Below are 71766 nucleotides of genomic sequence, written 5' to 3' on the forward strand. Positions count from 1 at the left end.
AACAAAAGGATGAAATGGTTTATAGATTATTTTATTGTGATTCAGAAAATATTTTCAAAGTGTTCATTATGATGTAAGAGGATGATGATACTCACAAACTTTTTCCAATTAGCAGATGGTATACATATGTATGTCTAGTTGCCACAAGAACATAATACTCAGCTCAATGAATCTACTATGCTCAAATAAAACCTCTCCCAAACTAAATCAAATTATCTTATAATACTCAGATCATTAGAAGATGATCATAAACTCAAACATCAATATCCACTCTCACTGCTTTATGAAAATATCATATCTCATTTTATACGTTTGGATTACACCTAAATCTCACTTTAATATCAGTGAACTTAATCTTATACTCATATCCCTTCTCGAAACCCACAACGTGGCATTGCATAAGAAGCTATTAGTATGATTTTTCCCAAAATTTAACTCATCATATGTAACCTTGACCATGTAAAAGCACTTAGAAGAGGACTAGAATTTCTAGCCAAAAGCAGTAAATCTAAAGAGCTAAGTTCACACTGTAAAGGGCAACCAAAAGAAATGAGAGAAACATATCTGGGATTAGAATAGTTTTTTTTACTGCATGAGTTTTTTTCCACCCACCTTCCAACCAAGCCAAAGAATGAAAACTCTCTAAAACTGATATGAAAGTTTCTTCTCTTTTCCCTTATTTTCAAATCAGTTTTCGGGTGCCAGGGCGGGCGCCGCAGTTTTCTGCGTTAGCAGAGGCTGAAGAGCCTTCACAATAATGCCCATGTTCGGCCTGAAGTCAGACTCATACTGCACACAGAGAGCCGCAACCGCAGCCAGCTGCATGAACATAATTATTCATTAAAAGGTAAGTTTCCACCAATAATTACATCAAAAGAACTACAATTATACTAATAGTTTAACAACCTTGGCGACTCCTTTCGGTGGGTACTCTCCTTTCAGCCTTGGATCTACGCATTGCTTCACTTTGTCCTCACTGAGCCTCGGGGTTGCCTGTAGAGAGAGAAAGTAAGTACCAATGAAGCTTCAGAGAGATGAGAGAGCGAAAGGAAGAATTTGAGAGACGAAGAAAGAGAGAAACAGAGAGAGAGAGAGAGAGACAGGCAGAGAGAAAAAGATAGACACCAAGACAGAGAGATAGAGAGAGAAATAAATATAGAGAGAGAGTTAGGGAGAGAGGGAGAGAGATAGGGAGAGAGAGCAAGATAGGGAGAGAGATAGGGAGAGAGAGAAAGAGAGAAATAGGGTGAGAGAGAAATAGGGGGAGAGAGAGAGAGAGAGAGTCCAGAGGGGGACAAACCCAAGTGACCAGACTCTGCTGCCCTCTGGGCATTGTGTGGTCTACAGGCTTCCGGCCAGTTAGCAGCTCTAACAGCACAACCCCAAAGCTGTAGACGTCGCTCTTCATCGTCAGCTGTCCAGTCATGGCGTACCTGGGAGACGAATTCACATCACAAAGATATATTAGTTCCATTAGACTATGTTGGAAGGGGAGCCAAATTGGCTTACTCCGGAGCATGGTAGCCGAAGGTTCCAAGAACGCGAGTTGAATGCAGGCGAGCCGCCATGTCAGGGGCCTGATTTGAGAGATTGAAGTCAGCGATCTTCGCCTTCAAGTCCTCGAACAGGAGAATGTTGCTGGATCTAATGTCTCTGTGGATCACAGGGGGCTGCGCCTTCTCGTGGAGATATTCGAGCCCTCTTGCCGCATCGATGGCGATCCTCACCCGCTGCATCCAGTCAAGAACTGGGCCGGGCTGCGATCCCTGGACTCCTTTCCTCCCTGCCAGGACGAGGCCAGACAATAGCACCCAAGATCTTCATAGTAATGTTCACGGACAGTGACGTAAATCATCATCATCATTCCAAAAACCCGTCAACATATTTGTCACTGACACGTTTGTAGGCTTGAAAGATGATGATGTAGCATCATCAACCTCTAGCAGATGCATGATTGCTGAGAATTTTGTGACTGTTGTCAAAAGACGATGATGATTTTGCCAGGGACAAATATGAATCATCATCGTCATCGGTGATGGCAAACACTATTTCATAGAATTTGATGAAATAATGGTCAAATAAATCTATTGTTACCATGTAGAATGTCATGCAGTGAGCCCATCGTGGCGTATTCATAAGCCAAGACTCGGAGATTCCCCTCAACACAATAGCCCAGTAATTGCACAAAGTTGTCATGCTTCAACTTCGAAACCATGGCAACCTGAGATCATGATAAAAAGTGTGGACTAAGAATTGTCATTTCCTGGTTTTGGAGGGTTAATTGGCCATGGAGAACCTGGGAGAGGAATTCATTGTTGGTCTCTGCATCAGAGGCGTCGAGCTTTTTGATTGCCGCATCCTTGTCATCGAATTTGGCAAAATAGACACGGCCATAAGAACCTTCTCCAATCAAAGACTTTGAGCCAAAATTTTCGGTCTTTTCTTTCAGCTCTTCAAGGGTTAATGCAGGTACATCAATTGTTGGAGGGGGGTAGTGGACCCCAGAATGAGGGGCATCAGAGGGCTTTGCTGGCTTCCTGTTTCCTGCTGAACCAGAAAGGAACGGTGAGTCTGGAGATACATGTAGGGGTACAGGAATAATAATCTTTAGGAAAGGAGGTATAATTATGTTAGAGTCCTGATGAGATAACCGATTTTAGAAATCGTAGGGTTATAAATACCTCCTTGTAAGGTCATTACAGGGACTTTTGATGAATGATCACCCTGTGGTTTCTTGGCACGAGTAGCTGTATCCGGCTTTCGTGAGGGCAAGAACTCCTGATTCGGAGGTTCTTGAGAGTTTGTTCACCTATTGCTCTCTCTTCTTCTCTCTTACCTCTTCCATCTCTCCTATTCTCCTCTCTATCCCACGTCTCATTTCTTGATTTTGTTAGATTTCCATGGAGATTGTAACAAATTATAACGTAGAAAACTATTTAAAGAATTGATTCCATAAATCTGTGTAAAGAGGACAAAACAAAACATTGTTAAGTTCGAAGAATAATATTTAACTCTATTCTTTTAAGTCAGATAAATCAAATAGGGCGACTTCTGGCACAAATTAAAATATTCCAAAAAAATGAGTACACGTTTAAGTAAAATATTTCACGTTTAATACATCTATTATATTATTCTTCAACTACTTATGGTCACTTGAATAAGAAGAAAACAGTCTTTTAAAACGAGATGAACAGACATGATAAAATCTGGACAAAACATGAAAAAAATACTAATCAGATTTCGAGGTAACAGAGAGGGCCTTCACACATATCTTTTAGCTTAAACTTAAAATATGAAATATGTGTTAATTTGAGCTATCTCTTCTATCATTTATTTTTACTTTCTTTCTCTTCATCTCGTTCTTTCTTTTATGGTAAGTGGGTACTTGTTATAAGTGGCCTACGTCTTTCATTCTTTCTTAGTATTAAAAGTGAGCCACGTTTCCATAAGTGGCCCACTTCGCAGAACCTCTCAGTGTCACTTATTCCTCACGTGAGGAATAAGTGACCTAAGTTGTATGGGCCCAGTGCATATTACGTCAGCCAGTATTAATTAGGCTTAGAAGAAGCGAAGTACATGTTGTTTTGTGATTAGCGTTTATTGCCTAACCCCAACAGAACAGGTGGAGGAGGCGACTGGAAGAAGAGTCTCAGAAATCAACATTACGTAACCCAACATATAAAAAAATTATGAGCAAGATGTTCACCCCACACACTTGTAATTCCAAAAATTACTAAAAAAGGGTCTAAATGTAACCTTAAACTTAAAGCCTTATTAAGGCTCGACAGATCAGAAATCATGTTGGAGTTCAGAGCACGAAGCTACCTTCAAAATTATCCTTTGGGATTTTCTGGCGATCTTTATCATTTGAAGCGTAAGTATCATCAAGACGGCGAGCGCAACATAACCAACGCCACATTCTGACTTTGTTTCTACTCTGTTCTTGACTTGAATGTCTCAGCCTTCCATGAAAACTATCCCTCGGTGTGTATTCCTGCTAAGACGTAAAAAAATTACATTGAACGAATGAGACACTTATAACACGGATGAATTATAACCAGAAGAAGAAACTGCCCCAACAAACGAATTCTCACATTAAAGTTAACTAATATAACTAAAGAGAGATGTAGTAGAAATAGAATAATTCTACGACCAATTCAAGCCCGTGTGTCACATAATGTGCAAATGGAAACCCAGAAAACTATCTTGTAATAATAAGACATATTCTTCACACGGACATCCCAAATCTCACCAGCAAACCATGAAAAATAAGATCTTCCTCCATTCGAACAGAAATCCCCCCGGCAAACTTGCAATGCGCCACAGAACGCAGACTAAAACCACAGAATTAACAAGAATATAACTAATATCCAAGAAAAACAACAACAACAAAGAAGAGCGGGAGGGAGAAAAACAGGAAATTCAAGACGACGATTGGATCGCAACGCGGAGGAAAAATAAGAAGAATCCTACGGCCAAATCGGGCGAAAATTACACCGATCGAGAGCTGTATGAAACCGCTACCTGGAACGATGAATCCCGCTGGATGTCGCGTACAATCTTCCCGAAATAGGCTAAGATCAGAGCTGGCCCTCTCCGCCGCGATAGCCTTCGCCACCACCAACCCACTGGCTTTTACAGCGAAGCTTTGTTCATGGAATACTTATAGTGTACCACCTTACATGTAATTAATTATCCTTCTGTCCCTACTTTTCAAAAACCGACTCGTCATCGTCAACGTTCTGATGACGGTGGCGAGTTGCTCATCCCCGTCATCCGTTGCCCACTAGTCGTCAACGGATGACGATGACGAGTTTGTGTTGTTTTCTTTTGTCACTTTATCCAGTGTTATGGACAGCACGGATGAATCTATAATTTCTATAAAAAACTGACTCGTCATCGTCCCCGTCCAGATGACGATGGTGGGTTACTCATCGCTGTCGTCCTTTGTCTACGTGTCATTGACGGATGACGATGACGGGTTTTTCTGTTGTTCTCCTGTTAGTTTCTCTCCTGTGATTAAAGGCAAGGAGAAGTATATTATTCCTTAAAAAACAGACTCGGTATCGTCCCGAACCAGATGAAGATGATGAATTACTCATCGACGGCGTCCGTCGTTCGCGTGTCATTGACGGATGACGATGACAACTTTTTGTCACTGTCATGTCACTTTGCCGACTGTTATGAAAGGTAAGGGTATATGTATTACTCCTTGAAAAACAGTCTCGTCATCACCCCCATCCACATGATGATGATGATGATGATGATGAGTTCTCATTGCTGTTGTCCTTCATCCGAGTGTCGTTGACGGATGACAATGATGCCTTTTGTTGTTCTCTTGTCACTTTCTCCATTGTTATGGCAAGCAAGGATAAGTGCTGTAATATTATTCATTTTAGACAATGGTAAATCTTAGGGATGGGAAATTCCTTGTTCATTCTGGAACAATACACAGTTTGAAAAACGGTCAAAAAACTTGTAGTATCAGAGTGATAGAGAGAGAGAGACAGAGAGTGAGGGGGATGAGAGGGGAGGGGGCATATGAGAGGGGGGAAGGGGGAGAGAGGGAGAGAGAGAGAGAGAGAGAGAGAGAGAGAGAAAGAGAGAGGAGAGAGAGAGAGGAGAGAGAGAGGGAGGCAGAAGGGGGGGACAGAGGGGAGGGGGGCACGGAAAGAGGGGACGCAGTGGGGACCAGGGGGAATAGAGAAAGAAATAGTATTATTATATTATTATTATAAAATTTCCTCAGGAATGCGAACTGTTCGGGAATGGTTCGGATGGGATTTTTCATATTCATGATCGTGTTCGTTCACCTGTTCGAGAACAAATGGAACCTTTTTCCCATCCCTAGTAAATCTACTAGTCTCATTCCTTGAATAGATATGGCTGTATTAGTGGTCTTCCTAGAATCCAAATAGAAATTTAAAGAAGTTTTTTTAACAATAAAATTAGACCAACGAATTCTAGATGAGGAGCAAGCATTTTTATTGATCAATATCAATGTTTTATTTTTTTTTTCAAATTTACTGAAACTCATTGAAAATGATTGAAAATGAATTGTAATTATGACGAAAAAATGTGCAACCAGATTAAAAGTTTCAATAATGATTCCTACTTGGAAATTTTATTTTCCATTTGTATTTTTAATTAAAATATAAGTAGATGGTCTAAGATTCCTAAATTTTTTATCCAATTTTCATTTGGTTCATAGAGTTCATCATTTTATATTGCATGTTATTGAGGATTTTAACTTAATGGAGCCAAAGATATGCATCCAACCAAGCTCAATAATCCACCGAGAATATAGGAAGGAGAGTAAACAAAACCCACACACTGGTTTGGAGAAACGACCTTATTGAATGGGAGGATAAGTGTTCACAATGGAGGTCCAAAACAGCAAGTACAAAAGGACTAAAGATAACAAGTTAACCAAAAGGGACTAATCAACATGAAGATACACACTTGGTGTCACCTTCTCACAAAAGCCTCTTTACAAGATGCTATGTTGTCCCAAACTCTTATTCAATTCTTCAATCAGCTCAGCTTGAACCCTCCAAGGTTGCTCATAGGATGCTCTCAAGAATTCCTTCCAGAAACTCCTCCAGAATTCTCTCCCAAGATGAGGCAGACACCTCCTTTTATAGAGCTCCTTTTAAGCTTCTCGAGACCTCCCTCTCTAGAAGATTTCCACAACATTCTAGAAGCTTCTGAAATAGTAAACATAACATTCTAGAAGCATATAGAATTTCAGAATCTTGAAGGTTCTAGAGGCATCTAGAAAGTATTAGAAGAGTCTAGAAAATCCTAGATCATTCCAGAAGCTTCTAGAACATGGGTTGCCATTTGGGAAAATATCGTTGGATTTATTGGGAAAGAAAATGAACAGAACAATAATCATTAACGGCTTTATTTCAATTTTATCTTATGTGATAGTGATGATTAATTTCAACTTATAAAAATTTAATTCTGGAAAACTTTGATGCAAATCCGTGGGATCTATTCTTCTATTCATAATTTTATTTTTATATGAGTTGATGTTTCTGTTAATAAAAAATCAAAACTTATCAAATTTGAATTATACTTAAAATTATGTGCAGCCATTTTAAGATAAAATTATAATATTTCAGAAGATTAATTATTATTTTTTATTTTATTCTTATTTAAAATATTACATCAATGTGTAAAACTAAAATATTTTTTCATCTTGATAAAGGGCTTAAATACAGCGATAATATTACTCTCTTTATTTTCTTATAAATAATTTTTTATGTAAATATGAGTCACTAAACATGAAGCCTGAACTTTTTTGTCTTATTACAATTCCTCTATGCATACATATTTTTTCACGAGTCTAGGGAAATGCAAGGAAATTTAAGGCATTTAATGTAACGAGCTAAGCATAATTCAAGCACTAAGTAAATATTTCATAAGTATGTCTGCATTGTATAAGTTATATGGATGATATGTGCATGTACACAATATTTTGATTTTTATTTCAGGTATTATCTAATATTTTCCAAAGCACAAGGTACTATATTTCCACTCAATTTCTTTATATGCCTGTAAAACAATATTTCCATGCACAAGCATAAATCATTAATTAGGATGATAAAATAAAATCTAGAACTATTAAATATTATTTGATAAGAAATATGCTTTAGCTCAAAATTTAATAGGAAATTTCTAAGTTCAACACAGGGATAAAATAAATTTATTTCAAAATATTTTATAGAACATAATATAATTTAATAGATTTTGGTAAAATAAGAAGAAAATCAAAGGATTAATGATTCAAAAGTGTCCTTATGCTAACACATGATGATGTCAGTTCCAAATAGAGAACAACCAGCATGTTGAGCTTCATATACTAATGTTCAAAGATAATTTTTAATTGAATAAAATTTGATTTCAGGAAGAACATTTAAATGGTTCTGTTTAATCGAAAATACATAAAATGATACAAATATGGAATTGGAAAAAATGATGAAATTTGTTGTTATAGCATAGATGAGACAAAATTTGTATCTTGTTCTTTTATATTGTCTTTTGTGTGTCATCACTACACCAGAAAAAGGTTTTTCTTTGGAAATTTCCCACCTGTGATGAAGACAGAGGTAAACTCCGATTTCCATAAAAGCTTATTGTGGAAATGCGAGATCAGATATACTCTTTCTATAGAAAATCAATGGAGTTAATGTGAATTGTTCATCTAAGATTATGGGATCGTGGCCCATGATTATAATAGAGAAGAAAAGAGTTAAGGGTGTGAGGAGTAATAGGAGGGGATCTTTGTTTAATTATTTAAATTAAGTAAGAGAAGGTAGACTAAATATAACAGAATGAGATGTAGATACATTTATATATTTGAGGATTTATTCATGGTATTTTTATACTATAAAACTAAAGGTAAAATAAACAATAAACAACAAGTTGAAGATAAATCAAAGGTGTTAAAAATGCCTTAATTAGCTGTTCTAAGAAATTCAATTCAAAAGTTGATTACAACTTCAATTCAATCAAATCGAAAGACTAAGTTACAGCCACAAGAAGTTAAGCAGAAGACCATATCACCCTGATGTTGGTGAGCAAGAGAAAGGGGTGCGATCGCTGCCCCTAGGTTTTATGGGATTCCACAGATCCTCTCCTCCATGCCAGCATGCCCCTCGTCTTCCTGGAGCTTCACTATCACCTCTGTGAACTCATTGAGCCTTCACACCACTGACACGACTTTGATAAAGCTGTCCAATCCACAAGGTGGGTCTATCCCTGAGCTTGGTGTTCTTGTCAAAACATACATGAAATGATGCCAAAATGAAATCTTGTGGCCGAGTTCTGAGCTCATTGTGTCATTGAATTCATAGAACACTACTAGAAATATTTTGGAGAGCCCCATTATTGGATATGGGCTTTCTCTTTGTCGGAAGCCACCATCTGCCCAAATGAATGCTGACTAGGCTGGAGATTAGCTACTCTACTCCTGGTCGTCCAATTTCCTGAGGGAGGGATTGAATATCTGTGATTAAATTGATGCAAAAGACACATTGTAAGTCTGATGAAACCCTCATCCACATACACATCATCAGAAAATTAGCGCCATCCACCGTGGAACTAATCATCCTCGTCAGCTATCGCTGATGAAAATAAAAAGATACCAGTAGGTGTTTTAATATCTCTATCTGATCTTTCTGAAGATGATAGGACGCTCAAGGTAATATTCTTATATTTAAAGAATGACTACTTATGAAATGAGCTTTGGGCCGGGTTATATCTATTTATGAATGAAAGGGAAGAATGACTATTGTTATGCTTATATCTGTTTTCATTCAGATTGCAGCTCAACAGGTGGTGATCACATCTTGTTCTCTTCCTTGGTCTGGAAGGTGCTGAAATTTCAAACAATAACAAGTTAATCCCATATTTTTTTAAGAATTCAGAACACATATATAAATCCAAAACTAGATTTTTTTTAAAATGAAAATCTTCTTTCATGTGTGGACCACCATGGCCTATTGAGCCTAATGGGGCTGTTAGGGGCCTATGCCATGCCTACATAAGTATTGCCGGCAGGTTGCGGCTGTTAGTTCTCTTTTTGGTCTTCATGCAAGTAGGGAATGGCACATCTGTGACATGATGGCTCGGACATGACGACACAGATGATGAATGGTGACAGACGGGGATGTGACGAGTAGTTTTTCACGTCCCCGTCCCATCACATGTCCCAGCATTTTGAAAATTTTTGTCACATTCCTGTCATGCATCACCGCACTCATTGTCCCCTCACCGTCCTGTCACCGGACGGCGTCACCGTCACAGGTGATGAAAATACAATGCCCGTCCTCTCTCTCTCTCTCTCGTTCTCTCTCACTCCCTCTTGCTTGTTCTCTCTCTCCCATTCTCTCTCGTCCATTCTAGCTTGTTCTCATTATCTTGTCCCTATCACTCCCAATCACACGACGAGAGCGTCTCCAAGGAATCTCCCCCTTTCTATTTGTAGAACTCTCTCTCTCTCTCTTCTTCTAGAGGGGGAAAGCATGTTACCTGCGAACGAGTTGGAAGTTGCAACTCTTTGACATTATTGATACTCTTATCTACAATGGCAGTGGGTGGCACAAACACAAATAATACATGAAAAAACCTCTTTTCTTCATTCGACTAAGAATTCTGACATTTCCTCCCTCTATAAATGTGTGACAGGTGTTTGGATTAGTCGGCGCACCCCGGCCAAAGGCATTTAAATGTGCTGATGATGGTTATGCCATCGGCACCAGCAAGGGTCTCCTCTTTCCATGTGGGCCAAATGGTAGTAATGAAGATGGCAAGAGGGAACCACCTACCCCTTAACCAAGTCCTCACTCTCCGCTGAGCTCTGAGAGTTCAAACCTGCACACATTTCAAGGGGGACAAACATTCTTCAAAATCCATCCATTGATTCTCTAATCTATACAGCCTGAGACTGCCATCAAAAGTCCGGCTCTCACTATGAGACCCTCCTGCCGTGGAGAAACAGAGTCTCATCATTGCATGCGAACTTGATCTTCCTCACCTCCACCTCGGAGATGTGGTAAGAGTTGGCCAGCATGTCGATCGGGATACCCCGCAGAACAGACATCTTCATGGCGAGCGGGCTGATCATGTCATATGTTAATGCACTGACAGGAAGTCATTCAGATGCCTATTGGCGCCTCATCGTACAGGAGCCATCACCGCCTCTTCTCGAGAGCTGTTCCGCTATCTGTTCCAAAAAATATTTCACTCCAAAAAATGACGATTATTTCATCAGGAAAATTATATGATGTATATGATAATAAAATGGTGACATATCAATAGCCATGATACCAATTCATGATTTTTTTTGGATGTGGAAGCCCAATAGAGTACATCAATTTAGATTGATAGGGAGTGAATATTCTGATCCTTCAAAATTTGTCTCATGTGTGTCATGAACTTGGGGGTTGTCTATTTTATTAAAAAAATCTTTATAAAGATCCCACAAGGGGTTTCTTAAATTACAAACTCACCCATCACATTGTTTATGAAGTGACCCAGTTTTTATAGATATTTGGGCACATTCCCATTAGAATAATACATTATACCAAAATGTACGGAATCAAATTAATTGGGATATAAAAATTATAGTAACCTATGATGTGTAATTGTATGTGTGACCCAGCATAAGAGATATAGAAATAGTTGACGTGCATTAGAAGAATGAACCATAGTACTGTTGAATTTACACAAATATTTAAGTAAAATATAAACCCGAAGGTGACATATTAATACACCTTATTTTAAATAATGATGCTAAATATTTTCTCTGGGAGTTTTTTTCATTGTGTTGCATTATGATGAACCCTTTGCCTAAGGGCCCATGATGTGAAGATGTTGCCAAGGACTGGAAATGAAGATATTTTCAAGGAACGTAATGTGAGGCAACAATGGGCCAAGATTGTGACATAAAACATAGGAAAATAAAATTAATAGATTAAATTTGTTTTTGGTAAATTCAATAAACAAATACCACAATTAAATTATGAAACATACTTTAGTTTTGGTTGATGTCAATGAAATAGTTGTAACATGTCATGATTTAATATAAGTAAAAACTTTGAATGACCGTTCATTAAACAAATTTGACATTAGAAATTGAGGGATTTGAAATGTTTTCTTGGAATAAAAGTTCTGTATCTTTCATCTGGTATTTTACAATCCCAACATCGGGTATCAAGTTGACCATTTTAAGAGACATTTTGATTGGACAGCCAATCAATTGTAACACTAATTAACCCAATCACAAATTCAACTTGGAGGAGTTGAAAGGATTTACCAGGGATTATATCAATGATTAAGTGAAAATTTTGTTTATTTATCTCATACATCTGATATGATATGATGTTAATAATTTAAGTTATTTAATGTATGCACCATATATCATTCATATGAAACTTGAATATAGACTCATAAGGTACTTAAAGGGATAATAGGATATGATTATTTTTAAAACATATAAATCGAGGAGGATTTCGAAGCTATTTCGTCCCTCCCGGGGTTACTACAGGTATTTGGCCCTAGCTGGGTCAAACAGCTAGCCAATCACAGGAAACATAGTTAAAAGGAAAATATGAATAAGATTATACCATCAGTATAGTAAGATGACAACATGTCACTATCTCAAAATGAAGAAACCCGCAACAGTATAACATTCAATGAATTCTTCTTTAAAAATATGATTGTAGCAGACATTGTAAAAAATGGATATTTATGTCCAGTACATTCTGAAGATTTAAACATAAACTCCCATATCTAGTGGAGCATAAAATTAAAAACCACCCTCCACCAAAGTCCAGATAAATGAAAATGGAAACAGTAAAAAACCAAAAAATATCTACTATGTAAGATATATGTTTAATACGTAAGATTGGTGATTACCATCTACCACTCTAAATCATATGTAGCTTAGTTCTTTTGAAAAATCATGTCTAAAGACATTTGGGGCACAATTATAAAAATTTTATTCATCATCAGATAAATATTGTTTTACAGAACTTTAAACAAATTTACCCAACATAAAAAAATGATCCTTGACTACTGATGTGTATGTCAATCTATTCAAATGACAGGTAACAAGTTAGTGGTATCAGGTCACATTGGTGATGAATCAATATTGTTGTGGAGTTGCGCATCAGTACAATCCTTTTATTATCAAAATCAATGCAAACTTAAGTAATAAATATATTGAAGATGTGATCTCTCACTAAATATCATTCTCAAAATAAGATACTACAATGGGAATTTTCCCCCGTCTCAGAACTACATGCAGCTCTCTGACGAACATCACAAGTTGTTGGAGGAAGAGTACATAATAATTATCATTCAAATAGATACATAAATGAATCTTGCTACCAACTCTGCCTTCACTATGGATGTTGAGTCATTTAATGGTGGGAGAGGAACACGTAGATATATATCTGTTCTTATATTAAGTCTTGACCATACCACTGAAATCTCTTGGTATTTAGATAGTGTGGCTACTCATCATGTGATGCCCGTATTAAGGAGTTCAACTCAGCAGCCACATCAGACAGATAATGACCAATATGATTTAACTATAAGAGTAGCTAGTAATTATTGAAAGAAGTTCCCCATGAGGTAACAGATTATTTTGTTTTAGAGATTAATTAAGAATCAGGTTGTCAATCAACCTATGTAACAACATAGGATATACCTATCTAGCAGATAATCCAATTTTCATGCCAGGATAAAACACATGGTTTCATTTGTGAACAGGCTCCATCCAATAAGCTGTAAATTAAATCTGTAAACAGTGAAGATCATCTCAAAGTTCAACAAAAAAAACATCTTCTCAATTTCTTAGAAACAAGCTTAAAGTCATCATTGTTGCTATCTCAGACACTTCCCTTAGAGGTAGGGGTTGTAAAGTTGTTAAACTTAGTGTCCATGTCAGAAATATGATTTAACTTTAAGAACAGCTAGTAATAATTTAGCATGTACACTTACATACTCGTTGGAGATTATTAGCTACGATAAAATATAGGATATTCAAGATAGATGACTAGGATTAAAAATAGTTAAGATTAAACAAAGCCGTATGATCAAATATAGAGGATAGCCTGTATGGTTAGGATTAGAAGTTTGTTCTAAGGGATGTACATATTCTATTAGAAAAAAAAACTACGTGGAATGATCTAAATAGTGGAATACAATGATAGAACTACCTCACTTGTGTCTTCATCATTTTCCTCTGCCTTGATTCTCTTCTTCTCTTCTCTTTATAAAATATCAAAGATCTTTCAGCTAGATAAATTCATCATCAATCGACTCACCAATAAGGGCGTGATCAGGTTTAAGTCAAGGACAAGATATCAGGGGAAGTTCTTGTGAAGCAAAAAATGACGCATGACCTCTACCACCTGGAGATGACATATACCAATGGATGACCTTTGCTGGTGAAAGGATTTCTCCTGCTATATGGTGTGATTTCCTTACCCCCCTCAATTTGACACTCAACTTCTCATAATAAGGAAATTAACTTACCTACTACTCACAAACCAAGACAGTTATTTTAATATGTTTGGGATGGGAGTAGAGAGATTGAAACTCTCCACAATAGTCTGATTCTAAAGCAGCAGTTTTAGAAGGAAAACTGTATGTCTCTACTTTAGGATGAAGGAATGTACATAGCTGTGTATTGGTTGCCTTCCCATGACTTTCCAAAAAAATATATCTCCCTATGAAATTATGTTCAATAAATCTCATGACTATAACTTCCTGGAAACATTTGGTTATCTCTGTTATCCTTACTTCAGACCTTTTGCTCCTTACTAACTCACATTTGTATATGATCAATCCATATCTAATATATATAAATTCTTCATAAGCCAATTCGTAGGAACTTCCATACAAAATTCAAGAGAAGAAGGTGCACACAGTGACAATGATCTTCAGGTTTTTGTTTAATATGTAAGAAATACTGGGATTTTATTTATCCAAATCATGTTTCATACTTAAGTCAAATAAATTCCAAATTATTTTTATCCTTGCGCATTTAATTTTTTTTTAAATCCATGAAATTTCTCATATTTGAAAAACAATGAATAATTGGTTAAATAGTTATATATTGTTTCAGAGTCAAACAACGTAGTGGAAACTTGTCGCATAACTAAATTCTATTCTTTGATCCATTGAGGAGAGGATAACTATTGTAGAGCATCCACTAGAAATAATTTTAAAATATTAGCTGTAATATTTTAAAATTTAGAAAACTTGTATTCGACAAAAATATTCAACTTTTAACCTTAGTTTTCCTTGTTCAGGGAAATGTAAAGAATATAACAATCATTCAGATTCATAGATATTTAATAATATTCATAGATAGTTAAAAGAAACCATGAAAATTACCAATAAATTTTTGGACGGTGCAAGATTAAACCTATCATTGAAAATATTTTGCATTTACTGAGGATATTGGTGTAAAACGACGACCAATCCGATGCGGTTTGTGTTTCACTAAAGAAGATCAAACAAGAATCTGATGTAAAAAAGCGATGTAATGATGCAAATATTTAAGAAATTTCAACGAGAAATATGTCGGCTGTCAACGGACCCAAGACGCGGTACAGTTATAAGAGACGTGACGGGTGTAGTCACGAACAAGTTCCCAACAACTCGTGTGCGCAGATCGAAAGACGACGAGAAGGGGGACGTCCTCGTCCAAGAGCGCCCACACCGCCCACGTAGTCGATCAGTTCCGATACCGTCAATAAAATCCCTAACACAGATATGGTGGCTAATTCCTAGAATTCACGTGTAGATTCATTCAAGGCAGTGAGCAATTTAAGATAGGGACTGGAAAAGATAATTAGGCTATATGGAAAGGGAAAGTGGATAGAACCTGAGAACAAGTGAAATTAACGATGGGGCCGGCTTCGTTTCACAATTGATTCTGGCGCTCTTCAACTTATGGCTTGTCCAGCGTCGAAAATGGTAGAAATCGATGGGGCCACACTATCAATCATAGAACTGTTCACACTCTGGCTCTGAGAAATTTCAATTTCCACAGCGAGAGTTGACGACCAACAGTGGATCAGATCCGTCAGACTTTCCCGTGGGTGGAAGATGGAAAACAATGTAGTTCTGTGCCGTGCTAATCTTCCGCCGTTGATTCTTTTTTCCTCCTATTACGAATAAGCGCCGATGAGTGTTCTAGAATGTCTGGGCTCATACGTCATAGCATGGAGTCACGTATGCCTCCTCGTTAGCCCAGTCGACCCACAGAATCGGCCACGCGTAATTGACATGATCACAGCAAGTCCTCAATGAATTTGATGCTTTTGGAAGGTGAACTCCGCAGGGATGAGAGTTAGTTTTGCCCACAACGTGCGAGCGTCGCCGATCTCAAAATGCCGTTCTCTGGATGGAGCATGTAACGGAGAGGGAGAGAGGGCATCGGCTACTCACGTCGAATACTTGATAATCCACTAGGAATTGAAAAGCTATACAACCATCGTGTGAGTCGAACTTTTTCTACGCAAGTTTTCGTCGGACGGATCTATCGGCGGGTGAAGTTGCCCAGTCCATGTTGTCCAACAGAGAGGGACACACGGATAGGTGTAAAACAACAGCAGGGTCGTCGACTAACCGACAGATGAAGCTACACAAATTGAAATTATTCCTTTTGACGAATTCTCCTTCAAACATTAATGGTGGAATTGATGGACTATTCTTCTTCTACCAAATTCTTCTTCTTCTTCTTCTTGATGTAGCAGTCTTCTTCTTTCAGAAAGGAAAGAAACCAAGCACCTTCAACACAATACACAACTCCTTGGGCGACGGGATAGCACGCATTCTTCTTCTTCAACAAAACAATCATGTAGAAAGGAAAATAACTGTAAAAAGAAACACAGATCTGCAATTCTTCATCAATGACCTCTTCCATAACTCCCACTTCTCCCTCTTCTTTATAGGGGGAAGTGGCAGTTATAGAGGCCCAATTGGGCCCCTTTTAAGGGGAGGCCTATTGGGCCTCCTCTTAAATGGGAACTTGAGGGGGAGAAGAAGCCCATCATGGATTTCCTCCCCCTAAAGTTGACAATTCAAACACGACTAAAAAAACACGAACGAAGGGGGGAGGCCGGTACTCACGCAGGAAGGGCCTCCGACAATCCAAAGAAAAACAATACAAGAAAATGACACAAAAACGCCTCAGCATGCTCCACGATGACGCAGCTGTTGCTTCAAACTTGGTAGTGGAACTGTGGAGTCTTCATGTTGGCTCAGGTTCCGCGACGGGGCTGACGACGGATCGGGGCACAGTCGACTGGATGGTCCTCCATCAGCTATACTCTGAACATCGACTGGGTGCTGTTTAAAATATTCCTGGAATTGAAAATTATTATAATGGTAAGGGATTCTTGTGGGTCATATGAATGATTACTCCCCCTCTGAATCTCCCTTCAAAATTTCCTTTTTTTGTCTGATCAAGATACTGCTGCGATCTTGTGCTGCTTCTCTTTGATTCTTTACAACGATCAAAGATTGAGGTAAATTCATTTCTTAGATTGACTGCATCTGAACTGGTTTTCATTGATCAGAATTTTCTCATTTAATTTTCAAAATATTTGGAGAATGTTTTTCTTATTTGACTGGCAGAACATGACGTAGTAATATTAAAATACCATTGAAGATCTTTCTCATTTATTGTGACTATAATGAGACATTGATTTTACATTTTTCAAGAATAAAAAATATTTTTTTTCAAAAATAAGGAAAATTTACTCATGACGATGATGTTCAACTGTAATATAAACCCTCAATGTTGTACTGTGAAAAACAATTGTGGAGAGTAATGGCATTCGAAGAGCTGTCCAGGATTGCTGCAGTTCTTTTTGACTATGTAATCCCGTTTTTTTTCCAATCTCAAGTTACAGTTTCAAGGAAAATAATTTGTACTCACTGTTTTCCTCCATTATTTGAAATTCTTGAATGTGTAGATACAATTGTATTGGAAGATGTGAAATAAACTGGAATGATACAATTGTATCATAAGGCGCATGAGTGCCAATTTTCGCCGTTCTCGTAAAAGGGGAGCCTGTGAAGGAGAAAACAATTGATGAGAGAATTGGCAATCATGCTGGATCATAATGATTTATTTTTATTAGACCTTGTGGAAATAGTTTCAAGAATTATGACAGAAGATGGGTGTTATTTCCATTTTGTTTTGCATTGAATGACATGAATGTTTCCTATGTGTCCCTCTTTGTTCTTGAGTTAAATTTTCTAGTATCACCAGAGCAAAAGCAGTCAATTATTCAAGGAAAGCACAAAAAAGTCGAATCTTGAAAATAAAACATTACTTCTGTTATTTTTCCAAAACGAAGGAGATTTAATAAAAACCTACTTATTTTTTTGTATGAAATTTATGAGAAGTGAAAGAATGCAAAAGCTTTTCACTTTAAGAAGCATTTCAAGAGAAAACTATGGTCACTTGCTAGAATAAATACCGAGTCATACAGCCCATGTCACTGGCATAATGTAAAGACATCATTTCCTGTCATATCATTTCATAATGTTTTTGTAGAAATAATATTTTCCACAGGCATTTCGATTTATTCATCATATTTTATGCGAAATATTCAAAAAAAATATTTCCATTATTTAAAAATATAAAGTAATTCAATACTTCCTGATGAGGGACACAAATTTGGTGGAGGATCCTATTTTGTAGTGTTATGTAATGCATTACAGTATTTTATTTATAAAACTTAGAGTGATTTAACCATGCATCAGTGCAAATCGTTCTAGGACTAAACTTTCATTAGATAACTTAAAACATCAGTGGGAATCATTATGGGACTTATAAGTTAAAATTAAAATGGATAGGGTATCAGCTTACCCTAACTTGAGAGAGGTGTCAAAGTTGTCATCGTATTCCCCAAAGTTTAAAGTACTACTGGTAGACCAACATGACTGCCATTCATCCTGAGAAACGACAATGGGGTCTGGCAATGCCACATTTTCCTTTCCTTTTGTTATTTCCATGACCTGAAAAGAAAATAATGCTTAGTAGTATATAGTCATCTTCAAATGTAGACAATGATGAACAAGTATTTGAGTTTCTACTTGCTGCCGGAGCAATGCATTTTCTGCTGTCAGTTTTTCCCCCTAAAAAAATGAAAACAAGCAAATTAGGGAATATTTTCATAATTATAGGTGAATTAATTACATACCGGTTCACATTTATTTTCATCAGATCTGTACAGCTATGAATTGGCTGCTCATGAACAATATAGAGTATTCCTCTAAAGGATCTTTGATAAAATTTTTAGTGATACAGTAAAAACTCTTGCATAAGATAGATTGTGAGCAAGATTCCAGCAGTTTCCTTCACCAGAAACAATTTTAGAAAAAAAACTTGTTTGGAAACCTTATCAAGCAGTTATAATTTTTTGAGTTCATATATGTGAGCATGCAATACTTGAACTTCTTACCTTCAGTTGAAGGTCCCTAATCTCTTCCATGAACTTCTCTCCCTGTTCCCACAGATTAAATCATAAGTTTTGAAAACAAGGTTATGGCTATAAAGTATATGTGTGTGCCAAAACGACCTTCTTTTCGAGCACGCGGCATAATCCGTTCTCAAGCGTGTTTTCTATCAGCTCTAGATCCTCCAGTGTTAACTCACCAATATTTTTTCGCTTGAGGTACCTATAAATATTAGAAACATGTGAACTCATGAAAATTTGTTTCACCAATTTAAAGTCTGATAAACTGCAAACCTCAGGAGACGAGTTGCTTCTGTTATATCATTATCTTGGATGATACTTTTTGACTTCTCCACCTCGAAATAGCAAATATAGTAATCATAAGAACAAACTAATTTAAATGAATTCAATTATGTTAAAAAACATTTTTTATTTGATTTTGACGATTCATTAATAATTTAATAGCTAACTCCACTAAGTTTTATTTATTCCACTCTTGTAGAGTCTTTTTATCTAAGCAAGTAAAATTCCTTGTAATTTTTAAATCAAGGTAAGTACTATAAGAGAGACTCCAGAGATTAAAAATCACTTCATTCATGTTCATGAAATTTATTTAAAATAAGACAAGATATTGGCTGATAGGAACTGATTTATGAAAAATCGAGGAACTCTTTAAATTAATTCATTTAAGAATTATTTTTCAGGCTAAACACAATAATAAGATTAACTCATTGCCAGAAAAATCTCACCATTGATTTCTTAAGTGTCTGATCAGGCTGGACGCTAGGGTTTGAGTACATCTGGTATTTTTCAATGATCGTACTCATGCTTCACAAAAAATAGGAAATCAGCTCTAGAATAATAAGAAATCATGGCAAATAACTGAATCAAAATTTAAGTAATGTAATTTTAGAAAGTAGTGAACATTTTCATAGGAAACAAAAACTTATTTGGTGACGTTAGAGTAGTTACTAGTGTCTTTTCATCACAAAGGATAAAAACATTTGGTCTAAAGATATGCAAACTTTGTAAATATTGCAAGCATCATCATATTTTAAATACTTAGATAAAATTAAAACTCATGTAAATAGAAATAAAATTTCAAGAACATATACTTCAGTGAAATTTGAAAAAACCTTTTATGAATCATTGAAATTTCTTCGCTTCTATCATAATCTGTCAGGCAGAACCATGTATTGTTGGAGTTTCAAGAACATATACTTCAGTGTTCTCAAAATGTGGACCAAAAATGAACTTCTTTCATCAATCAACCTTCAAAAAATATTCTTATAGACAAATTAAAGATTATTATAACAAACTAAATAGTGATAATATCTTCTTTATGATGAAAGAAGAAAAAATAACTAATTCAATCTCTGTTCACACTAAACCAATTAAATATAAGCAAAGGACCATAAAAAAACAGGCTAACATGTCACGTTATTCACAGGTCCAAAATATTGACGCATCATTAAACCGTTGCATATTTTTCCCACACTATAAAGAAGGAAAATTTAGAATTATTTCTGTTAACCATTGGGTCAATTAAATTAGATATTATTTGAGTTCATAGCGTTTATAATACTGAATATACATGAAAAATAAGATCCAATTAAATTAGATACAATTTGCGCTAAATAAAGTAGATATTATTTGAGTCAATTAAATTACATATCATTTGAGTCCATAGCGTTTATAATACTGAATATACAACCAAAATAAGATCCATCGGAATCAAAAAAAAATTGACGAGCAACCTTTACATTTTCAAATTGATAAAACAAAGGCAACATTGAAATCTAAAAAGAAAAATAATGTAGATGACATTCTTGAATTATGTTACTGCAATCGACTATCATCGATTAGACACCCCAAGATAATTCCTTATTCTGGTTGAGATAGATAGATATATAGATTAGATAGATAGATATATAGATTAGATAGATAGATAGATATATAGATTAAATAGATAGATAGATATATAGATTAGATAGATAGATAGAGAGAGAGAGAGAGAAAAGACAGGACGAGAAAGAGAGGGAAGATATATAGATTAGATAGATAGATAGATATATAGATTAAATAGATAGATAGATATATAGATTAGATAGATAGATAGATATATAGATTAGATAGATAGATAGATATATAGATTAAATAGATAGATAGATATATAGATTAAATAGATAGATAGATATATAGATTAGATAGATATATAGATATATAGATTAGATAGATAGATAGATATATAGATTAGATAGATAGATAGATATATAGATTAAATAGATAGATAGATATATAGATTAGATAGATAGAGAGAGAGAGAGAGAGAGAGAGAGAGAAAAGACAGGACGAGAAAGAGAGGGAAGGAGAGAGGGAGAGAGAAAAAAAAGAGGATAGGGAGAGAGGGGGGGAGGCAGAGACAAGGAGAGAGGGAGGGAGAGAGCGGGATAGAGAGAGAGAGGGAGAGAGAAAAAAAAGAGGAGTGGGAGAGGGGGAGAGGGGGAGAGGCAGAGACAAGGAGAGAGGGAGGGAGAGAGGCGGAAAGAGAGAGAGAGAGAGAGAGAGAGAGAGAGAGAGGGAGAGAGAGAAAAGAGAGAGGGCGAGAAGAGAGAGAGAATGAGAGGGCGAGAGAGGAAAAATGAGGAGAGAGAGAGAGGACGAGAGAGAAAAAAGGAGAGAGGAGGAGAGAGTGAAAAAAGAGAGGGAAGGACAGAGGGAGAAAAAAAAAGAGAGGAAAGGAGAGAGGGAGAGGAGAGAGAGCCAGAGAGGGAGGGATAGAGGGAGAGAGAGAAAAGAGATACAGAGAGAGAGACGGAAATAGAGGGAGATAGTGAAAGGGAGAGAAGAGAGGCGGAAAGAAAGAGGCAGAGAGAGAAAGAGAGACGGAAAGAGATGGCGACAGAGAGAGAGAGAGAGGAAAAAATAGAGGGCGAGGAGAGAGAGAGAGAGGAAAAAAATAGAGGGCGAGGAGAGAGAGAGAGAAAAAGATAGAGAATTAGAGAGGGAGGGAGAGAGAGAAAAAGATACAGAGAGAGAGGAGAGGGAGAGAAAAAGATAGAGAGGGAGAGGAGAGAGAGAACAAGATACAGAGGGAGAGGAGAGGGAGAGAAAAAGATAGAGAGGGAGAGGAGAGAGAGAACAAGATACAGAGGGAGAGGAGAGGGAGAGAAAAAGATAGAGAGGGAGAGGAGAGAGAGAACAAGATACAGAGGGAGAGGAGAGGGAGAGAAAAAGATAGAGAGGGAGAGGAGAGGGAGAGGAGAGAGAACAAGATACAGAGGGAGAGGAGAGGGAGAGAAAAAGATAGAGCGAGAGGAGAGAGAGAAAAGATAGAGAGGGATGGAGGGAGGGAGAGGGAGAGATAGAGAGAGGGAGACAGATAGGGAGAGAAGAAAGACAAGGACCCCTCGTGAAAATAATCCGAACCAAAACAAACTTCTAAAAACTTCCAAATTTATCTATCTTTCGATACTTGACGAGAACAAATGGAACGACTGATCGATCCGCGCGAAATCGAGAGTAAAAGAGATGAAAAATAAAGGAAACACCGACGACCCATGTAAAATGTAGCACACACGAAGCAGTGAAAAACCTTAGTCAAACTGTTCTTAAAGATTGACACTTCAATCTAACTCCTGTCGACAACCAAAAAAAAAAACATAGTTCCGATCAAATAAGACCAAGCACTCTCTCTCTCTCTGATCAGAGGTACAATCGATAGTGTTTATCCTTCGTTACCCATAATAAGTGGAAAGTATCGACGTAATTTCATAAGATTGAAGAAGAAATGCTCGAACCTTTGGCTGGAGAATTCGTACAGCTTTCCAGTAGAAGAAAAGACGATGACTCCAACGTCAACATCACAGAGAATTGCAAGTTCTTGAGCTTTCTTAAACAGCCCCTGCCGTCTCTTGGAGAAGGTAACCTGTCTGGCAGCTGCGTTCTCTATTTTCCTGAGCTTTATTTTCTCCCTCGCCATCAGCAAATCTCAAAAACCCAGAAACCAAAATTCCCAAAATGAGAAAAAAAAAACAGAGCTTTGGGTTGTGAGATCTAACTTGAGGGGAGGTCCGCTTGTTCAAGATCAGGGTGCCAATTTCCTCCTGATAAAGTCCATCCAATGAGGAAAGAGAGAGAATATAATATCTGGGTGGGCTGCCCAAATAGGAAACTTGCTAATTATGGCAGAAAAAAGAGAATCTTCAAATTGAACGGCTGAATGGGGGCTTCCCAATTCCCATTTTGACCTGGTTTTTTCACGGGTCTTGTTGTGGGCAGGCAGAGAAATCAACAAAGAGACAGATAACGACACAAGAGACAGCTGAGTAGGTTCGGACTATCTGAAATGACATGAAAGTAAGTGAAGTGTGGTACTTCTCATTATTTCCTTCCATGTAGTTGGCTTACAGTTATCAGCCAATAGTGAAGGCAAGCAGCCTTAGATGGATTCTAGAGAGAGATAAGACAAGGAAAAATGAATGGGATATGATGGCGTTGTAAGATTGAATTCTTCTAAATTGGACATCAGTATGTGTTATGGAAGATTTTAAGTCATCATGTAATCCCAAAAGAGTGATTCGATATTGTTGATGATGCGATTTGGACAGGTTAATTAAGTGTGACTGTGACTATTAAATTTTATGCGTAGACGTTGTTTTTATCTTAATCCTAATGATGGGATTAATTTAAGTTAGGCTAAAGGGTGCAAGTTTTCATCTTCCTATAAATAGGAGCCATAGTCCTTGGGTCATAAGGTGTATGGTTGTTCTCTTGGGTATCCCATCCCTCAAAAAGACTAGTGATTGTCATCCCTCGCTGATTCAAAATGCCTCCCATTAAGATCATATAGTTTTTTGATTGGTCATGTGATGGACCTATATGTGTTTTACATTGATTTTTTATTATTTCATCCTTAAGAAGTAGTAAACCATCCACTTCAGAAAACTGGATGGGAAAAAGATGGTACAGTGAAGTATACTTAAGGATCATCTTTTATTTGAATTAATTAACTGAGAGAAAATTAGGGCGCATTCCTGAATTTAGTGATGTTGATTTATCTGAGGGGTAGTCTTTGGAGTCAACATGTAGAAACTTTCTTTTGAATCCCAGGAGAACTGAAATCTTAAATCCATGCTTATACCTAAAAGTGAGCTCTTTGTTTGAAAGACATGACATGAAAGCGATGATTTCAACAGAAATAAACGACTCTTATAAGTGATTGTTAAGGATTCTGGTGGATGACAAACATAATGTAAAGACACACAATCCATCTTCAATGTAAACTTCAGATATTTAATTATATTATAATACAAACTTAAACAATCACATTTAATTTTTGATACATGGATCAAGAATCATCTATAAATGAATCCAAACTATGTTTTATCATAGATTGATTTAATCCTAGCCTCTAAATAAATCCTATCTCTACTACTAATAATAGGAATTCATGTACCCTTCTGGACGCTGATTGGCTGACAAGAGAGTGAGAGAGAAGAGAGAGTGAGAGAGAAGAGGGGGCCTGCGTATGCTTCCCATTCCGCGTATCCTTCCCGCCCCCCCAGCACTGTCTGGCATTGGGCTTTGAAGTGGTCGAACACCTACCTGATGTCGTCCTCGAACCCTAGGCCCTCTAAATACTTTTTTCTTAATTTCTTGAACAATCAGGAAGAGGATAGCGGCCATGGCGACCTCCACGCCCTCTGTGATTCTTCTTCGTCAGGGATTGGGGAAGACGAATATAGGAATCATCACCAGAGTTGGCAGAAGACATGATTGAGGAGGATTGGGAATGAGAGTGGCAGCGTATCTTGAGAGGAACACCAGTTTGATCAGCGATGAGGACGGGGTCGGGGATGATTTCGTCGATTTTGCGGAGTTTCGGCGACGGGTGGGTAAGAAGTGCAGCATCAACGAATCCTGTGCATTCTTCGAGTTCCAGGAGCGACGAGGCTGGGTGATTGTCTTTCATTTTTTTCCTTGGTTATTTATTTGATTTCTTTTCATCTTTTTAAAGGACACGACATAAAAATTGTGTTTTTTTCGGTTTCTGGTGAGAAGAAAGTCATAGTCATTTGGAATCCTTTGCGAGATTCAAGATGAAGCGCCACTTATCGAATTCATTTGAAGGAAATCATGAATGGTGATTTTATCTATTAACAATCTCTTCATTTGATTCCCCGCGTTGTGAATGTTTTGTCAGACCAAATGTCCTCCTGCTCGAGTTGAGTGGTGATTTTATGTAAATTCATGAGGTTTAGATGAGGTGATGATAAAGTGATTGATAATCAATCATTTATTTCTCCCCGGCTTGAGTGTGACCTTATATAAACTGCGGATGAAATTTTGATGGACGAAAAAACAGAAGAAGTTATGTGAGAAAATCCCTAAATCTCCTTTAAAAAAACTATTTATGGTGTTACTAAACTGCGACAACATTAACAGCTGGATACTATTCAGAAGATCATTGTATAGAATTCTTTTCATGGTTTCTTATTGCAGATTTGTGACAAGTGTATGTTTTAAATAAAATTTCCTCTTAAATTGAGTTCATAATATATGTTTTCTCTTTTCAGTCTGCAGATCCTCTGTACGTTCTCATGTTCTGCTGGCTGGCTGCTGTGGGTGCCGGTTACTTGAAATCTGAGGAGATTCTTGAAGGAATGGCAAAGCTCCACCTCTCCAATGATATCGAATTTGAACAGCAGACTTTCATGGCCCTCATGGCCGCAACCAAAGAAGACAGTTACTCATTTTCTTGCAAAAAAAAAAAATGCAGTCCCCATTATTTTGTCCCTCTTTTTTTCACTCTTAAATAGATGAATGGAAAAAAAAGGTGTACATGGGGAAAGTGATTTCCATAGATTATTCACTAGATTTAAGGGATTCAGAAGATTATTTACTAGATTATTCCCATGTAGAGGAAATGATTGACCGTCGTGCGGCGATAAGCATTAGTTCTAAGATGATCTAGGTCTCACTTTCGAACTTGGTTGACAAGTTCACATATGTATTTATCCGTCTAGCCAAATAGTGAACTTTTGAATTACAACTATTTAATTCAAAATTTTCAACCTTTGGAGAAAAATTCAACGGATAAAGAATTACCTCAAAATAGTTTGTATTAAATTTCATATCAAGTTTGACCTATATCTGTTAGATAAATGTGATTCAAAAAAATCTTTATTCCCGAGATCCTTCCTCGAATTTATCAGATTCCTTGGTGGAGATGAACAGGGGAAGAAATGGAGTCTACTACGGGAGGAACTCCAATCTAATTTATCACGAAAGTGGAATTCTGTTTGTACCGAATTGCACAGAAATTTCCAGTAAATCAGGTTTCTAAGAGATTGAAGATATTCAACTTCATTTTGAGATAAATCGAACATTTTGCCAGACTGAATTATTTGGATGCCTGAAATTCAAACTCCACTCTCTCTAGGGAATATCTGAGAAACAATGCCCCTTAAAATCGAAAATATTTCATAAAAAAGAAAAGAAAAGAAATCAAATATATTTCAATTTGAAGATCAATTTGGCATCTTTATTCATTTATTATCCCATCAATGTTTTCCATCATTTAGCTCAAGTTCCTAAATAGCACTAACAAATTTCTGTTTTTCACTCTCTACATAATATTCCTAAAATTCACTTTTTTCTTTCAAAATTCTTGGCTGCTCTTCCGTCAAATTTGTTTTGTTCATCTTACACATGAATATCCTGAATGCCTCTAATCACTAAATTCAATCTCCGGTGCTAAAGAAATTCTTTCTCACTCACCATCTTCTTTGTCTACCCCAAGCGAGCATTGCGAGCAGGCCCCACTAGCAGACAGAAACAAAGATCGAGCTCCCTGGTTACATAGGAGCGGAAACAGAAACCGGCACTACATGGAGGGACAAGTGGGAAGAAAGATTATTCTCTAGAGTCGGCGCCCAGAAAGGAGACACAAGGCATATATCCTCCACCGATGACTGTACGCTTCTCCACTGGTTCATGAATATTGAGTAATTATTTGTTTTAAAATATCTCTAGGACGATCGAGAGCTTGGGGAGAAGAGCACCTCGAAAATGGGTAGCTCCTTGGCGCGCTATCCTTGATTACGTTTTTAGTTAGTCACGACACTTCTTCTTTTGCAGAATGGTCATCAATACGAGAAGAGCATGACGGGGGAGAGCTAGAACATTATCGTCGACGAGGAGACCCACTACGAGTAAGTCAACATATCGGGCTCGCATCTTTGACTTTTTCTTTATTCTCTCTCTCTCTCTCTCTATCTGTGTGTGTGTAAGGGTTGAGCCTCACTACGGGTGGGGGGATGCGGTGGGGGACTAGAGCCAGCTGTTGTCTATTCAACCCACGCCACGGTACACAGATAAGAAAGTGAGGCTGATTGGCTGACAAGAGAGTGAGACAGTCAAGTGAGCATTGCAAACCCCCCCCCCCCCCCCTAGTATATGTTTAATCTTAGAAGTTACATTTTTCATCTATATGTAACATGTAGGTTAGTGACATTTTTTAATTTATCATTATCTTGTGCGATTTATGTTTTCACTTATTAGTCATGGTGATTCATGTTTGTGCCGGTGTAGTGCTACTAATGGGAATATATGCTACTAGCGATCCACACACACATTCTACATCTCGTTAAATATTCTTCAATTGAAGATAAATATATTTTATGACTAAGAAAATTATGATGAGATCATAATACCAAGATCACTAGTATTTCAACTCGTGTTCTAAATATTCCTATTCAAAAGATACTCGAGGACTTTAAAATATTCCAATAGAATAACACTGTATAGTCTCACTTATAAGATGTGTATGGCCCTTGCGGTAACTATTCGTGTGGATACATTGAAAGATAGTGTGTGCTCTTTAGGGAAATAATAGACTCAATTGCTATGTATGAATCTCGATCAATATCATATCTAGCTCACAATTGTGTAAATGGTCCTCGGTTTTCAAATACCAATGACATCTTTTTGATTGATAAAAAAATTTGTGATGATGACCTAAAAAATTCCTAATCATGGAGTTTTAAACCGTCTTAGTTCAAGAGCAGAAAGAAATTTACGAAAGTGATTGTGTGGTCAAATTGGGATTTTGCGCCCTTGATATAGGATGAGACAGCTCAAGGAAGACAATACAATAAAGTCCTTATTCAAGATAGTGAAATTTTGTAGAAGAGTTCTCCAACAAATGTTCTAAGACTAGTGATCTCAATCCATGTTCATTATTAGGACATATACATTATAATGCACATGTGATGCTTATAATGAAGTCCATGAATACATGATTGGACTTAGTGATTTGTGATGAGATTGTAATACAGAGATCACTAGTCTTTAAGCATGTGTTCTAGATACTCTTATTCAAATGATACTCGAGAAGTCCATCAAAACATCAAACCATTAAAGCATCATAATAATTATCTAACCTCACCATATGATGAGTATGGCTGGTCCCGTAGCCATTAGTGTGAAGACACTGAGGATAGATAGTGGTTTCTCTTTAATGGAAAGAGTTATCTGAATTGATCCGTATGAATCCATGAATAGTATTATACCAAACTGTCATGATTCACATCACAATTGTATAAGTAGTCCTTAAACCTGATATCCCAAAGACATATTGTGGACGAACGATTGTACTTTGACTATGACCTATGAGTTCATAATCATGGAATTCTAAATTGTCTTATTTCAGGTGCATCAAGAAGTTCATGAAGATGATTGAGTGGTTATGATGAGATCGTCCACCCTTGGTATATGAGGAGACAGCTCAAGGAAGATGTTGTTATGAAGCAGGTAGCCTTGGTAGTAAAATATCATACAAGAGTTCTCTAGTGGTTTCTAAATGCATCAGTAATAACTCAGATTACCAATTATGGTTTGAAAGCTGGCCATAGCCTAAATCATCCTTGGAGCGGCAAGCAGATGAAAGACTATACATACACAGTAACTAACGATGGACATGTTCCATGAGAGAATTGATACACACTCCTTTGTATCTTCTAGAGCACAAGATGTAGCATGGCAACCTACTGATTAGAGGCTCGATCTAATGATTAGATTATATTGATTTGACATTTACTAATCTATATGATGATTTAATGAATTAATTTAGGAGTCCAATAATCGTAATTAGGCCTCTAGAGTTGTTAACTAGACTAATACATGGGCCTAGAGGGTCACACGCAAATGACCTTTTGGACATCGAAAGATATACTTGATGTTTGGATTTTTTTTGAAAAATAATCACATATCATAAATAGGGGAAGGTTCTGAACAAATTTCACCAAGGTCAAAATTTTCAGCACCCGTCCCTTTCTTCTCCCATCTCTCCTTATATCCTCTCCATTCTCGATGCAATCGGGACGGTGTAACGAGAATGATGAAAGAAATATACATAAAACCAGTGCTGGAGGACCATCCAAGCGAACCAGCACCAGGCCGCAAGCAACCTCACCGCACAACCCGAGCTGATGCCAAGGATCTGCAATTCAAATACACTGCGTGAGGTTTACTTTCTTTGTTTACCATGAACTTATGTTGTTTTCATCTTTGTCTTTCTTTTGCGGAACTACCCGCATGTTGTCGGGGATTTCGCGTTTGTTTTCACCGTGTGTTTTCAGGACTAATGCCGGCCCTGGGTTGGCGCTGTTGGCTTAAACGCCACCCTAACACGCCAGATTAGGGCATTCCCTTCCCTACACTATAAGAGGGAGAGGTGCCCTACGTTTTGTTGAGGGAATTTTGAAGAAAGACAACACTTGAAGAAGTTCCCTCTCTTATCCCTCCTTCCCCTCCCTCATTCCCCATCCCAACTCCACAACCTAGTTTCGCCCCTCCCACCTCCTCCTCTCCTCTCCACTTCTTCTTCCACTTTCCCTCCACCATCTCTACCTCGTTTCAGGACATTGGAGCTCCAATGATGTCTGCCAGCTCATACCCGTCGGCTTGAAGATCGTTTCTGATCCTCGACTCCAGCGATGATCTCTCCACGGAAAGGGGCTGGTCGACATGTAGAAGCCAGCCCGGCCAACGCGGCCGATCACCCGAAGCACTTCACCGGCCAGAGGACGATTGACCCCAGGATATCGGCGTCCAGCGATCAATATCTTGAAGCGAGTCCCAGATCCAGTGACGTTGAGGCAAAAGGGGGGGGGTCGTACATGGCTTCCAACGATCGGCCCCGGATTCCCTCCCTACTTGTGACCAGCCATCTCCATACCGAGTGCCCTGACCGCCTGAGCACCATTCTCTGCCTCTCTGGTCACGCTCTACGAGCTGTCGGGACCTCTTGCCATTGACCTCTGGCGACGTTCTGAGAAGCGAGATTCGGTGCCGATTGTGGAGCCCGATTGGTCGGCACCAATCGTCCAGCACACCTGCCCTTGACGAGGCCGCCCGCACCTCTGTCGTTGGGCGGCATCGCTCATCAGGACCTAGCCACTAGGCGCTGGCCGCCGATTCACCTACCAAGGAAGCTCGACATGGGACGACGAGGATCGTTGAAGCTCACTCCCGCCGCAACGTTCGAGTGGACCTTTACCACCATCGTCGTCAACTCGTCACCCCACATTCCCTTCCCCGGCCGAAGGGTTGACTACCCACCGACGGGGCCTCGCCTCCACCGCGACTGCCGGGACTTAGTTCCCCCAGGTCAGCCCGCTATTTCCCCTATTTTGGTGTTATTTACCTTTCTCTCGTGCCGACTGTGTGTGGAACGTCTCTTCCATTTCCCCTGCCTGTTTTTCACACCCCCCCACCCCTTCTCATTCCATCCTAGCCAGCCGGGATGGGCAGTTGTTAGGGACCACCTTGGGGATGAAATTGCTCCGATAATAACCTTGAGACTTGAACTCTGAGCGGGGGACTTCCTTCGGAGGCCTTGAACCAGTCACCGGGGTTCGGGCGCTTGGCCTTTACTAGTCGTCGCGACAAATCCATAGAGCCAATTCCTCGGGTTAGCGGCGGTCTTGTGTGTCTCGTTGTTTTTATTAAAGTGCATCTTTCTTAACAACTCTCCACATGAACTGAATTTAACGTGTATATGTGTTGCAACACGCGTCGATCGATCCCGGCCGTAGCCATGTTACATCAAGTAGTGTTCTACCATCAGATAATGATTTCAAAAAAGGACATCAAAAATGAATTCATTTGTGAAGTTTTTTCCCCCTTATTAATATCTGATTTATGTTTAAGAGAATAAATACAGTTTTCGGAATGATTGTAAGGCACATGTTATCAAAACTGTTATCTTTGAGTGTTTATGTTTTATATTTTTTTTCAGGTTTTGATATCCTATATCATAAAATGATATAAGATTCTATGTAAAGTAAAACTTCATAACTAAAATTTTAATATATGTTAATTCATCAATTTTTAACTTAATTTTTTATGCATGCTAGTCACAAAGAGGTATAAAGTTTAGGCAACTAAATCAGCAAAATGAGGCAAGTAGTGACATTCTGAGGCAATGATATTCTTGGTGGCAGTTTGTGAGTTGACCAGTTCTTTATCACTCTCTCCCTCTCTTTGTGTTTACCATTCTTAGTCCCGTCTTAGTCTTTGTATTAACTGTCCTCGTATTCTCACCCTCTTCCTCAATTTTGTCCCTCATGTCTCCCAATTTCCTTATCGATATCTATCTTTCTATCTCAACCATTATAACTCGAAGATCGGGGGGTGATTCCTCAATTATGAATTGTAAAAATAAACCATAATTCATTTTTATTCGCTCAATTATACACCAACAGCTGACATCATATCACCGCACTTGAATCAGCCTGCTATGACATGGGCTTCAGGCTAGGTTAGCCCAAAGCCCAATGATACTTTCTTTCTAGTTTTCTTAAGATTGCGGCCCCTTGGGCCACGATTCATTCCTAACATTCTCAACCTGACCCGTGTGAAACTACAAAAAATCAATAAGATGAATATCTGTCACACGATCAAATCCCGAGCTAGGAATGATGCTCGAATCTAATGCGTGTCATTTGTAGTGCTTGGAGCAAAACACTGAGCAACCTTGCTTTAAGCCCAAAATGTGTCATGTAATCATACACATTTTAAAGTCATTTTGGGATCATTTCATGTGTATTGTCTCCCATTTTATAAGAATTTTGCATTTCATGCATTCTATAGAGCAAGTGATTAAAAAATGCATTTTAATGCCATTTTTTACATATTTTTTATACATTTGTTATCATTTCTCAGTAAAAAATATGTTTAAGACATTGTAATTTTTAATGCTCTATCTAGTATGTCAGTTTAGTTTTTTGCATGGAAGAAGTATAAGTTGAAGAAAGAAATAGCTGAAATGAAATAGAGGGAATGAAATGAAGAAGAAAGAATATTATATTGGTCCGGCTAAGGAGCCGACCATGCGCATTAGCGCCCAAGCCGGCCACAGGCAGTAGAGCATAGGGTGCTCAAGCCGCTCGACACAAGCAAGGGGTGGCGCCCAGCAGGCAAGCCCAACTGGCCACAGATACTACAAGGGCCCTTCAGGCCCACATAGAGCCCCCCCTATTGAAGGCTCACATAAAATCCCATTGAAGCGGAGTTCGTGTGCGTGCATAAGCGGTATGTTTTTATCATTCGACAATAGATTGCTCAAGGAGAATTTATTATGCTACCATTTTTAATATTTTCTAATATGGGACATTTATAACGAGGATTAGATGGCCCGGGGAAGATCCATCCATTCTCACCCCTGGCCGTCGACGCCGCAAGCCGAAATTCGTTTTTGGCCGGCAAGGGGGGATTGTTGTCAATCCAATGGTCCCGGAGGATCCCCAGGGCTGTCCCCCTCCATCGGACAGCCTGGGAGGTCCATCCCAAGCTGTTGATAAGGGGGCCCGAAGGCCCTGAATTTGGCATCTTTTGATCATAAATCTAACGACGGTGGGGATCCCATCCAGCAGTGGCGAGAGCTACAAGAGGGGCATGACACCTCTCCGACCGCTCTTGGAGCTCTGGACGGCGCCATCGGAGGCAGAAGACGACCAGGATTTGTGCCAGGAAGGGGGAAAGAAGCTAAGGGGGCTGCATACCGAGGTTAGGCGGTGACGACTGTCGCCGACACCCTTGCTCAATGACTCAAGATGAATAAGGTCTGCTTCCTGCTTAATCTGGTAGAATTTCACGTTATCTACACTCCTGTGTTGGTGGATTTCAATTTGAATCTATGAGAAAATCGATTTCATGGGATATTTGTTTTCGTCTTCATTTTTGTTTTGATTTGGATATTTCATCGAGCACCTGGGGTTCAATTGACGATATAAATCAATCTATCTAAGTTCTTACATATTTTTCCTTATTAAAACTACATATCGAAGTATAAAAATTACAACTCCTCTCTCATCCTCCTAGAGACATTCCGTTGAACACCTCTCGGGTGTCGACGTAACTACCTCTATTTCTTATTATTTTTACTTATAAAAAAACATACATAAAATATAAATCTATCCTACCCCGACTTCTGTTGGGCATTCTGTCAAACATCCAAGAGGCGTTCGATAAAACTGTCTCTTCTAACCCGATTTTCTGCTGTAAATCCTATATAAAATACTTATGAAAATCATATGATAAGTAATTAGACTGTACATCTATCTGATTTTGACCCTCTCTTGGGAATTTTGGTCGAACACCTTCAAGGTGTTTGAGTAAATCATCCTTTTACTCCCTTGAATCGACCCTAAAAGTCTATAAAAAATATAAAGAAAATATAAAATGCACATATTAACTATATTATAACTAAGTAAACATCTATAAAATTCCATAAAAATATATTATCTTCATCGTTATACTTACCTATCTACTTACTTAGTTATATTGTATTTAGGTAATTAGTTAAGTCTCTCCATATCTATCTTCTTCATATATATATAAGTACTTCTCTAGCTTCTACTTCTTCCCTCTTATTACTAATTACTCTTATGAAGTACTCTATACTTCTTCACTAATTATATTACTATCATCTTTAACTATAATAGCTAATATCTTACTTCCTTATTATTCTTAGCATCTCTCTCTCTTCTCTAGTTAATATTCTATCTACCTACTAATTACTTAATTCTTCTTTTATTCATTATCTTTAGTATTATTATTCTATCTTGATATAAAATTAGAGATAATACACATGAAATGATCCCAAAATGGCTTTAAAATGTGTATGACTACATGACACATTTTGGGTCTATCAACAGCCCCGTATAGGAATAGGGTCATTGCATTATTTATCAAAGAGGTTACATCGTAGTCATGGACATTACATGGAATAAGATGAGGGAAGATACCGAAGTAACGAGACGAGGTGCCGTGCACCTTGGTAGTGTGGCTCCTATGCCTTGAGGTCTGTCCAAGCTGGGCGCCGTTCGCCAGTGGGCATGGCGTCTGGCCATCTGCCAGGCCATCCCATTTGTGACGCTCCACGCTGACACCTACTGCACACGGTCTGCATGACGCTACCGTGCTCGGTGCCTCAAACTGGGTGTAGCGCACACAGCCGCACGCTTCGCCCTGACAACTCCGCTTGAAGTGCCGCGGAACTACTGTAAGACCTTCTCGTCCTAGCTGCACGCGTGGTGCTACGCACTTGCGCACACACTCTTGGCGGCTGGCGCTCAACGCGCGCGGGCCTCCCCTGATCTGACGCGATTGAGCACCGGCGAGCATGTGCACCATGAGGGCGATGGCTTTAAAGGCAGATAGATTGGCACTACGACACGCACTACGCATCACCTCCCATAGTGTGTGTTGTAGTTTCACACTTAAGGACTTAGTCTCCAATCATGAGTTTATACACTAACATGTCCCCTACTTAGGACGCATGCCTCATTATCCAATCATGAGTTTAGTACACTAACATGTCCCCACAGTTAGGACGCATGCCTCATTCTCCAATCATGAGTTTAGAACACTAACATGTCCCCACAGTTAAGACGCATGCCTTTGTGCAGGAATGCAACATACTTTGGGGCCTTAAAATCATGAGTTTAGCGAAGAATTAAAAGAGAGACTCCTATATAAAGTTATCATGGTATATATCTACAAAATAAATCAACCTTCCCTCATGCATGTGTGTGGGCCATGATGTGTGTGCGCTTAGCCCCAAAGTGGGCTGATAACACTCTAAATTTGGTCTTTACTTCATGCTATTATCACAATTTTATGCATTTAAAGATCTTAAAATGGGGTTGTTATCACCTATTTACATGAAAACACTGTTTCTGATTTCTCCCTAATTTTCTGTTAATTCTATGAATTTAAGGGATTTATTTGAGCTTGAAATAATTATTTTGGAATGAAAATGGCAATTTTAATATTTAACTTTGAGATTTATCAGTACATGAATGAATCAGTGAATTTTTTAGAATTTTCTAGGATTTTTTTTAGATTTATTTGAAGAATAAATACATTTTTTCGAAGAAAAAAAGATATATTTATAAGAGAAAAAAAAGAGTATTAAGATTATTTTTATCTTTGAAGGACTTTTCATAAATTTTCATTGCAACGAGGCCCTGAAAAACAGCTCTCGGTCGTAGTTGCAGGCATAAAGACGTTATTTAAATTGTTCTAGGGTTTTATTGCAAATGATTTAATATTTGTTTTAATGTTTTAGGAAAAAAACCAGAGGAGATAGAATGCGCAAAGGGCATATACACAAATATTTTTAGGCAGCGTCCATCTGTAACTGCGCGGTTTTAAAAGGGTTTTTCTGCAAAAAGCTCAGAGGCATTCTTCACGCGTCGACGTGGCCTCATCGTGGCCGTCGGATGAGAATCCGATAGCGCTTCATGAGGAGCAGCGTTTGGAGGTAAGTTCACCACCCGCACGGCGCGTACAACGCACGTGCATGGGCGGTGACATGGCGCATTCCAATTAGTCAAGGCGAAGACAAAACTCACGCTTACGTGCGCATCAAAACATATTTGAATCGCGATGTTTGCGTTTTTTTCTGTTTTTATTTTCGCTAGGGGGGTACGTGGCGCAACGAGACGGAATCCGCACTTAGGAGTTGAAAGGGCACCAGCGAATCAGAGAATGACACCTCAGCGCCTGGTTTAAAAAATATATATAAATAAATGAATTTAAATCCAATGGCTAATATTGGTTTAAATTCATTTATTCATAACTTTTTATCCAGAAGTTCGATTTAGATGTTTTTTTTTGGATTTGCTTGTATTGATCCCCTCTTTCTATATGTTGGTTGGATCATTGAGATCAAGCCTACATTGATAGATAAAAATTAATTACTAATTAGGGGTAGAATGGTAATTTTTACTATTTTACCTAGGTCTAAAAGCCAAATTTCAAGAGGAGGGGGTCATTCTTGATGGTTCGCTATCACGGCTGCAAGAAGCCCCAGCCTGGATTGACCTGTCTGGTACCTTTCCCTTCATTGTATTTGAATTTTTGGTGCATTTTGGATAAAGTTAGTTTAATTTCTTGATTGTTCTTCTTGACTCTGGTCTGAACCTCTATATCGCTTGGCTTGAGCGGCATGTACAAGCCCTGATTAGGATTAAGAGGACTAATTGAGAGATTTAACTAGGTATTCAAGTGCATTTCAAAAGAAAACTATAAAAAAAAACTTTAAATTCTAGGGTATTAAAATTTCTCTTTCATTATTATCTAATAGTGTAGTTAGTTCTGAACTATCAAACCTACAAAAACCAACCAACCCAATCAAAATTTTCTTCTTGATCCCTCTAATTGAATTCTTTGATCCTTTCATTGGGATCAGCTAATTCAACTTAGAGCCCCCTTATTTCTTCTATTCATCTCATCTCTTCTACCCCCCTTTCCAAATTTCTCATCTAATTAGGGTGATTTGATCTTCATTGAAGATCAAATTAAATCTAATTAGGGTCAAATTATTCATGAAGAACATCAATTGAATTCCTTACTAGCTTCCCTTGGACGACACTCGTACTTATCACTACACATCTTAAGTAGAGTTTTTATAAATTTTATTGTATAAGCTAAAATTGACAACGACAAGGGTTTAAAATTGCATAAAATTTACCCCTATTTTTGGCTTATCATGGGCGTCTATTCAATAGGCTCTCTATAGGCCTTCTGCGAGACTGAGTGCTCACCTTGTGCTAGGCGATACTGCTTGTTTGTCATTGCTCGCTGGCTACAAGCGAGCTGGAGTGCTCTATACTCTCCCAAATGCCATTTGTTTGTACGCTGTTGTGCCAAGCTACCTGCCTTTGTTCATGGAACCTTTTTTTCTTTTGTTTCTTCTTATTCATTTCTCTTTATTCATTTATTTCTATTCAGCCTAGCACAAGCTATAATAACAACTAGACAGAATATTTGAATCTATTTAAATTAATAGTGTTAAAACTTGTTTTGCATGAAAATAATTGGACTTGTAAAATATCTAAAGATTATATCAAAAAGTGATGTTTTAAACAAATGGTCCATTTATTGCATGAAGTGATAATTCATGTATTAATGAAGATAATATCAGTAAAATTATGCCAAAATGGTCTTAGGATGTGTATGTTTTGATGAATAATTTTGGGTTCATCAAACTGCAGCCTTGATCCACTTTTTATTTTATCCATCAATAAGAAATAGGCTTCCAAATTTGAAAGTTTAGATTTAGTTCCAAAAATAATTTTTTCCTTTTAACATGCTCTCCAAAGGGGGTTTAATTGAGCCTTTTCTCCACCTCAAATATTTGGCATCCCACTCTGATACAAAACATGTCTTAAGATTCTCCTTATCTCCCATTTAAATCCATAATAAAATTATTGATATGTTTAAAAAATGAATTTAGTTAAATAAACCAAGCGGGGTTAGTTTCATTAAAAAAAATCAATAAAGTAGGACTCAATAGGCAATTTATATGTTTTCCATTTTTAGTCATAAATAATGTATAATATGTGTGTAGGACTAAAAATAAATAATTGAATCAGATGTAATCATGAATAATTATCACTTTACATTTGATGTTATCAATGAAATGTGAAAAATTATTTTTTGCTTTCCAGTATCTTGGTAGTCATATTTTTTTCCATTGAAATCCATGTAGTATTTTCATAGGATCTATGATGCAATCTTTGATGGTGGAAGCAAATGGATAAGCCCTGATGTTTCAACCTTTCCTTCTCTCTATCATTTTAGCATATAATCCATGACTTGCTTTTATTTGGCATCCTAAATAATGTCCAGTTTCTTGTACTAGAAAGGCTGACTTTTCTGTGGAGGCTCACATAATGCTTTTCCCATCTCTTACGTAAAAAATATAAATTTCATGTTACTCTATCAAAAAAACCATTTATAGGATTTTAGAAATTTCATGTACTTCTTAGGTTGATTACTAAATTTATTTTAGTTAAAACCAAATATACAAGCAATTTTTTACCTACTCTGCTTTGAAATTTTAGTATGAACAAGTAGAGGAAAATATAAACATAAATTACAACTGGTGAATATGAAATGGGATACCCTAATGAAATTTTAGTAGCCTCTCATAATTGATCTCATAAGACTTTTTAAAGGTAGAAATATTCTATGTATATACAGAGCAAGTATCATTATAACTTAAATACTGGAAGCGTTCGTGTATATAAACATAATAATTGCAAAATAAAATTATTTCTCAAACACACAAATATAAAGAAATATTTTTCATTAGACTTCATGGACAGAAAAAGAATACATGCATTTTTATGTGAGTTTGTTTTGGTGAAATACTTTCAGAATTTCAGGATTAGAGAATCATCTATCTCCATAGTAATTTTCAAAGTGAGTGGGAGTGTGTGGTTATTTCGTTTACCTATGTTACCCTTCAAAACATACCCATCCTCTTCTCATCCTATTTGGGAGAGAACTTTTTTCTCATTGTTTTAATTATCAATTAGGGCTTTTAATTTTACCGACATAAATACATTTATATGTTATTATAATCTTTGTTGTGGTAAGAATGTGACAAAGTTCATCCAAGTGAAGATGTTATCATATAAAAACATAAATGTCTTTTGGGAATAGTTCAAATTTATTCATCCTAAAAAGCACGATGACCTAAGGGGCAGAGTTCACAGTGACTTGTTGTGGCCTGGCATTGGGTTGATACTGGCACATGGAAGTAAATTTGGTGTAGGCCATGCAAGCTGATGTGGATCATCTCAGTGCATGGGTCATCCGACCATGTTGATAAAGAACTTAAACAAAAAGAAGGTGCCAATCAGCCTATGCTCCAATGTCGTTTGGGTATCAATTATAAGAGTCATATGGATGATGGATAATTGTTATAGCTTATGGTGCATCCCCATACAATAGATGGATGCTTATTGGAAATATCACGATGTGCCCCACCATTCAGTCCAAAAAAAATGTTCCATGCATGGCACACATAATGGGGTGGTAGTCATGAGATGCATGAGGGAGCTATTTTGAAGTAGGATGTGATCAATGCAGGGGATGCCTTATTCACATGTTTGGAGGAAAGAAAATGAAGAAATGTTGAGAAGGATACAAACTTCTCAAGTAGTTCACTTTTTCATGAGTCCATTTGCATACAAAATATGAGGAGTATTATGTGGCCATCAAGACAATCACACTTACATGCTATTTTAGGTTCATTTAAATAAATATTTTTTCACTATTATTCTCATTTGATGTTTATAATGAAGTTTTTGAATATTTATGATTACTTAGTTAATTATTATCATACCATAATACAGTGACCACTGGTATCTAAACATATGTTCTAAATATTCTCATTTGATGTATACTCGAGACTGACATCAAGCTATCAAGAAAGAAAACACTATCTGATCCTACACAAATATGAGTACGGGTGATCTTGGGGTCATTAGTGGAGATATTACGAACAAAAGGTGAGTGATATTTAGGGAAAGAGTTTACTGAGTATATCCATTAAAGTCCCTAAAATAGTATTACATGTAAATGTTAATCAGATTCACTCATGTCAAAGTTGTATAAGTAATCTTATGACCGTAAACATTAAGGAAATATTGTAGATAGAGCATTGAAATAAGACTATTCAGATATATCAAGAAGTAGACGAATGCGACTAAGTGATCAGGATGGGAGTGTCTGCCCATACTATATGTGGAGATTGACTCAAAGGAGAAGATATGTTAAATCCCTAGGCATGGGAGTGGAGGAATTTGAGGTGCTATATAATGATCTCCATTACGTATCAGTATTGATAGAAATAGCATATTAGGATTTGACAGCAAACCATATCCTAAGTCATTTAGGAGTCTCTCTAGAAGAAATGAACCTTCATCAGAAATGAACCTTCATCATCGACGAGGGATATTATCAATGCCCTTTAAACTAAATGTGTCTTCTTAGATGAAGATTAGATAATAATGCCTTCTAGATGATTATAAAGCTGAAATTGGAAAGAAAGAGGAAAACACATATTAAAGTAAATGTTGCTATGAAGGCAGAAAGCCAGATAATTATGGTAATTAATTCCCAATGCTGAAGTCAAAGGACCAAAATAATTGCATGAAAAAGATCCATGGAGCTGATTGAAGAAGAAAAAAGAGGTATTACACTTTATATGTGGTGATTCTAATGAAGAATAGGACAAGTACTCTGAATGTGAAGTAGAGCCGGGAAGGATGTTTATGATGAAAAAATCAGGTGACAGTATGTCTGTTCACAAATGTTTTGATCCCTTAGATGTAAATCCTATGTTTTCAAACAGTTTGAGAATTACAAAACTTTTAAGGGAGAAAAAAAAGCATAGAAAAGAGATGATGGAACTTACTGCCGCGATTTATTATTTATCCAAAGAATTAGTGAATGATAATCTCAATTTTAGGGGTTTAATTTGTCGTTGGTAACTGAGATTATTAAATAAAAATATATTTAACTGTACTTAAGCATACTTAGTTACTGATGATTAAGGAATTATTTTCTTATGCTAGTGATGATCAACAAGAGGATAGATGAGGACAACAGTCGAAGATATGAGCTAGTGATATCGATTAAAAATTTGAAATTTATGTGTTAATTTAACTTAAAGAAAAGAGTAAGTGAATGTGACGGACACAATGATGGACGATGGTATGAACGAGGATAGAGATTGGATGTGGATTGGTACAATGAAGAGGATAGACAGATGAGATAAGAGTGAGTGAAGATATAATGATAAACCCTAATTACATTAAAGTGGTGTCGGGAAAGAGACAACAGATAGCGAAGACACTTACCTTTGATCCTTACATTCTGCCAGGATCACGATAATTTATGGGTATGGTAAGCTCCCCCTCTTCTCCAACGCTTCTTCCCACACACCCAGGACACCAAGAACACACTTGATGGATCTCAAAACTCACTATCTTTCAATCAGCCTACACAAGTAGGAAGCAAGTTCAAGATGAATTTCACAATGATCCAGGCCTCTATTTATAGATCAAAGGGTATGGATGGAAAGAGGAGGGGAAGACGAAGTAGTGCTGAAAATTTCAGCTAAATTGGAGTTGTAGATCAAAAGTTATGGCCGTTTGAATTTTAAGCAATCCTAGCCCTTGATTTCCTTCTCTCTCCTCATCATCGTCCTCGTTTTCCATTTCTGTTAAATAGTCCAATCGCTTAAGATTCTGTGCCATTTTGTCTTCCGCATGCGCGTTTCAGATTTCATGTCACGTGTACCTGAAAAGAAGACAAAAAGGAAGAAAAGAAAGAGAAAACATAGGACGAAATAGAAAGAGAATAAGATCCCTTCTTGAGGCTGACGTGGCTGTGCATCAGCGCACGCCACGTTGCCTCTCTCTCTCTATTCTCTTTTTTCATTTCTTTAGCATAGGATACGAGCGCGCCACGTGTACACTCATGGGCCATGTGTACACGTGGCACCCCATCGTGCAGGCACGCCGCCTCCGTCGGAATCAAAAGAGAGAGCAAAAAGTAGTTTTTGTCTTTTGCGCCTCGGTCCACATAGCATTTATTGCAAAAAGGTATTTTTTTATTCGTCCACTTCATCCTGCGCAGAAAAAAAATAAAGAAGGCTTTTCGTTAGTCATAAATGCAATCATCGCTTTGCCATTCGTGAAGCGATGATTGCTTGGTCAATGATTGGCTGATGCCAATCATTACCAGCTAATGATTGGCTGGTGCCAATCATCACAGAGCACTATGATTCGTTGTCGTTCGATGACACATGGCGATGCGAAAAAAAAGACTAAAATACTTTATGAAAGCCCAAAAATGCTTATAAATATATATTTTGACTTATAGAAATCATATCTTTCCAAATTTAATATTGAAAAATTCCAAAAAAATCAAATTACGTATCAAAAATTATATTCTTATAGAATCTATTGTCAAAAAATCCCAAAAATACACAAAAATTGTAGAAATTTCAAGAATTTATTCTAAAAATTGTAGAAATTTATGCAAATATGAGTAATTTAATGCAGATAAAAATATAAATATGATCCTATAAGGTACTAAAAATGCATGTTAATAGTGAACCTTTGACATTCCTCAATCCACAAAAGTAGTTCTAAGGTCTCAGTGAGTTTTTAAGTGAACTAAAGCAGAAATTTAAAATTGAATTTAAAATAGACATTATTAAAATATTAATTGAAGTATTTTTTAAAAATTAAACTATGGAAATATATATTATTTGAAATTCAAATTTAAAAGTAATCAAAATGACTTCATGGAGAAAAATTACAAAAACTCTCCAGTAAGTAAAAATGACTTAAACATGTTTATCCATGCTTAGATATTATCAGTATACAAAGGGCTATTTTATATCCCTTCAATAGAAAAGTGATCACGAAATAATATTAAATTAATAAACAACCTGTAGCGAAATATGGGATAAATAAATAGAGTTAGAGATTATACAGAGAAGTATAATTATATGGATGCTATCTGTAAATATTGACATATTTTGAATTATATGTCCTACTCTATGAGATTGAAAATCAAAGAGATAAAATGATAATATAGGACACAAAATGGGAGGGGATGCTGAATATTCTACCCCCAAACATCATTTCTTTCTAGATCTAAAAGTCAAGTAAGTTCATTGGTTCTTCACACACTCATTATGAAATTACTTCAGCTTAGGAGGATTATTATGGAATTATACCAACCACACTAAAAGTTACTGAGGATAAAAGGGTGAGGGAAATAAAATGTTATATAATTAATATATGATGTGAATATGCTGGTATATTGCAAATTAACATGCCCCTGCTTGATTTATTTCTAATGTATTCAAAATTACATACATGAGAGTAAAAATTATTTACTGGCTCATTCATTTTATCTCCCATAATATTATACAACATGTTAATGACATATTTGAATGAACCTATACTGAACAACTTGTACTTCAAAATTATTACCCAACATTTATTAGAGTCATTATGAGGTTTAAACTATAGTAATTTATCCGTAGTTTTCAATTAAGCATTCAGCCTTTTCCTTTCACATTGAAACTCAAGTATGTTTGACATAGACCTTTATGAAATAATATGAAATTGCATTCAAATATTGAATGTTATTTTTATCTCTCAGATTTTCTCGAATACGGAAAAAACGTTGATTTAAATATGCCCTTAAAATGGTCAACCCCTTGTCTCTTCAACAAATCATTGATTTATGACTCATTACATAAATGAGCTAATTAATTATCAGATGTATTAATATCCTATTAATAGATTACGTCAAATGTCACATCAATAAAGAGACAAGGGGCTGACTATGCTAATGGAATGCTGAGGAACTTCTTCTAAGGTTATTTCTAAATCCCTCCCACTACATTTCTCATGTGTGTGTGGTTTGAATTGATTTGGGTTCTATTTTATGCATCCCATGTTTGTGATCACATGTAAAATGTATTATGCCAACCACTAAAATATGATATCGTAATTTCAAATTTCATCCTTAAATCTGTCACGTATCTATTATCTATAGGACATATTGAAGCCACAATGCAAGAATAATCTACTTCATAATCATCATAAGGACTAGATATCTTAGTAAATATAGAATATTTGAGATAATGAGGATTTGAATATTATGGATATTTTTTACCCTCTTAAGAAATAATATCATGATCTAAAGGTTATAGGGGCTTATTATTCCATAAGTTTTAGTATTATGGATAAGTAAGAAAAAAATTATTCTTGTAATTCATTGTTAACATCTCAGACATGAAATGATGGTCAAACAGGTTATAGGTAGAAGCCAAATTTCTCTTGATGAAAAGTATGTGGTTATAGAAAGGGGAAAAGATCAAATATGGTTTCGTACTTATCTTGATAATTTTTATCTTCTTGTTCCATACCTATCCTGTACACCTCTTATGCTAATCAAAAAGCTGAAATCCTGTCAATAATATTTCTGGTTAGTATAATCACCATTCATAGGTATAGAAAATCCAGGTCAGCCAATTCAGATCAGATGCCTGGATCTTTTCATATTTACTTCAACAAGCCACCCCCTTTTATTTTCACTCAGTGATAGACTATCACTATCAGACCATGTAAAACATCTGCCCTAAGTGAGTGCTTGTGTTTGTATTAGTTGAAAAGTTCAGATCTAGGTCTTTATGTTATATGAAAACTCAGACGAATAAGTGCTCTGAGGGAGAAAACTGAGCTTGAATGTAGGACTCTCCTGCAGAGATGAACTGATGGAAAGTTACAAATTCTGTGTCTATCCATCTGTTTTTCAGTGGCATATAATATATTTTAAATTTCTAACTCACTTACCATCAATTTTGAATGATAATGTAGATTAAAAAGAACTTGGATAAATTAATCCAACCTTGTCCTTTCTTACATCATTCTGAAGTTCTTGGCTTTTGGGGCATCAAGAGGCCTTAGTAGCCTGTTTTCGCTGAGTTTTGGTATCCAATATATTTTCAATTTCTAACTCACTTACCATCAATTTTGAATGATAATGTAGATTAAAAATAACTTGGATAAATTATTCCAACCTTGTCCTTTGTTACATCATTCTGAAGTTCTTGGCTTTTGGGGCATCAAAAGGCCTTAATAGCCAGTTTTCGCTGAGTTTTGGTATGCCTCTCTTCTCCACTCATTTATAACCATTTCTCTCTAGAGATCACATAAAAATAATAATTTGAAGACAAAAATCACAATGAACTATATTGGATTCACCAAAGCAGAAAACTGTGATTTTGTTAAGTGATTTTAAGTTTATAAATGTAATGTATGGATTAAATGCTGAACTACGATGACACTAGGCATGGTTTAATCCATCATTACCTTAAAAGGAGAACTTCCCTTTTGCCACTGGAATCCAGGGCATCAACTTCAAGGGGTCCCCCACAATTTTGAACCTTGCATGTGTGTGACTTTCAACTGATGCAATGACCTCCTCACAAAAAAAGGAGTTCTCTATACTTTTCAGCAATGCCAATTGTTTAATTTGATACAATGATTTATGTTGGAAATCATTTTTCTGATTGACAATGGGCTCCCAAAACCATCATAAAACAAGAATAATAATAGATTTCATAAGATACCCCTTGATCCTCGATATTTTGAACTTTCTCATCTACTCCACTAAAATTAGAAACCTGATGCTTTGTTCTATTTCTGTCCTCATTTTTCTCAAATCCAGTATCTCTTCATCCCCTTAAGTTCAATGAGTATTAAGATCAATTAAAAAATCAAACCAGAAGTATTCGTTCATGTATCAATCTACATTAGGGGACATGTCTGAACAGAAGGTTCAGAAGGATGCATGTCATCTGAGTTTTCTAGGATTAGTAAATTTCCTAATACAAGATATTCTAAAAATTGAAAAAATTATTAACCCATTAAACTATTGAGGTATATCTAGAAGTAAAAAAGAAAAAGATATTTAGACGCTTAGTGAAAGAACCTCACAAATACATGGATGGCACTAGAGGTACAAGGACTACCCAATGATGCAAATACAGTGATAAAAAATAAATAGTTGAAGAACACTGCCCAAACAAAATAAAAATTATCAGGTGGAGAATAATTCAAGCATCCATAAAAGTGAATCTTAGAGTAGAATAGAACTTATTTTGAGTACCATCAGCTCAAGCACTTCCTTGAGCTTTCTCCCTCCACATCCTCTCAACCTGATCAAACCTCATTCCCTTGGTCTCCGGCACAAAGGCGATAACAAAGGCAATGGCAACAACTGACACAACAGCAAGGGAGAAAAATGTGGCAGCAGCGCCGATGGCAGAAACAACGGAGAGAAAGGTCTGTGCCACAACCAGATTGGAGATCCAGTTCACAGTGGCCGCCATGCCACCGCAGATGCCACGAAACTGCTCTGGATATATCTCAGCATTGACTGCCCAGGGCACGGGCCCCATGCCAGGCGCGAAGAAGGCAATGTAGAGGACGAGGCCGAGGACAGCGGCAGGGCCAATTTTCATAGAGAAGGCTGCAGAGAGGACAGCAAGGGAAATAGCTGCGCCAGCAAGGCTCACCAGCGCCAAGGGGCGGCGGCCGCAGCGGTCGATAAGGTTGATGCCAATGATCGTTCCGATCACATTCATAGCAGCGACGAAGAGGGACAGAAGGAGTGCCAATTGATTTGACGAGAAGCCCGCCATCTGGACTATGGTTGGGCTGTAGTACATGACTGTATTGATCCCCGTCAACTGCTGAAATCCCTGAATAGAAAGGTACATAGAGTGAGCTGGAAAGATTACTGGATCATGATGGATTGAGAAATATATTGGTCGGAAATGATTGTATGAAGAAATCGGTAATGGATGATCTCTCTGTAAATAGATAGAATGCATGAGATTGGATTGCTATTAATAAATCAAATGGAGGGAGAAACGATAGATTTATTAATAGGGATATGGATGGACGATGGATGCATGGGTATTAGATTGATGTCTCTAAAGATAGATGTAAGGTGTGCATGGTTGATATAACATGACAGCGAGGGTGATAGAGAGATAGACAGATGGATAGGTTATACATTCTTGATAGATAGATGGCACATAGGAAGGTTTAGAGAGAGAGAGAGTGACCAGATGCCAGGGTTCCGAGCACTGTAACAGATGCAAGACAGACGCAAATATATATTATATGAGAGAGAGAGAGTAAGTGAGTATATAGTTGATAGTGGATAGACCGACGAATAACCACTGATGGAATGATGAATGGAAGAGACAAATAAGTAGAAAGACAGACCAAAAAGCATTGATAGAGAAATAAGTGAACAAGACACTGTAGACTTTTGATGGGTAGATAGAAATAGAGAGAGATAGATCAAAGATGGTAGAAGGATGGGAGTGAGGAATGAGAGGGAGATCGAACGAAACAGGGCAACAAGGGTTATCACATACCTGAAGTCCAGCTCCAGCGATGAATGCAAGCCTGATATCTTTGGATCTGAAGACATCTAAGTGTACAACTGCGTCCTTCCGATGAAGATCATATTCCGATGCCACTGAGAGAAGGCCCACCTCTTCTTCAAGCCTGTGTGGTTCGTAGATCTTGGACAGCACCGAGACAGCTTCAGACCGGTTTCTCTGCATATGATTTTATTGTCCAAATCAAGTAGTAATCCGTTTTAGTATTTTTAAAACCATTGTTTATGAGAAATTATTTGGAAAAAGTTTTGAAGGAACCTTGAGGAATAGCCAGCGGGGAGATTCGGGGAGAAAGAGCATGAGAAAGAATTGGAGAACGGCAGGGACAGCAGATACCCCAAGCATCCAACGCCACCTCCCGGCCACCTGCTTTGCTCATTCGAATGAAACATCTTGCTCAAAAACTTTATAGGAAAAACAGAATTATGAAATAATATAATTCAAAATCAAGCAAAGGGTTTTTCTTTTATGATCTAAAAAAATCAACGATAATGACTATCAAGTCCAGTCATGCACGTCATATTTTATTCACTTCAGAATTTATGTATGAGGGAACAAGAACTCTGCGTCCAGTAATTTTCTCATGACACAGGGATTTGTGGTGCTAATTGAGAAGAAACTACCACGGCAAGAACTCTTAGAACACACATTTTCAGTGAGATCAAGTACTTTAATGAATAATACAATTTAAAACAATCAAATTTAAAAGTTAAAGTAAGAATCAGAACAAACTTTACAGTCTACCTCAAGTTTTAGTGATGGAGATAAACTGAGGCTCACTGTTGTTTGACTAATTGGGCATGTGACAAAATTAGTGAAACTGCAATGGCAAGAGGGCACTAACAGACGATACTGCTCAATGAGCAGCATGTACCAAACGGTACGGCTGAATCTTCACAATGATATAATCTGGCGTAATCTCTTTTCATCAATTGATTCAAGCAAGATTCCATTCCCAAAAGATAACAAAGTTAAGAGGTTAATCCCTAAAATGATAACATGTTAGTAGAATCTTGATGAATTGCATTACAGATAAAAACCCACATGCTTCCGAACGGATGCCACCTCATTAAGAAATATGTGAGCAAAATCAATTATCAAAAAAATGAAGAAAAAAACATGGACATAATTTCAAATTTGTCATCGCCAGGAAAGACTTACTAACCTCGGTAAATGCAAGGTTTATGAGATAAGAAAGAAATTGCCCCCCAGTAATCATGAGCACGTTCATGCTCACAAGGCCCCCCCTTATCTCTGAAGGTGATATCTCTGCGATATAAACTGGAGCAGTGACAGAAGCCACGCCAACACCCAGACCAATCAGAAATCTTCCAGAAATTAGGATGTAGGGGTTTGGAGCAGCACACATGACGATCGATCCGAGCATAAACACCACATCAGCAAGAAGTGTTACTTTCTTACGCCCATAGGCATCATTCATCCATCCCCCTGTTGCAGCTCCTATGATTGCACCCACCAAAGCCATGCTCACAATTGTTTCCTAAAAATAGAATTGAGAGTAGGATTCCTTGGTGGTGAAGCTTTTTGTGTATTGGTTCATGGATCCATGGTTTTTTTCTTTCATGAACAGGAAGCTGATTCCCATTAGAGAAATACCTGGAGAAAGTTGCTGTCTTTGACCACCTTAAAATCATCCTTTATGTAGAGAAGAGCCCCGGAAATGACACCTTGATTTTTGGCAAGTATGTCATTTAATAATGATATATGGGGTCATCGTATGCAAAAATGATATTTGGGGTCGACAAAAATAAAAACCTTGTTAACTACATAAATTGGACACAAAAAATCCAAAATATGTATATGGTGTCGGATAGAAAACGCAGTCATTTTTTGTTTTACATGAAAAATTTTGCGTTAATTCTTTTCATATAGTTTTGGTCAACTATAAGTTTATGAATTCAAACTGTTCAACCATTTTAGGAGATTTAGGATGTTTAAGTTCTGGAGTAAAAGATTTTCGCTGGTTAGACTCCCGTTCTCTGTGTACACTGCGGAAATGAAGTATTCGAATTTTGATAAGTATGTAATTTAAGATATATTTTGTTGCTAACTACGTAAATTGAACACAGAGAACGCACAATATAAAAAGAATTGGGCATAAAACTCCGTCAATTTTCTGGTTTACATTAAAATTCACCTCCATATTGATATGAATTAAAAAATTCAAGAAGCTAAGCCGACTTAATACTTCGAAATAATGGACATAGAAAATTTTTGCTGGTTATATTGCAGCTTACAGACAGAATGTCGACGACAATTCGAATCCTATTAATGATGATGGCGAGAGAAAAATCCGAATATAGGCGAATAGATTGAAGGCGATGCACCTGTATCGTACCCAAATAGCAATCCGCCGATGCCTGCGGTCAGCGTCAGGCCAAGGACGTAGAAATTGCTACAATACGACATCTTCCTGCTAGATAAAAGCTCCGGCAACGCCGAACTTTCAGGCAAAATTTGGATTGTCATCTTCAAGCCACAGCAATCAAAATCTCTACCCGATCGCCAGAAAAACGAGAAAATTGCTCTCTTTTGGCTGAAAAGCAGTTCGATCGAGAGTGGGTTGGGATCAGTTTATAGAAATCACAGTTATCGAGACAATCAGAACGACTCGACCCATTTAAGAAATCCACCCTCTTTTTCCCAATTGTCACTTGGCCTGTTGGGCTGAGTAGGGATGGTCTTATCAAGTGTGACTTGTCGTGTTCGGCCGTCCGTTATTCGTCCGATATCCGATATCTGATTTCGAGATAAAATTGGGGCGGCTTCACATACCGGGTAGGGCAGATGTCGGATATCGAGATGGGTATCATGAGCATCCAGACGTAACAAATGCTCGTACCTAGACATGGTCGTTCTGTTCGCTTTGTGCGAATTGGAGCGAATTGTGCGTTCTGTTCGGATTTCGGAACAGAAAAAAATCAAATTCGCACAGAACATCGCACAGACCCGTGTGCGGTTCGGTTTGTGCGAATTTAGTGCGAATTTTGAACACTGCGAATTTTGTTCGAATTGTGCGAATGTGCAAATTTGTGTGAATTGTGCGAATTTTATTCGGATTGTGTGAATTGTTCGAACATTTGTTCTATTTTTGCACAAAAAAGAACAGACCAATGAACAGACCCCTGTGCGGTTCTTTTGTGCAAATTTTTTGTGCGAATTTTTTGTTCATTTGAAAAGAACTGAACATAACGACCATATCTAGTTGTACCGGATATCGAACCCAATATCTGATATTGAAATTTGTGCCAAAAATTGGTATCCAGGTAACGATGTCCAATATCTAGAGACAGTTCTAAAAGACGAGCACCCATTGTCCCTTATGGAAACAAAAAGTTTAATACATTATAAATATTTCCGAACAAAATAATTATAAATTTTTGGCTGACATATTGGGCCCCGCTGCCCATGTAGTTGGGTCCATTTTGGAACGGGCCAGACTATGTGTTAAATATTAGTTTAACGTTGATGAAAACCTTTAAAAAGTGTATTAAAATCTCTAACATGCAATATATATTGCTCATTGTAGCTTAGTTAAACATTTATAAATCATTTGAACTATATTTCTATTTATATGATGGATATCGAAAAACCTGAGACCCGACACTGATATCTGATGCAGTGAGACAGTCCTAGAGACAAAGATGGATGCCGATGTTGGGATGGACAACAGTATTGGATATCGGTACTATAACAACCAATATCCGACATCATCGTCTGAAATCTGGATATCAATTAGGACATATATCAGATAGCCCATTTCCAATATCCAGTTCAGCATCTGTCCCCGTATCATCATCCAATATCATGCTCGGGACATGGGGCAGTTCTTTTTTGGTTCTCTGGTTCATACACTCTTGTTTTTTCATCTATCTTGTCTCCCTCTTGCTTTATCCCTCATTTCTCATCTCTCTCTCTTGCTATCCATCTTTCTGTATCCTTGTTGCTCATCTCTCTCTCTTTCTCTCTCTATTTATCTCTCATTTCTCCTTATAAACTCTCTTGCTTATATCTCTATTATCTTTCTCACTCTTTATATCTCATTTCTCATCTCTCCCTCTCATTGATCCTCTCTTTTATCTCTCTCGTCTCTCATTTCTCGTCTCTTTGGGATCTTTTGGGTGATCAGTGGTTTGATTTGCCACTCCAGAACCGCGCCACACAACCATCCCTGACTCGTAAGGAAGGATAACTGATGATGGTAAAAATGGATTGAATGACTGATGACGTTAAGGTTGGAACAGATGACAGATGACTGAATGACGGCTACGATGATCAAAATCCCGATCAATCCAGCTATATAGTTCTGGATCGTCCGGGTTGTGGACGACGGACGGGACAGGATGAAGATCGTCCCGTCTGACATCTGGATTCAGTGCAGGGATGCGGACGGGACGGTATTTCGTCGGAGTGGACGAAAATCGTACTCTCCGGAGGTCTCGGGGTGAATTTCTGTCCCGATTGTCGTCCAACCTCATGGACAGGATGATTCTTTCGTCGTGTGACGAAAAAACTGTCCCGTCCGCGTCCATGCAGTCTCTAGTTCCAGGATCATCTGGGACGTAGACAATGGGCGGGACAGGAAAAAGATCATCACGTCTGACATCCAGAATCAGCGCAGGGATGCGAAAGGGACGGGTTTTTCGTCTGAGTCCTCCGGACGGGACGGTTTTTTTGTCCGAGTGCACGAAAACTGACCTTGCGGAGGACTCAGGACGAATTTCCATCACGATCGTCGTCCAACATCGCAGACGGATGATCTTTTAGTCCACTTGGACGAATTAACCGTCCCGTCAGTGTCCCTGCACTATAAATCCATCAAGTCAGATTAAAAAAAATTGTAAAATACCCTAGACATATTATTCAATAACAAACACCCTCTTAAATTTTCGTCACATGGGGGCTTCAAAATGCCAGCGACATCAAGAATTAATAATTAATGCAAAATCTATAATGTCTAATTTTATTTTGTAAATTGGGGTTTTCCGTCATCCGGGCAACAATGTGAAAATACAAATAACAATAAAAAAGGAGTACGATTGTCATAACGGAAAGAAAGAGGGGGTTTAGTATAATAACGAAGATGAAAGGTAGTTAGCAGAAACCGAGGGGGTATATATAGAGAAGGTGGATGACAAGATTGATTGCTTTGGACGGCGATCCCGTTCGTCGGAGCCCCAGAATCATCGTCGGTGAGCAGTTTTTCAATTTTTTTGTCCTAATCTTCTTCTTGATCTTGTTCTTGTTCTTTTTTTTGTGATTCTGCTCGATTTCTATCTTTTTTTTTTCAGCTCGTCGTCTCAGTTCTACGTATTCACGCAGCTTTCTGTCGTTTTTCGTTGTTACAGTGCTTGAGGGGGTCCATCGAGGATATAAAGGCGTCTAATTTGGCGTTAAAGAGCGGAGAAATCCCCGGTCTTTGCTGCCAAGCGTCAGCCTGACCTCCCGCTTTCCACCGCTGGAATTCGCGCATTTCGCCGTGATCCGTCGGGAAATTGCGGTTTTGTGGAGAGGCCGGATCTTTGCCGCAGGAATCTGGGGTAGGGTTTGCAAAAGAAAAGCAAGTTGATCGGCTTGTCGCGCTGATTTTCTGCTTACCACCGCTGGAACTCGCGAATTCCCCCGTGATCTGCCGGAAAATTTCGATCTCGTGAGAGGGCCGGGCTTTGCTGCGGGATCTTGGCTAGGGTTTTGAAAGGAAAGGCGATTTCTTGGGTATTGATCGGCCGTTTGGCTGGTTGGGGCGCAGAAATAGATAATGGACTCGGAGGATGATATGCTTGACGCGAACGATCTGGAGTCTATCGACGATGAGTTCTACAGCGGGGAGACTGGAATGGGAAGCGATGATGGGGATGTTGATTATGGCTTCGTAGACAACGATTCTGATGACTCCGACGATATCATCTCTCATCGGCAGCAGGTGAAAACCATTGATCTTTTCAAATTCATTGATTTCTAGGATGAAACCTTCTTCGTTTAGTCTTCTAGGATATTTGGTGTATGAGTTATAACGAATGAAGGCCCTTCCGTTACAATATATATTTTTTGTGGCTTTTCTTGTAACCCATAATTTGATTGTTTCTCCCCTGCCAAGAAGGCTAAAATGGTTACCCTAAGATCAGAAAATTGATTATTTCGTTGGGATGATGTAGCAGGCAACAGACTTCTTGCCATTTTTTCTTGTTTCCCTCGTACCTAAAAACATCTCTCATTTTTATGTCAGTTTTTTTATTTACAAAATTTTCCTCTTTTAATTCATGCCCAATTAAGTTAGAAGAAACCCAGCAACATATTGACTTCTTTTTCGCTTGTTTTCCTCCATTCTTTTGAGCAGAACTTCATTGTCTTAAATGAGGACGATATTCGTCAACGTCAGGAGGACGACATTCTCAGAGTATCCCAAGTACTCTCGATATCTAGATGTCAAGCCTGCAGCCTTCTGCGGCACTATCAATGGTAAGAAATTTTCCCAATTCCCAGAAGATTATTATTCTTATCATCAATCGTGCACGTCTGTCTAATTTTTTTTTACTTTTATTTCTTTATTTTTTTCACTGTTACGCTAATGAATCTGTAGGGCACTGTTTTTTGCGCACAGGTGTGTGTTGTAGATTTCAAAGTACCAATGTCGTGCTTTTGCGTCTGGGTTTTGAGTGGAATTTACTTTTGTTTCTTTATTTTTTTCACTGTTACGCTAATGAATTTGTAGGGCACTGTTTTTTGCGCACAGGTGTGTGTTGTAGATTTCAAAGTACCAATGTCGTGCTTTTGCGTCTGGGTTTTGAGTGGAATTTACAAATTATATTGTCATCTTATCTTTTTGGACAATCGGATTTCATCCACCCTCTCCTGTTAGATAAATTGCCCGTTGAACTCTAGGTTTTATTTATTCCTCTTCCATAAACCTTTGAAAAAACTCATAAGTGGTCTGGAAGAAATGTTCAGCGATTAAAAATATTAGTTTCCTTGAAGAGTTATCCTAAGAAATCATTCATTTGGAAAATGCCTTCATGTTACTTTGTTGATCGCTCTGTCATAAGTTTAGTGATGATTATTTGACTAGGTCAAATAAGTGTGCATACTCTTATAATTTATATGCATCTATGAAGGGTCTTTCCTAGGACGCAATTCCAGTTTATATGCATCTATGGCTACGTTAGAACTTATTTTCGCTAATCACTTAGTAAGTGTTTTATTGTGTCAGGGGATATCTTCATTTTTCTCTGACATTAGAGTTTTGGTTCCCCGCATAATTATCATTCAACTATCCTTCCTCTGGACCCTTCATTTTCCTCGATGGAATAAAACTTGTTATTTGCTTCAGTTAAATGTTATCATTGGATTCGCATGCCCCTGGGGGAATCATTTACAATTCAGAAGAATGGGCAACATGTTGAGGTTTTTAGAATTTAATTGTGAATTGTGTGAAAAGGATTGATGGATGCTGTCAGTTTTGATACTTTAATGTTTCCCCGGATATCCAGATAAAGGAATGGAAGGGAGGAATCAGAATTTTTTGGTCACAACCTTATCCATCTTTAGTTTTTCGTTGTTTTGAGTATGGCAGTTTCAGCATCATCTCTTAGTTTGTGGTCCATGCAGCCCATGGGGGCTCTGCCTCTGAGGTGAGTCTTGTTTTTCTTCAGGCAAGAAACCATCTTTTTAGACAATATCTTGTAGTTGTCTTGTGTACTGTAACCATAGCCCACCCATATCAGGTGCGTGTTAGTCATTGTCTTTTATGGTTAATCCATTTAAACAATTATGGTCCTCCTCTTAGGAGGATAGGCAAGGACTCACTGGATTAGAGACTGGGAGATTCTTTCAGAGGTGGTTCAGGTACCAATTTGGGCCTGTAACCAGATTACTTCTATCTTTTTCTTTATCTCTCTCTCTCTCCTTCCCTAACCTCCCAAGATTCTTCTCCAATAAGCACAGATGTTCAGGTCCCTATCACTTACTTTTTAGCGAAAACCCCGAAATCGTGGCATTTTCGTGGTATACTTTTATCATTCTATCTTCACGGTTTTATTCTTGTGACACCCTTTTGATACGTAGTAAATGATTGTCATCTGATTATTCTGTTCTTTCCTGTGCAGGAGTATCAGCAAAGTGCATGACACGTGGTTTGCAGACGAGGAAAGTGTTAGGAGAGCTGTTGGCTTATTAGAGAAGCCTGCTGCAATGCCTCAGGAGAAGGAAGTTAGTGTCTGCTTTGTTATTTGCCCATTTTATTTTGTTGCTAAAGCCTATCATGGTAATTTTTTTTCTTTCCTGCGAAACTTGAATGTCTTCTCTTTTTGCAGTTGACTTGTGGAATCTGCTTTGAGGCCTACCCCCATGATAAGATGGTAGCCACTGTTTGTGGCCATCCCTTCTGCAAAACGTGTTGGAGAGGTGAGTTTTTTTGGTCGATATCCATGGTTAATTTGATTGTATCAAATATCTCTTATTCAATATTTCATCTCAGTATGTATTTAACAGCTATCAGACAAGGGAAGTAGGAAAATAGACCATTTAGTGTGATTAGATTTAAAAGTCATAGTTCATTATGATTATTTGAACCTCTCTCTAATTTTCAAAGCAAATTGCCACACCAGTCAGATGTTGAGAAATAACACAAATGCAAGTTGTGGATGCATAAATGCCAAATCTATCCATTAAGCTATCCATCAAGTTGTGGATACATAAATACTCAAGGTTCTTATGTATGTACTATCTACTGAGTGAATCTATAGGTGAGGATCCGATCTGCAGATGTATAAGACCTTATATCTTGTAACAATGGTATAAAAAATATCATAACAGCAAAATCATAACGCTCCAGTGTGGATATCAAACACTCTCAGCTGGATAAGAGGCTTGGTAAATGGTTCAACATATTTCTTTGAGGACAATGAGGAGTGTAGATTTGTTGTAATGCAATATATGCACAAACGATATTGTGGTTTGAGGAGCTTTCATGGACATGGGTCTAGAGTTTCTGACGGTTTCCCTAAGGCCATGAGATCGTTGTGGAATATAGGATGGTTATATAATCCCCATCCTTTCGTTGAAGAAGATAGGATAAGTTAAGCCAAGTTAGCCCATTACGGGCATTTTGGTCATTTGAACCTCATGTATGTCCTTTAAATAGGGAAACCTTCCCTCTAGGAAGGTAGCCAAGAAGAAGAATTATGTTAAAGTTAATTGTCTCTCCTGTCGATGTCTAAGTCCCCTCTCTTCCTCTGCTATCCCCATCCCTTATGATTGTCTCTTCCTCTCTGCATCTTCAGGTGGCTTGTCCTCGATCTATCCCTGACACCCTCTGTACACCCTCTTGTCAAGCTGAGAACATCTACATTTCTTGTCTAGCCCCCTTCACGGATACGAGCCTACCTCAAGGATCGTATCAGATAGAGACACAAAATGATGAGGAAGAAGAAGGCTAAAAACTTGGTGAATGCAGGAAGACTAGCCTTCATGTCAAGCTGGATATGACCTTCGGATCCAATAACAACTTTGTATATCAATGAATTCTCAGTACACTCATGGACCCTTGTGAAATCAAGAAAGGAAAACAACAATTTTCCACTCTGAAAGCTAATTGATCCTCTCACATCCCTCTATAAGAGCTTAATGAGAGTCAATTATTTAAACCTCTACCCCCATTGGCCCTGTAAGCCTAGTAAGGGTATTTTGACTGTTATGCACCTTGGTTGTTTTCCCTTAAATGGAACATTCAAAAACGAGGAAGAGGTATTCTAGGATACACATGGCTGTCTTTGAGTAGTTTAGTATCTCTTTCTCTCTTTCTTTCTCATTCATCTTTGCTGTCGCAATAAAATCTAGAAAATTTGTATCCTGCCCTATTAGTCTTGCGGTTGTCGAAGCATATAAAATTTGAATATTTTATCCTGCTATTCTACCATTAAGCTAGCAGACTTATATCTTGAAATTGAGAGGCCTAGTGGGATCTCAATCAGGTGATGTCCTAATCCTTTTCCCAAGAGGATTAATTCCATGTTTTGACATCAGGACAGCTGGGGTTAGATAGGCTCATTCTTTTCTGTCTGGGAGGTATACGTGCAGATCATACACAGAAGCCGTGAGGAAGAACTGACGACCACTGATGCTTTCCATGTCATATGAAAACTGACGGTCCTCCTGAAAGTGTGGTTTTTTGGTCAGTTACTCTGCCAATGAAGGCTGATGATGTGGGTTGTCATAAAAGGATAGTTCCCAAAAAACTTGGCAGCGTGTGTTCCGTGCACAGGGGGTGAAGAAGAGTGTTCCATCTCTTTTTTGAATGCCTGCTTGCCCAGGCAGTGCGAGCCAGCGATCCAATCAGAAGGGCGGTTTCCTCAGAGGAGTCCTGGGGCTTTTTGCAGGGCGAGGTATCTAGGGGGCTGGAGCAGATACAGCCTTTTGCAGTGCTCTTAGAGATATGGCTGCATCAGAATGAGCTAATATTGAAGGGGAGGGAGGCTGTCACTGGACAGAGTCGTATAAGTTGTGGGAAGTCTGAATAAGCCTTTTCTTGATTTAGAGAGTTGTGATCAGAGGGTCCAGGGAGGGTCTTTGGGTCGTACATGTATTCATTGACCATATCTAGAACACCCTGTGAAGATCACCAAGTTTGGGTGATCTTCATCTTTTTTGTTAAAAAAAAGAAGAGTCAGACTTGCTGTTTTCAGTTTTTCTGGGATTACGAAGCCTACTTTACTAGGCTGTCCCTCACGATTTGGAAGAGGTGCCAAAAAAGAAAGACTAAAAAAGATTCAGCGGTTATGTTATGAAGACATGATATTTTTCCTTCTTATGTTATTTAGGTTAGTGTTTGTATCTATGCTCTGTCCTAATCTCCTATTTAACACAGATCATGTGGAACGCAAAAAAAAGGTTGCCTAGAATTATGTTCTAGGGCGGTGGTTGTCCTCCCCACAAGTTCTCGTTTATCTGTTCTGCATTATCTTCTCATTTTCCATAAACTGACTCAAATATTCTCTCTCTGTTGGTATCTTAAGCGGACTAGAAGGATCTAAAATCAGAATTCTCTAGGAGGATCTGATGAGAACCCCTTACACATTCCCTAACGGTAGGAGCCCAGTATGCAGTCCATTCCAAGATTTTACTGAATGTGATTATTAAAAGTAAAATACACAAGAGAATAACAATTCTTGACACTTACTATCCTTGGAGAGATGAAACTTGAAGGGAAATATTGTTGTCGCTATGTTGTCATCGGCACAACAGATGGTCCAAAATTTTATCATGGGGCTGTCAGCGTTCATCATCTTCTATCTTTGGTCTTTCAGCTGCTTGTGAGCGTTGGCATGGGCCTGGAAGGCTTGGTGATGAAATTCCTAAGGAAAAGCTCAGGGTTGGAGGGAGGGGGAATGGTACGAGCATCTGTGAGGGGTGCCAACTAGGGGAGGCTAGGGATGTTGCAGCTACAAGATATGAATCTCACCCTCTTGGCCAATTGGGTGGGCAGACTTATGGGACCAGATGAGGATATAGTTTCAAAGCCCCAAAGGACAATTATGGACCATGGATGGTCTTGGAGAGGCTTGCTGCTTTGGCCGGAGGGCATCTGCATTTGGGCAGGGGCTGAGGCAGGTGTTACTTGAAGTCTGAGAATTATTTATTCCCAAGCTGGGGGATGGTTCTGCATTCTGGTATTGGTTGGACAGCTAGTCAACTTAGGGCTCTCTATTGTAGGATTTCCCATGTCTATTTACCCTTGTGCAATTCCTTAGGCCATGGTTTGGGACTGTTGGGATGGCATGTGGAATCCACTTTTCGTTGGTAACTTGTTAGAGCAAGGGACGGATGATGATAATAGGATGCAGTGATCCGTACTACATCTGTGAGAATTGAGCAGCTCACAAGAAGTTGGATACAGACAGACATGTCTTTTTGCATGGGTTGGAAAGGAGCAGATCAGAAAGACAAATAAAGGAGGAACTGACGACCATCTGTGCATACCAAGCCACATGGAAACAAAAGATCCCCCTTAAAGTGTAGTTTTCCGGTTGGTTGCTCTTCTGATGAAGGCTGGTGATGTGAGTCTTCAGGAAGAGATGGTTCCTAGAAGCCTCGGCTGAGTGCGTTGTCCGCAAGTATTAGTATATGATTTCGGGCTCAACGTTGTAGCCTTGAATGGTGGGACTCTCCCTCCAATATCTCAAGTTTAACACAAATGCTTGCACGCATATCCCTTCAAAGATAAAAACCAATCTGTAGCTTATGCAAACTGATGTCTGGTTAGGTTCAGATAAACACCAGGGGGAAGGTCTTGCAAAAGACTAAATGATTTCATGTCAGTCTTCAGATCATTGTTTAGTGCTTGGGCTTGAGTTCTGGTTAGAGGCATTCGAGCGATAAAGAGAGAGAGTGACTTGTGTAAATCCCAAATGTACATATGATCTGATGGATGTCCAGATTGTTAAGGATCCACTCTGGTACTTACAGCAATTAAAAAAACTATAACAGAATCTTAACGAGACTTGTTCAAAGTAGAAAACTGGAAAAATGAATCTTAGGTAATTGTTTTAAGTGCTTACATCGTCAAAATGCCTGTTACCCACGATTTTGAATCAGAAGAGAGATTTCAAAAAATGGTATTTCTGTTCATTTCTGACAGTGCCAAAATCATTGCCTAGGGATATGCCAAGATTGACTGAATGAGCATGATATACCGTATTTGATGTTGTAAAATTTTGACGTCTTATATTGTTGCAGGATACATCGGAACAGCCATTAGCGATGGACCTGGATGTTTGACTCTGCGGTGCCCTGATCCATCATGTGGTGCCGCTGTAGGCGAGGGCATGGTCAATATGCTGTCATCTGTAGAAGACAGGGAGAAGTATTCACGTTACCTTCTTAGATCCTATGTTGAAGATAATAGAAAGGTAGGTTAATGATTGGGCATGGATTTCACATTCAAGTTGTCTCATTTCTCCTCTTTCGTCAGGGTCTCCAGATGTAGGCGCTGATTTGTATTGCTAATTTTCTTCACATCGTTAATAAGAATTCAATAAAAAGGTTCATGGACTACTGCTAACTTTTCTGAGCATGCTTCTTGTATCATCTACTTCGTTGTTGAAAGATAGTCTAGGCCATGTTCTCCTTCATGGATAGGTTATGAAAAAATTTTATGTTCTCTGGACTATAAACCCTGAGTCTTTTATTCCACGGTTGCGCCCTCAAGATACAAGTCACTGCCAGTAGACCTCTCTCTTTAAAATGTGTTCTTCGAATTGTTTTTTCTGAATAGCAAAATTCTCTGCAGTATTCTCTGAATACCGGAAACATCATGTTTTCGGTATGCTCTCTGATTTTATACTCAAAGTTCATTTAGAACTTATTATTCTCTGTCCTTTTGTTTTAGACAAAGTGGTGTCCTGCTCCGGGTTGCGAGTATGCAGTGGAATTTGTGATGGGCAGTGGAAGCTATGATGTTACGTGTAATTGCGGCCATAGCTTTTGCTGGAACGTGAGTTGCTCCTGGAACTCTCAGAGTTCATAATCATTCCTTAAGATGTAGTTATTGTATTTAGAGATTTTCGGCCTCCAAAGTATCTGTCTCTTTAAATTAATCATGAGTTATGAAATGTTTTCAGTGTACTGAAGAAGCGCACCGGCCAGTAGACTGTAATACGGTGGCACGGTGGATTTTGAAAAACAGTGCTGAGTCCGAAAACATGAACTGGTATATGTGGCTACGTTCAAATGCCCGTCTGCTTTTTACCTTCATTATTAGTGCGCTTTTGAATGACTTTTCCATGGACAGTCTTTTTACTACAAAATGAGCCAAGGAAATCATAGTGGGGGGTGGATGGCGGAGTTTTCAATTTGTATAAGATCCTTTTTCCTCTCACAATTTAATCAAAATTTTCATGTCCCATCCCATTTTTTCTTTTGTATCATTTGTTTTAATTTAAAATTTTAACTTTTCCCTGTAATTTCATCTTTTGTCGAAAACATCGAAGTTAGTTACATTATCGGTTGCTCTGGATACGTGGTCGGTTGCTCTGGATACGTGGAGTTGGTAAACATATTCCTTTGTTGATTATCATCTGCTTAATTTGTTCATCCAGTTCAGTTGACTATAAGAATATTTCTAGTATTTTCTTTTCAACAGATAAATTTAATTCAAAAAAAAACTTTTCAACAGATAAATAATGAGTCTCAGAGGAACGTACATCAAATAAAAAAAACGAATTCCAACTGGGCGGACATAAAAAAAAGTCACAAGAATTTGACATTGTTATAAGTAAATGTGAATTGCTATTATTTGACTGATTACAATCTCGGAACTAATATGTTTCGTTGGTTTCTTATGGACCAACGCTGTTGTTATTTGACTTGTCCCTTGCTTTAAGTGTAGGATTTTAGCAAATTCAAAGCCCTGCCCGAGGTGCAAGCGGCCCATTGAAAAGAACCAGGGTTGCATGCACATTACGTGCACCCCACCTTGTAAACACGAGTTTTGCTGGTAAAGATAGGCTTTCCTGCATTTTTTATTTCTCCTTCGATAAACCAGTGTTTAATGTTTTGCTTAACATTTTTTAATATTTTATTGTCATTGCAGGCTATGCTTGGGCCCATGGTCTGACCATGGGGAAAGGACTGGTGGCTTCTATGCTTGTAACCGGTATGAAACTGCAAAGCAGGAGGGGCAAGTAAGTTCATATACATTATATTTCATGGACAGATTTCTCAATCATTTAAATTATCATAAATGTGCATCAGTATGACGAAGCGGAGAGGAGGCGAGAAATGGCTAAGAACTCCCTTGAGAGATACACCCATTATTATGAGCGTTGGGCAGCTAATCAATCGGTAAGCATGCCAGTTAGTTCCCTTTCTTTGTTAATTGATCTGTCTCTCTGCTCTCTTGATTTCATATTCCAGCTTTTTATTTTTAATCAACGAAACTTATCTGTGGCCTGATCATTGCTCCTTCAAATTTTTTTTCTGAATTATTTCCATCTCTGAATTCCACAGTCAAGGCAGAAGGCGATGTCTGACCTACAAAATCTGCAAAGTGTGCTGGTAAGGAATCTTGAATTCGTATAGATACATTGCATGCATTTTTTTTGCCATTTTCAGAATGCAAAGGGTTTGAATTTTGGAGAGGAAATGTACTGTTTGTAGAATTCCAACTATCTTGGAATTCAACTGTTCTTTAAAAAAAAACACAACTGAAGATATTAACTTCTTTGTCAATTTATTTCATAATTGTTTTATTTTTTCATTGACTGGTTTGCTTCTTTCTCAGCTCGAGAAGCTCAGTGACAAGCAAAGCCAACCCGAGTCTCAGCTCAAGTTCATAACTGAAGCTTGGTTGCAGGCACGCACTCGATTCATTTTATTTTTTCCCCTACTATCTCAACTTATAACGTTGGGCTGGTCTCTGTGCAGATAGTGGAGTGTCGGAGGGTGCTAAAGTGGACTTATGCCTACGGATACTACCTTCCTGAGAACGAGCATGCGAAAAGGACATTCTTCGAGTATCTTCAAGGTTTTTAAGATTGGACTAGTGATTCAGATTAGTTGGTGGACTAGGTTTTTGATTCTGTGATAGATGTCTCATTGGGATCTATCAAGAATCAAGAAAGAAAAGATAATAAAAAATGAGAAGTTATAACGCGTAAAGCCGTAAGAATACCAAATTTGGAAATCCTTGCCCTCATGATAGCTACCCGCAGCCCAATCGTGCCAAAACGAACCTCTCTGATCATTCAGCTGATGTGTCTTTTGGTATATTGTTTGTATTTATCACTGTCTGGCTTTGGTTGATCACCGCTCACGGGTGATCTTCCCTTTTTTTCCTTCAAAAAAAAATTTATCGCTGTCTGGCGAAGCCTGATGGTTACTAATATGCCTTATTTGATGATACATTATTAAATGAGATCATATGGGTGGGTCTGTTTGGGCCTTCCTTGATGAGTCCTTAACAGGACATCTAACACTCTGTGATTGTATCAGGTGAGGCCGAGTCGGGGTTAGAGCGGCTCCATCAGTGCGCAGAGAAGGAGCTCCAGGCCTTTATCGATGCTGAAGGTCCTTCCAAGGAGTTTAATGAGTTCAGAACAAAGCTAGCAGGCTTAACCAGGTAGTCTGTCTTCCTCTCTATATCAACCATCTATCTTCTTATCCCTGTCTGTCTATCAATCTGATCTTTTGTCCCTTTGTCCATAGTTATATATGTTTCTATTAGTAGATTTATCTGTCTTTTTCCTATCTCCATTGTCTGTCTCCACCTTCGATCTTCATCTCCGGCTCTATCTCTCTCTGAATGTCTCTCCGACTGTATCTATCTCTATCTCCATCTTATCTCTATCTATATCTCTATCTCTATCTCCATTCTTATCTCTCTCTCTCTCTCTCTGTCTTTATCTCTATCTATGTCTCTATCTCTTTCTCCATACGCTTTTTTCTCTGCTTCTATCTCGGTCAGTCCTAATCCGTATATCTGTTTATCTCTTTTATTTCTCTGTCGCAAAGCCTCTACCTTTATCTCTCTATCTCTATTTCGGCGGCTATCCCACCTGCTAATCCACCACCTCCCATTTATCTCCACCTGCTCTATCTATCTCCATCTCGGTTTTCATCTCCATCTCTCGCTCTCTCTCATCCTCTATCCGGTAGTCTATCTCAATCTCCCAACCCCAATTAAATGCCTTATCATTGACATCTGTGCTTGCAAAGCCAAAGTAACATCCAATGATATCTCCCAAGACAGCTCTGAACCTAATCAATGTTGCCTTTCTCTATCTCTAAGCCTGTGAATATTTCCTGTCTAAATTCCTCTGTGTCTCGTTCCATTCGTCATGACTCATTCCCAGCGTGACGCGCAACTACTTTGAGAATCTGGTGCGGACACTGGAGAGCGGCCTTCAGGATGTAAGCACGTCTGGCGGCCAGCATGCAGCGAGCAGCAAGTCATCGAGTTCCAAGTTCGGCGGCGTGCCACGCAAGTATGGCAAAAACAAAAGCAACACCCACTAGCCATGGGCCCCCCTCTGTAAGTGTTTCCCACCAGGGATAGAAGAGAAAGAAGAGGACAGAGGCAAAAGAGAAACCGAGGTCATCCCTTTCATATCTCTCGGTGATCATCACCGTCCTCGTCATCTTCATCGTCAGCTTCTTCGTCTTCCGGAATGTGGAACTACCATCCCTTTATGCCTTGTATAGATAGGTGTAAGGCTCCCTGTATTGCTATGTTATGAGGGCCCAGCTGTATTTTAATATGCCCCACTTTTCGCCTTTATATACTTCGGGTTATAAAAAGCCTCACATCCTCTGACATTTTTTTTTCTAGTAGATAATTTTCATGATCCTGGAACACCATGGCTTAGTCTAGCATTACCAAGATCAGCTCTCAGGAGGTAAGATACCATTACTAAAAGTTTTCCTCTGACATACATGAACATAATCTTTGACTATGGAACACTGAAATGAAACTATAAATAATAATTGACTGTTGGTTCCTTGTACTTGTGGAATGGAAGATCTCTCAAGTAGAGGAAGATGAGAACACTAAGTTGTGAAGACAAGGCTCATAATGTAATTACTAATCTTGCCCACTTGTAAGAGGTTCCCCCTCACTTCCGACACCAATGATATCATGCAGTGGCTAAGATTTGATTAATTATAATATTCAGAAGAATTTGACTGTGTCACATACTAGGCGAAGTAAAATATTCACAGCAACCCAAAGGTGTACTATTTGTTTTGTCATGAAGTCTGCTCTCAGCATGTGACTGAATAAGTGCATTCTAGACTGTCCCTCTGAATTTCGCCTGTAACTGTTTCTAATATAACTCTCCAAGCATTCTGCTTTTTCCCCAAAGCATCAATTTCCATATGATTTAACTAGCCTAAGGTAAATGGGAAATGATTTCTGTCAGTGATGGACCAGACTCCCTCGTCTTGATCCAAATATAAGATCATGCTTTGGTAGATGATCTTTCGACGATTTCATCCCAATAGTTCAAATTTGACAAAAAATTGACTGGCAAAGAGATAGGACATTGGTTAAAACAATAATATTTACTTTGTGGGCCTAATGGCTCATCTTGTAGTCATATGACGTTTTGTCTCAGCCATCTTGCATCAGGGTCGTTGGGACGATACAGTATTGCATCTCATCCTGGGCCAGGCATCCTGTCTGACATCCTACTCTATCACTGGTTTGGAACATGATGTGATAAAATGTTCATCATATGTAGTGTGCTTAATGGGGCTTCTACTTGTGTTGTCATGTCTATTCTAGGAAACCTATTTTCATAGAGAGCTGGAGATCTTTCTAACAACCTATGGTAAACCCTGACAGGGAACCTCATATATGTAATAATACACACTACTTATATTCATGTATAGGTAACAAGTTCTCTGACTTGTAACTTTCTACTTTTGTTTCTGTAGAATGATTTTCTATAGTGGATATCATTTAAAATGGTTAAGAATATTAAACATTTTTTAAAACATACCCCAGAAATACAAGTAATTTATGTGATAGACTATCTCATACACATTTCATTCCACATGTCAGGATATGTACAAGTAAAATAAAAAAAAAACAGAAATATGAAATCATAAAATTAAGGGGGGAGTCATGTTTTAAATTATCCATCCAGTGCTCTCTTGTGTGCACAAAAACTAAAGGCAAAAAAAATTTAGAATAAACGGCATGTAACCCTATATATAGCCAAACACCAGGCAAACTGGTTTATAAGAATTTTTAAAGGGTTCACTTAAGTTTCATCAATTTCAAGATTTTTTCATTACTGTATCTTAGATTTAGTTGAAAATGATAATAATACATCACCGAGTTTAAACATTCCTGGGGTCTTCATTTGTGAAGACCGCCCGACAAAATTTCATTGTTCAGTATGACACAGATGGTTTCGTTATTCCATTATTTCTTTGCTTTTTAATTATATTGTATGCATTGAAAAGAGTTAATACCCTCCAAAATGCGATACTAAACTCCGTATGCAAATACATTTCCTTCAACCTTTTCTGTGTATGTACTCAGTTTTTACTCAAACAATTAAATGGTTCCTAGTACTTCTAAATAATATCCCAAGTGCTTGGTTTTGTCAGAGTAAAATTGAAAAAAAATTACAAACTCATACGTGAATTTAAATTTAATCAAATTGTATTATCTGATTTCAATGAAAGACATCAAAATTTAAACATAGTAAAATAAATAACATGCGAAATAGAAAATTCAGAAAGCTAAAATATATTTCCTATGCAATATTTGATCCTCACCTACTCATTTCAAATGTTTTGTCCTGTTTAAACATTTAATTATGGAAATTAATTTTCTAATCGTAATTACAGTAAAATATAAAAAATATAATGTGTAAAACCCATTTGATTATTTTAAAACATAACACATGTGGTTATTTCGAATTAAGGATTTATTTAAATTTTAAATATTTCCATCCAGATGAAAATAGTTTTATTGAATGAATATTAAAAATTCTGAATAAATCATTGATAAATAAATCAATGATTTTAGTTTTGGGTATCATAACATCTCTCATGTGCAGTTCAAAGTATTGAGTTCTCTAAATTGAAAAAGTGAACTTATAGGAGTACGATATATCGCCAGATTATCACTTCATATTGATATATCCGTGATATTTCAGTATTTATGAGAAACATAAAAATGATTGATTGTAATATATTAATGACGAATAACTCCGTTAATACCACAATAACTTTATTAACTAGGTTAATGTTGTGTATTTTATTAATATGGGAATAAATTGAATAATTTTATAATTATTTTAATAACTATTCATATAATATTTTACTAGAAGATTTCACATGAACATAGTCCTGTTTATGAATTTAATGGAATAAAACAAAATTTTACTTGTTATTATCAATGCTACTAAGAAATTATTTTTTTGACATTCTTACTTTATTTTTGTTTGAATAAGTACCATGAAAATTAATGTTAAAATTATACACACCGTATCAATTTATCATGGTAAAATGCAAATAAATGTATCATAATATTTAAAATTATATGCCATTCTAGAGGGCGGTAGTCTTCTTTTATGAAAGATATTATTTAGTTTATACCCATTTCATGAAACCCAAGAATAGTCATATTCTAAAATTTTTGAAAATAAATAGTTTGAAATAAATGATAAAAAATGTCAAACATCTCCTTAAATCCATTAAACAAACTGTATTATAATTATTTATTCTCTTTTATTCATTGATTTGTCTGGCAAGTCCATTACAAGTACCCACAACAAACTCTTTTATATTATCTTATTCCATTTGATTGATTGTTTTTCATAATTTTATATTAATACAGAGAAATGAAACATAGATTTATTCATAAGATAAAAAACTGGAAAAGAAGGGTTGACATGCGTTTTGTTATATTTTACCAAATATTATGATAAATATTTTATAAATTAATTACGAATTTGCACTTTTTTCATTTAACCTCATGTGCATGAACAATTTTAAGGCACACTCACACAATTTTATAAAGTTCCATTATCTTAATTAACTTATATCATAATTAAAAACTATGCATATTTTTTTTGGATGCTGGACTAACTGAAACAACTAAATCAAACAAAAAGTAGACACAAGTAGCACACACACGATAAAACATTAATTAAAATTTTAATGCATAATTATATTTCACAGGGTACTGGTATATGAAATTCATTATAAAGTTAATAATGTTCTTCATTTGTATGATAGCAATAAGAAAACACAGTTCACATAGTCTTAATGGGAAAACAAGAGCAGATTGAAATTCATGTTTTTGCAGAGTGATTTCCTCAGATATAGGAGAAATTTTGTGATGGATTAAGGAGATTTCCTCAGGTAAGGTACATGTTTAGAATCATTAAAAACATATTATACATACGAAAAAAATAAAATATATTAGGTTGATATAACTCTCATCAACACTAAAAATTAAAGAACAAGGTAAAGGTCTCCATAGTGATTGATGAAATTTAAAGAATCTTGTCCCTATACTACTTCAGGTGATCTATATATTGGTCAACACTGGAGTTCTAAACTTTACACTGGGGGATGAATCACTTTCCACGATTGTTTTAAAATGTGCATACTATTTTAGTAAGAAGTTAAAATGTAAATATCTCAGTTTAAATATTTAGTAAATATTTTTAATGGAAAAGGGTATAAAATATAGATCATATATAATGGAAAGGCCATAAAACTAGTTCAGGCGAATATTATATTGCTTGGGATGGTGATGCATTACCATTATAGATGGAATGAAACTAGGATAGATATATAGATGAAATGAGGTAATAGAATGTGGAAGGATGTTATTGGAATTATATAAATTAAATATTAATGGAAGTCAAATGGGACTGGATTAGGGTGAGAGTAATATGAAAATTATGATGGAGAAGGTGGAAATAGGTTAATGTTGTCAGTGATTTAGAAACAAAGATTTTTTAATATTTGAAAGAAAATAAATTATAGATCCCTATTATAGATATCAGACGAAAAATATATTTTGATTCATATAAATTATAAACCATGAATTTCAGTTACCATCTATACTCGGTTATTTTTTCTTCCAAGATATCTTCAACCAACATCACAATTTCTAGCAACCTCTCTTAAATCAATAAAAAAATCACACGTATTTTTTCTTTACAAGAGAATAAAATCTAGGCACTAATACATGTCATGATTATATTCAATGAGATGGTATGCATCAATACAGAGGTGGTTCTTCATTTCCCATAGGTTATATCTATATACTTTTTAGTAAAGAGGGTGAAATAACCAGAAGGAGACAGTAACCTGCTTAGGAAACCCATTTTATCTTTTATAGGTAAAACGAATAACATAGCTTCTGCTTCCATTAGATTCCCCGTTATTAGACCTTATGGTGTCCCATTCATGTAAGCTTCCATTGGAAGTATCCTTGCGTACCTCAACTGTGTTTGATATTTTTTATCCAGTTGGAAGTACCATTAAGTTCCCCCTTGCATTCCAAAATTTTAATATCTGGATATATTTTATGTGGAAAAGTCATATTACCAATAAAATATTTTGAAATGGGTCACTTACATGGAGGCTCTTCGATATGTTCAAAATATGAAAAAATATTTTCACTAGTGCTACATATGTCAATAATTTGAATATATTTTGTGCACATATCCTAGAAAAGTCCAGGAAAGTAAATCAGGCAACCTAATTCTTCTGGATGTTCTTCCTACTTTTGTGAAAATGGAAGTTTAGGCATCCCCTTTATCATGATTTTCAAGAAAAACTCATAGCATAATACTTATTAAATAAAGTTATGCAAGATAATCATGTCATATTATTGATCTTAAAATTTTTTACTATTTTTTTATTTTTCATAATTATTATAATTGATGATTCTTCTTATTAATGGATACTCTACATATCTTATGTTCTTTTGTTAAGCTTATAGTTCTGATGTCCCATATTTTGCTCTTCAATACAGAGAATATATATGTAGAGAGTGAAATATGTGTTACAAGAAGATAGGGAATTTCTATTTCTTTTTTTTATCATTCTCTGGTAGAAACCTCATGCGACGACACATGGGTTGTCTTCAATTGCCATTCAACCAGGTGCTTCTGATCATAGTATGAACATTTATTTTTACTTAACAATTGTCACACAATGAAAAATTTACACCTATTTTTATAATTAATGAAGACATTATGCTTTAACATTTGACTCTAGTCACAAAATTATTAATATCTCCTCCAAGTTCACACAGCCTTTAGTCATACTTTATAATCACATTTTTTAGGGTGATGCTTGAGATTACATATCAGTGATTAAACTCATTTGGTATCATGATTGAGTGCTTGCCTGTTAATTTGTGTTTATAAAATGTCATCATTAAAAAAAAACAGTTACATTTGTGACTTTCTAATTTACATGTATCCTTCTTGATTCCTTTGTCTTTCAGAGGATTCTGTTTTGTTGATCCACTAAGAATGATCATACAGCCACATGTGTGGCAAACTGATTGGTCAATGCTCACTTGCAAGAATGAAGCTGAGGCAGGAAGAAGGGATATACTAGAAGCAAAAGGTATCCACTGCTGTTACTTAATCACAGCTGTTGGACCCCTTATATGAGTGTTAATTGGGATGGGGGGGGGGGGGAACCCATCCTTCTCCATGCCCTGACTGTCATCCACATTAACTGGTCAGTAGAGGCTGGCAATTAGAGGTTGTATTCTGATCCAACAGTTCCTGAAGAGTATTTTGGAGTTGGGATCCTTGCAATCCAGGTTCGAGAGAGGTCTCTATTGACCTGAAAAAGTCTTTTTTATCCTTGATTTGAACATCTTTGTCACAGGAAAAATTGATGACGGAAACCATTTTTGAGAGTGCTCAATGCATCTGTCTATTGTGAAAGCTCCATACAAGCTCGGGACCTTCAAAATAGTTCTGGAGGAAGTGTAGAAAAATACAGATCTGCACCAGCATAAGGGAAAGAGGAAGGGAAGCACACCGAGGTTAGGGGCGGCGATCTGTTACTACTCAGTCTGGATGATAATTACTTCATAACCATCTTAGATTACAAGCACTTTGTTTGTATTACCTGTAGAGTTCAATTTTAAATCCTATTTTTTATATTGGTTTCTTTGAGGCATTTCAACAAACATCTAGCATACATCATAAATTTTCTCTGATTTTGTGATGATTTTATATTCTCAAAATACCAAAAATTACATATTAAATGTATAAATCAAGATAAACCTTATTCTATTAAATTTATAAGAATAAAAATGGGAAATATTTTATGGAGGTCTCCATTGGGTTTCACATTAAGGTAAGGTTACCTTCTATTAATTCTTAGGTTACCAATTAATGCTAGCTCATATTTGCCCAATGGCCCCATGATCATGGGATCTATAACGCCCATTACAATAATGACATTAAATCATAAAATCACATTGTAAAATTTGAGCAATAAAAATGCATTTTTGATTATGAGAGTTTACTCAAAATTTTAATGAATTTGGTGTCAAATAGATAGGTTAGGAAAAGTGGTCCAACAATGGATAATGATTTAGTATATTGTTTTTTCAAATATCTTTGGAAATAGACTGAAGGGGTTATCTTTTACTTTGAAATGAAGCCTTAAAAATCAAATAGATGAGTTCATTTCAGAACTTCAAAAATTAAATAACATCAAACAAAATTTGAAGACTGAATTCTATCTTATGGCTCCAGTCCACGTCCATGATGCAACCACATCCTTCCAGATGTCCTTAAAAATATTTGTGACTATTGAGGATTAGGCACTGCCTTTGTCTTTAATATGTGATGATAAACCATAGCGTGATCC

At 37.4% G+C, this 71766-nt stretch overlaps 4 protein-coding genes across 9 annotated transcripts; 1 reads left to right on the forward strand and 3 right to left on the reverse strand.

Annotated features, from left to right (window-relative positions):
• Positions 1 to 550: 550 nt before the first annotated feature.
• On the reverse strand, positions 551 to 4647 carry LOC144716206 (PTI1-like tyrosine-protein kinase 3). 4 transcript variants are annotated; one of them, XM_078591296.1, is made up of 9 exons: positions 4525 to 4626; positions 4253 to 4334; positions 3826 to 3997; positions 2297 to 2544; positions 2095 to 2221; positions 1510 to 1783; positions 1301 to 1433; positions 907 to 993; positions 551 to 819 (listed from the first exon to the last, which is right to left on the reverse strand). In XM_078591296.1, the coding sequence occupies exons 2-9, from the start codon at positions 4283 to 4285 to the stop codon at positions 688 to 690; spliced, it is 1206 nt and encodes a 401-aa protein (XP_078447422.1). In that variant the 5' UTR covers positions 4286 to 4334; positions 4525 to 4626; the 3' UTR covers positions 551 to 687. The 4 variants fall into 4 exon arrangements, with proteins under 4 accessions (XP_078447422.1, XP_078447421.1, XP_078447423.1 ...); XM_078591295.1 differs by having other exon boundaries at positions 2297 to 2547; positions 4525 to 4625; XM_078591297.1 differs by lacking the exon at positions 4253 to 4334 and having other exon boundaries at positions 2297 to 2547; positions 3826 to 3994; positions 4525 to 4647.
• A 12804-nt stretch (positions 4648 to 17451) lies between these two features.
• LOC144716097 (MADS-box transcription factor 22-like) lies at positions 17452 to 23133 on the reverse strand. 2 transcript variants are annotated; one of them, XM_078591138.1, is made up of 8 exons: positions 22799 to 23133; positions 19748 to 19826; positions 19293 to 19345; positions 19122 to 19221; positions 19005 to 19046; positions 18637 to 18678; positions 18410 to 18558; positions 17452 to 17605 (listed from the first exon to the last, which is right to left on the reverse strand). In XM_078591138.1, exons 1-8 carry the CDS (start codon positions 22978 to 22980, stop codon positions 17557 to 17559), a joined length of 696 nt encoding a protein of 231 aa, XP_078447264.1. In that variant the 5' UTR covers positions 22981 to 23133; the 3' UTR covers positions 17452 to 17556. The 2 variants fall into 2 exon arrangements, with proteins under 2 accessions (XP_078447264.1, XP_078447263.1); XM_078591137.1 differs by having other exon boundaries at positions 19293 to 19354; positions 22799 to 23129.
• A 22843-nt stretch (positions 23134 to 45976) lies between these two features.
• Positions 45977 to 50057, reverse strand: INT1 (inositol transporter 1). Of its 2 annotated transcripts, none has more exons than XM_078591234.1 (6): positions 49725 to 50057; positions 48994 to 49064; positions 48542 to 48877; positions 47635 to 47742; positions 47350 to 47535; positions 45977 to 46662 (listed from the first exon to the last, which is right to left on the reverse strand). In XM_078591234.1, the coding sequence occupies exons 1-6, from the start codon at positions 49864 to 49866 to the stop codon at positions 46075 to 46077; spliced, it is 1431 nt and encodes a 476-aa protein (XP_078447360.1). In that variant the 5' UTR covers positions 49867 to 50057; the 3' UTR covers positions 45977 to 46074. The 2 variants fall into 2 exon arrangements, with proteins under 2 accessions (XP_078447360.1, XP_078447361.1); XM_078591235.1 differs by having other exon boundaries at positions 49736 to 49873.
• Positions 50058 to 52513: 2456 nt separating this feature from the next.
• LOC144716012 (putative E3 ubiquitin-protein ligase ARI7) lies at positions 52514 to 64704 on the forward strand. Its single transcript, XM_078591015.1, has 16 exons — positions 52514 to 52589; positions 52746 to 53320; positions 53735 to 53856; positions 55500 to 55602; positions 55707 to 55797; positions 60127 to 60299; positions 60779 to 60883; positions 61011 to 61099; positions 61778 to 61885; positions 61982 to 62072; positions 62143 to 62232; positions 62398 to 62445; positions 62672 to 62743; positions 62815 to 62914; positions 63382 to 63508; positions 64242 to 64704. Exons 2-16 carry the CDS (start codon positions 53156 to 53158, stop codon positions 64402 to 64404), a joined length of 1647 nt encoding a protein of 548 aa, XP_078447141.1. The 5' UTR covers positions 52514 to 52589; positions 52746 to 53155; the 3' UTR covers positions 64405 to 64704.
• The last annotated feature ends 7062 nt before the right edge of the window (positions 64705 to 71766 follow it).

Source organism: Wolffia australiana, chromosome 20 (assembly GCF_029677425.1).
Source record: "Wolffia australiana isolate 7733 chromosome 20, ASM2967742v1".
Lineage (NCBI taxonomy): Eukaryota > Viridiplantae > Streptophyta > Magnoliopsida > Alismatales > Araceae > Wolffia > Wolffia australiana.

Excerpts from the sequence above, each read along its gene's own strand:
- LOC144716012 (XM_078591015.1), top strand. The coding sequence starts at position 53,156 with ATGGACTCGGAGGATGATATGCTTGACGCGAACGATCTGGAGTCTATC. Across the intron at positions 53,321-53,734 it reads TCATCTCTCATCGGCAGCAG|AACTTCATTGTCTTAAATGA; the intron begins GTGAAAACCATT and ends TCTTTTGAGCAG. Across the intron at positions 53,857-55,499 it reads CTTCTGCGGCACTATCAATG|GAGTATCAGCAAAGTGCATG; the intron begins GTAAGAAATTTT and ends TTTCCTGTGCAG.
- INT1 (XM_078591234.1), bottom strand. The coding sequence starts at position 49,866 with ATGACAATCCAAATTTTGCCTGAAAGTTCGGCGTTGCCGGAGCTTTTA. Across the intron at positions 48,878-48,993 it reads AAGACAGCAACTTTCTCCAG|GAAACAATTGTGAGCATGGC; the intron begins GTATTTCTCTAA and ends TTCTATTTTTAG. Across the intron at positions 47,536-47,634 it reads CCCGCTGGCTATTCCTCAAG|AGAAACCGGTCTGAAGCTGT; the intron begins GTTCCTTCAAAA and ends AATCATATGCAG.
- LOC144716097 (XM_078591137.1), bottom strand. The coding sequence starts at position 22,980 with ATGGCGAGGGAGAAAATAAAGCTCAGGAAAATAGAGAACGCAGCTGCC. Across the intron at positions 18,679-19,004 it reads TTAGGGACCTTCAACTGAAG|GGGGAAAAACTGACAGCAGA; the intron begins GTAAGAAGTTCA and ends TCATTTTTTTAG. Across the intron at positions 17,606-18,409 it reads GACACCTCTCTCAAGTTAGG|GCTCCCCTTTTACGAGAACG; the intron begins GTAAGCTGATAC and ends TCTCCTTCACAG.
- LOC144716206 (XM_078591295.1), bottom strand. The coding sequence starts at position 4,285 with ATGGAGGAAGATCTTATTTTTCATGGTTTGCTG. Across the intron at positions 1,434-1,509 it reads TTCGGCTACCATGCTCCGGA|GTACGCCATGACTGGACAGC; the intron begins GTAAGCCAATTT and ends TTCGTCTCCCAG. Across the intron at positions 820-906 it reads CACCGAAAGGAGTCGCCAAG|CTGGCTGCGGTTGCGGCTCT; the intron begins GTTGTTAAACTA and ends ATGTTCATGCAG.